General features: G+C 45.5%; 1 protein-coding gene across 1 annotated transcript; it reads right to left on the minus strand.

The window, feature by feature from the left end:
* Positions 1 to 31,767: 31,767 nt before the first annotated feature.
* LOC146194809 (monocarboxylate transporter 14-like) lies at positions 31,768 to 58,970 on the minus strand. Its single transcript, XM_084596644.1, has 4 exons — positions 58,778 to 58,970; positions 54,352 to 54,495; positions 35,779 to 36,789; positions 31,768 to 32,046 (listed from the first exon to the last, which is right to left on the minus strand). Exons 1-4 carry the CDS (start codon positions 58,968 to 58,970, stop codon positions 31,859 to 31,861), a joined length of 1,536 nt encoding a protein of 511 aa, XP_084452770.1. The 3' UTR covers positions 31,768 to 31,858.
* Between the last annotated feature and the right edge of the window lie 13,119 nt (positions 58,971 to 72,089).

The following is a 72,089-nucleotide window of genomic DNA, read 5'->3' on the forward strand; positions in this document are numbered from 1 at the left end:
GGTGGGAGAAGATTTTGCGGTAATTTTACAGTACGAAGACTCAGCCTCACAAACGTTGACTCTACTCGGTCACCACATCGAAGGTTTGAAAGCGCCATCTACTCTTGTGCATGCTCCTAGTCATTCTACCGACACTAGTTGTGAGATTCCGACTGCAGACAGTAAACCTACTGCGAAAGGTGCTGCTGAACGATGACGCCAAGTTGGGGCTCGCCTGCCAAGGCTGGACTTGCTCCGCTTCGACGGCAACGTGTCCCACTGAGCAGCCTTATGGGACATGTAGCACCATACATTGCCCACTAACGCCGACCTGAGCAATATAGCTCGGTTTTATTTTGAACAGTATGCTCAGTGGAATGGCGGCGCAAGCAGTTGAGGGAATTCAAGTGTCAGAAATATTATATGACGACGCCATCAACATATTAAAGACCCGCTGCGGAAATCAACGTGTTATCTTATTATCCAACGGTACTTAACCAACCTCCGGATACTCAAGTCTGTCAAGTCTCCTGCCGACGTGTTTGCGTTACGCAGTCTTCTGGACTACGTCGACATCAACATCAGAGTGATACATGCGCTCGGTGTGCATTTGTTATCTTACTCGTCCATTCTTGTTGAGATCTTTGTAAAAGTAATACTGCGTGCAGTCATGATAGACTACTACAAGTGGCAAAACATTGAACAAAACCGCAGTGCACAGCAGTCGGCAGAAGTGGAGCTTCAATGGTTGCTAGAGCACCTACGCATAGAGGTGGAAGCTCGACAACTGACTGGATTCATTGGACGATCGAGCAGTCAAGAAGTGGGTCACGGCTCGCCGGTCTTGACCGCTCCTAGTGTTAACAACAAAGCATGCGGCTGGCCTCAGAGATCCTCGCCTTCAGCTTCTGTTCTGCACCGCGTCACGTCTAATCAAGGCAGTGAGAGCTTCACCTGCCGTTCAAAGATACACTCAACACAATGCTGCACTTGCGACACGAGTCTGTCCGAGCGGAGAGGCCTCTTAGGCAGATGCTATGGTTGCTTTTGATGCAAGATTCCAGGGCATAGATCAAAATATTGCCGTCGTAACATACGTTGTTTTTAGTGCGGAGGCAGGTATGCGGCTCCAATCTGCAATTATGTCACGGCAAATAGCTACCGCTAGAAACGGCATCAGATTGCATGCCGTGGCTAATGATGCAACGACAAGTAACATGCAGACACAAGTGCTATTGCAGGCTTTAAGAGCGTGGATGATCGCACAGAGCCAGTCGATGTATATTAGAAGTTTATTTGATAACGGCTGCCGACGGACTTTGATTACAGGCGACGTCTCAAGGAAATTAGGGCTTGAACATGTGAAGACATTTGATTTGACCATCAAAGCGTTCGGGACAGCTACGAAGTCACGGGAGCGCAAGTTCAGTTTGGTGCGCCTAAATTTACAAAGCCAATATGACACCATCAAACATGAAATCGAAGCCATTGAAGTTCTGTTTATTTGCGACGTATTGGTTGAATTTCCTAGTACACATGTGTTCGTTAAACAGTTCGTTGGTGCAAAGAAATACCTTCCTTACGCTATGGCTTTCCCAGGCTTGAATGGCGGAAAAACAATTGATTTGCTTATCAGAGCAGGCACCATTTACAAGTTTGTTTGTGTTGAAATCTGTTCCAATGACCCGGAAAATAGCTTCGCAGCCATCTCTACAAGACTTGGTCTCATTACAAGGCCTTTTTGAATGTAATGGAAGCAATGTATCTCAAGTCGGGACAGTCTGCGTGCTTCGAACGAGCTCTGTCGATGAAGGTTCGAATACATTCCACTGTTTCTGGGAGCTGGACAGCTTTGGTATATGTGACCCTTCAACGAGTGCTTGTCAAGACCGCGTAATGTTAGAGAATTTTAACGAGAACATCCAGCTGCGAAACGTGTGGCACGAAGTCACACTTCCCGATAAGACCTTGGATGTTAACCTTGGTGACAATCGTTCGGTGGCGGCCACTCTGCAGTACAGCCTTGTTCAACGCCTTGGCGTTGGTGACGAATTGCTTCAGCAGTACGACGCAACAGTCAGGTAATATGAAGTGGATGGGCATACTGGAAAAGTACCCTGTGAGCAGTACCTCGAAGAGGAGATTTATTACATGCCCCACAAAGCTGCAATTAAGAATCATCTATAACAAAATGTCTGCGCGTCGTCTTTTTATGCGTTGTCGCACCCAGATGGTTTCGTATGAGTGAGCGACCGCTCAAGGAAAGTCAGTTACCTCAGGGACGGTATGGTGATGATGCTAGTAATTTTCCTACTAATTTCGATAGGCCTCACCACTGATGTGCCAGAGGGTTTCCTGCAGTTCGCTTTCCAGCGGCATGACCAAGATGATCTGCGTTTTGTATGGCTTCCGTACGCACCACTGCCCGAGAGTCATTTGCCGGCAGTTCAGGAGCGCAAAATGCCGCGTGTGCCACTCGAGACGACTGCAAATATGTTTTCTTTGAGCGCAGCATTACTTCCCCATTTACAACACGTTGAAGTCTCTTTAAAACGTAAAGCTGCTCTCTTCTCCACTTGCTTCAGGTCGATGACCTCGTCACTAGTTTTTCGGGTTCCAACGAAGCGTTTGAGGTATACGAAGCAGCATACAGTATCCTAAGCGGTGCTTGCATGACGCTAGAAAAGTGTGGTACGAGTGATGCCGCACAACAAGAACACATTGATAAAGATCGGTACATAAACAGGTTCACCTTGTGCACTCACGAAAGTGCTTGGCCTCTTCTTGAACACCGCTTCTTACTGGCTTCATCTAATTGCCGACGCAGTGCTACAACTGCTATTTTGCAAAACAAAAAAACTCGAAACAATACGTTTTGCAGAGCGCAGCACGTCTTTGCGATTCCTTATGATGGGTATCCCCATTATCCTTCAAGATAAAGCAAAGAGTGATGACTGGTGAGCGCGACCAGGGAGCCATTTTTCCGACTATATCGGTTCAGCATTTCCAGAAGTATTCAAGTGACAACACAGATATCAATCTACATCACTATCAGTTGTTCACCGGTAACTCGTCTTACCAGTCCCATTGATGCGCAAGAACTGCGAGAGGCCAAGACTGTCTTCTGGTGCAACCAAGTTCCGAAAGATGCTTTTGCTATGGAGCTCGTCTTCTACAAGGCGTAGGGAAAATATTTTGACGCATCCTAGAAGATGCGAGATCTTCATTTCATCGATGACACCTTTGACCCCAGGATTAGCACCTGGCTTCTGAATGCTCCATTGACGTACATTGAAGTAGCGCCTGTGTTGCTCACTGTGGAAGGTCCTTCAACACTCTTTATGAAGTTGCATATATATCGCAACGTTCTTCATGGCGGTGTGGGCGGCAAACTAATCGAGCTGCGAGGAAGGATCTTGATGACACAAGCTCGTAAGTGTGTCAAATGTGTCCAGGCAAACTATGTAGTGTGTACGCGTTTTCGGCTGAAAGCAGCTGTTGCTCTGACAGCATCTTTTTCGTGCGAAAGACTGCAGAACGCTCGACCTTTCGAAATCAGAGCTTTTGATTTTCCTGAGGGGTCAAAAGACCATCTAGGGACGTAGCAAAGTTTCAAATTTCTATTAGACAGTAACATGTGAAAGACCACCGTGCTATTGATAGCAGAACGTGGTGATTTATTGCCGAGAGAGCTGCTTCGTGGGGAGGGGGAAAGATTGATCAGAATTGTAAAAATATGCCTGTGGAAAATGCTCGCAAAAGCAGATTCGGATACGTCGCAGCTCGGAACATTGCTATCTGAAACTGAAGTTGTTACTAATTCACGAACGATCACATTCATTTACCACAGTCTAAATGAGCAAGGTGCCGGTCATACTTTTTGTTGGGATTTCGTTACTTGTCTATGCTAGAAAGTCCTAATGAACTACAACAAACAGATGTTCTAAATCTGTCACTCTGAACAATGGGCGAAAACTGTTTTGCCGACTGGTATTATCGTGGAATGTGTAATGGATAGGGATGGGATAGTCTGCTCGTACCGAATTCGTTTACAGCAAGAATTGGAAATAATTAGGCCTATTTGACATGCCTATCTATTAGCGGTTGTCACCTCGGGGCCGGGAGTGTTACAAATTTGAGCCTGATGGCTGAGGACGAAAAGAAAGAGGAAGCACGAGGGTGTCGGGCTCGAGGAGCAGTGTGAGTGCCATGTTGGGACCTCAGTAAAGAACGGCTAGCATTGGCTGGTGTGCCTCCCTTCTTTTACACCATCTTCGGGAGCTTGCGTGCACTCTAACTGCGCTACATGAGCTAGAAGGGGCCCGGGTGCCTATGAGGCAGAAATTATTAACGTGAAGGCAGAGCTTCAATAATTTGCGACGGAAAGACACAAGGGGGCCCTGGTAGGACCTAGGACCCGAAGATTTCTTGACGAGCAATCTTCACGTCGGGCTTCGAGTGATGAAAGAGAGAATGCTATTGCGAAAAAAATATTGAGAATTGAGCATGGTGACTGCATGTACTGTGATGCTATATATATATATATATATATAGCATTTAAAGAAACGAAGTCTCACAGTGCAAGGCAAACCTTTTCTTTTTTTATTATTCATACAGTTGACATTTACGGGATTGTTGTCTTCGGTTGATTATTGGAATAAAGAGGATTAAATGCAAAGCGGAAGGAAAAACAACGCGCCGATGGTGGGAGTCGAATCCACGACCTCCGAATGTCGCGTTCAGTGCTCTTCCAACTATGCTACATCGACGGCTGTCCCCCCTCAGCTTGCTTGGGTATATATGTTCACTAACCGGTTTAAACATGTGAGCGTGTGTATATATATATATATATATATATATATATATATATATATATATATATATATTGTAGTGCGGTAATCTTCATCGTTGATAACGTGGACGACATGCTTCGCCGGGGCGTCATACAGCCATCTAACAGTTCATGGGCTTCTCCGGTTGTTTTGGTCGCCAAGAAAGATGGTTCCATCCGATTTTGCGCCGATTACCGTAGGCTAAACAAAATCAAGCGCAAAGATGTCTATCCTCTGCCACGAATCGACGATGCTTTGGACTGTTTACAGGGAGCCGAGTATTTCTCCTCTTTGGAGTTTGCGCTCCGGCTACTGGCAGGTACCGATGGCTGATAATGACCGCTCGAAAACTGCCTTTCTAACACCGGACGGCTTATATGAGTTCAACGTTATACCCTTTGGCCTTTGCAATACCCCAGCTACTTTCGAGTGCCTGATGGACACTGTTCTTCGTGGACTCAAGTGGCAGACCTGTCTTTGTTGTCTAGATGACATCGTAGTTTTCTCTACCGACTTTTCTTCTCACCTTCTCCGCCTAAAGCATGTCCTCACGTGTCTCGCCGACGCTGACTTCAGTTGAATTTGAAGAAGTGCCACTTTGCCGCTCGAAAACTCACAATTTTAGGCCACGTAGTCTCTAAGGACGGCCTTATTCCCGACCCCACCAAACTTCGCGCAGTTGCAGAGCTCCCGAAGCCAACCTCCCTGAAGCAGCTTCGGAGCTTTATCGGCCTCTGCTCCTACTTTCAACGCTTCATCTTGAACTTCGCCTCTATCATTGCTCCTCTGACCCGGCTCCCCTCCGGCAGCTCCGGCCTTTCCGCCTGGACTCCAGCCTGCGATAAAGCCTTCGACACTTTACGCCGCCTTTTGGTTTCGCCTTCCATTCTATGCCACTTGGATCCGACTGCGCCTACGGAGATCAACACTGATGCCAGCGGTATCGGGCTTGGTGCCATTCTTACCCAACGTAAGCCTGGTTACAGCGAGAATGTTGTGGCTTACGCCAGCCGAACATTGACGAAAGCAGAGTCCAATTATTCAGTCACAGAAAGGGAATGTTGGGCCATTATTTGGGCCATCGGAAAATTTCATCCCTATGTGTATGGCTGACCGTTTTATGTTATGACCGATCACCACGCTTTGTGCTGGCTGGCCTCTCTGAAAGACCCATCCGGTCACCTTGCTCGCTGGGCTCTCCGTCTCCAGGAGTATGACATCCATGTCATTTATTGATCAGGTCTGAAGCATACGGACGAGGATGCTCTTTCCTGTTCACCATTGCATAGTGATACCTCGTCTGAGCACGTCTGTGCTTACGATTTGTCGACTCTTGCCACTAACGACATGGCTACCGAGCAGCAGAATGAAGCCTGAAGCAATGCACGTTTGGATTTTCTCTCAAGTCCTACTCCCGGTCAGTCATCCAAAGCCCTCGTCCGGCAAGCCCAGCACTTCTCAATTCGTGACCGTCTTCTCTATCGCCGCAATTATTTGCTTGATTGACGGAAGTGGCTTCTAGTCATCCCGAGTCATCTCCGTGCCGACATTTGTGCTGCATACCATGGTGACCCACAATGTGCTCACGGTGGCGTATTGAAAACCTACACTTGCCTACGGCTGCGATTTTACTGGCGTGGAATGTACCGCTTCGTACGATATTTCGTGCGCGCTTGCGAATCTTGTCAATGCCGAAAAACTCCTCAGAAGTCCCTCGTTTCGTTGCAGCCGTTACCCTGTCCTGCTCGTCCATTTGCCACGTTAGCATAGATCTCTATTTTATTTTTATTTATTTATTTTCAGTACACCCTGCAGCGCCGAAGCATTATAGCAGGGAAGTGGGTGCAACAATAAAATGACGAGCAGATAAACGACAAAAAAAAAATCACACGAGAGAAAGAACAAAAAAGCGGGGGGGGGGGGGTGGACAAAGGAGTAATGAAGTAGAAAAATACAAGAGGAACAACAGTGCATTCGGTCAACAGTAATAGTTTGAAGGAACAGTAAAATCACAAATCATTGATTAGCCGCTAAAATACATTTCGGTGTACACTCACATGAGCTGGCAACTTGTTCCATTCGGAAATAGTACGTGGAAAAAATGAGTACTTTTTGTAGTTCATTTTACACGCCATTTCCCGTATTTTAAAACTGTGGTCTGTCCTGTTAGAAATATAGTGGGCTGTTTTTAGATACTTTTTCTTATCAATGCCTGTTGTGTCGGTGTATATTGAGTGCAGAAGTTTTAGCCTTTGCTTCTGGCGCCTTATCTGTAGCGGTTCGAGATTTATGTTTTTCTTTATCTGTGTTATGCTGGCATGTCTGGAATACTGCCTTGATATAAATCTGGCTGCGCGGTCTTGTATAGCTTCTAATTTATCAACCAGGTACCGCTGATGCGGATCCCATACTGCAGACGCATATTCCAGTTGAGGCCTTACCAGTGACTTGTAGGCAGTACTTTTAAGAATCTGAGGAGCAGTTCCAAGGGTCCGTAGGAGTAGGTTGAGCATTTTTCCAGCTTTTTTGACGGTCATATCTATATAATTTGAAAATGACAGATCAGCAGTTAGTAGGACTCCTAGATATTTCACTTCATTTGCCGTGTTGAGAGTGGTATCACCTAGTTTGTAGGTAGGTTCATTAGGAATCTTAGACTTAGTAAATGTTACCTGGTAACATTTGTTGGTGTTCAGGTCAAGTTGCCAGGTTTGGCACCAGGAGGCTATGCTGTACAGATCCTGCTGCAGGGCATCTACATCTTGTACATTACGGATTGGTCTGTAAACAACCCAGTCATCTGCGAATAATCTTATTTGTGAATATATGTTTGAAGGGATATCATTGATATAGATTAGGAAGAGTAGCGGTCCCAGCACCGAGCCCTGCGACACTCCCGTAGTGACTTCAACAAAGCTAGTATTTTCGCCTCCAATTACCACGCATTGCATTCTGTCGCCCAGGTAGTCTTCGATTACTTTCACAACTTTATCATCCAGGTTAAGAGTTCTCATTTTGTACTTTAGTAGTTCATGTGAGGCGGAATCAAATGCTTTGCGATAGTCGAGAAAAACTGCATCGGTACGGAACCTTTTCTCAGCAGTATCCACTAGCTCATGAAAAAGTTCAACCAGCTGAGTGGTGCAGGACACGCCTTTGCGGAAACCATGCTGGTTGGGAAAGAAAAAGCTGCTTTGTTCTAAGTGTCTTATTGTATTGCTGTATAGTAAGTGCTCGAACACTTTGCAACATACGGAGCACAGTGAGATTGGTCTATAGTTTTTCACAGAGAATTTTGAACCGCTTTTAAAAACTGGTACGACATAAGCTTTTTCCAGTCTTTGGGTATTAGGCTGCATTCGAGCGTTTTGCAAAAATTACTTGTAAGTACTGAGATACACTGAAAGAACAGGCTTTGAGTACTCTAGGAGAGATTCCATCTGAACCAGTTGCTTTGGTTTCATCAATAGAGTTTAGGCACTTCCTGATACTCCCAACTGTGATTGTTATTGAAGGCATTACGTTTTGCACTCTAGAAGTAGTGCCTGGTAAAGTATTCATTTTGCTCTTTTTTTAGAAATACTGACTTAAAGTAGTTAATAAAACAGTCAGCTTTAGCGTTATTCTCAGATATCTGGTTTCCATCGTAAAGAATACTCGGAATACCTGTTCTCTCCTTGCGTGTCTTTCTTAGGTAGCTCCAAAATGCCTTGGAATTACTGTTAATAGATTCAGCGAGTCCGGAGAAGTAAATCTCCTTGGCGGTAGCCATAGCTGCGGTATAGGCTGTATGTAGTTCCTTTATGTGGCGCCCAAGTTCGCTTGAAGGATTCGTTTTGTATTTTTGGTAAGCTCGGGTCCTTTGTTTTATCTTCCGTTTGACCTCGTAAGTCATCCAGGGTTGGTCTACTTTAGGTTTGTCTGAGATTTGTTTGAAAGGAACGTGTTTTTCGATCAGTGATGACAGCACTGTTTTAAAAGAAGTCCACAGAAGTTCTGCGCTCTCAGGGGAATGTTCTGTAAAAGCCTGAAAAGCTGCCTCTAAACCCAGACTGATTTCATTATAATTCGCCCTGGAATAGTCATAAACCTTCCATACTTCACGGGTAGGAGGAATAAGGTGTGGCAGAGTAAGCATTGCGGTTGCAATTATATGATCACTGATTCCAGGTAAAACACAAACGCCATGAACAACATTCGGGTCATTGCAAAATAATAAGTCTAGGGTGTTATTTCCACGCGTAGGATTCACAACGTATTGCTCAAACCCATACTTGGAAATCATATCAATAAATGCTGTACAAGTTCCGTCTGAATGCATGCTGTCACCCCAGTTCAAGTTTGGAAAGTCGAAATCTCCTGCTAACACAATACGTTCATCTGGAAGCGAAGCCAACATGTCATCAAGGGAAGAGATACCTTGCGGTCGTGCGCTTGGTTGCCGGTACACGACGCAAAACGCTCTCGTTCCATTATCAGGAGTGGTGAGCCTGCACCAGACTGATTCGTGATCATTGATTTCCATGTCAATTGCAGTACAATGCAAGAATTCTTTTGCCAAGAAAAACACTCCACCGCCTCTCGAATTCCTGTCTTTTCTAAATACATGGTATACCTCGGTAAATACCTGGAAATACTTCGCTGTCCCTTACTGAGTCGTCTAGCCAGGATTCTGTTGCAAAAACGTTGTTCGGATTAAACATCTGGAGCAGGCCATAGAATTCATCAATTTTGTTCTTAATGCTTTGACAGTTTATTAAGAAAACAGGGCACTTCGAATGTTTAGGTTTCCCGATGCTTAAGAGTGGTCATTTTTCTCTGGCCCTCTGGCCCTCTTCCAACTACTCCCGCTGGAAACCGGTGGATTATCGTAGCAGTAGACCATCTTACTCGCTACACAGAAACATCCCCGTTACCCTCTGCCTCCGCAAGAGACTTTGTTTTGTTCCTTCTCAACAACTTGATGCTTCGCCACGGGACTCGGAAGGAACTGCTTAGAGACCGCGGACGCGTTTTCTTGTCCGACGCTCTTGAGACACTACTGAAAGAATGCCGCATCATTCATCGCACCGCTACTTCTTACCACCCACAGACGAATGGCCTGACCGAGCGTTTCAACCGTACTCTGAGTGACATGCTGGCCATGTACGTTAATGACGCTCACTTCAACCGGGACCAGGTTCTTCCCTTCGTAACCTACGCGTACAACACTGCGATACAAACCCCCACTGGATTCTCTCCCTTTTTCCTTCTTTATGGGCGCAAGCCAACCTGCACAATGGACGCGCGTTTTCCCTACCGCCCTGGTGTTTCTGAATCGACGCCACTCACAGACGCCGCCCAGTACGCAGAAGAATGCCGTCAGCTCGCTCGTTTGCTTACAAAGGAAAACCAGTGTCAACAAAAACACCATCGTGACACTAGCGAGGCGCCTTCATATGCACCCAACTCCCTGGTGTGGCTCTGGGTTCCTGCAACAACCGCCGGGCTTTCAAAGAAGCTTCTTACTCATATCACGGTCCATACCGAGTACTTCAAAAAACATCTGTCAACTATGTAATTGAGCCCGTTACGCCCTCTGCGGACTTACGTCGCCGTGGACGCGAAATAGTTCATGTGGACCGAATCAAGCCCTACTACGATCCGTTTGTTCTTTCGACTCCATGAGTCGCCAGGATGCCTCCTTTTCTACCCGGGGGGAAACTGTAGTGTGGTAATCTTCATCGTTATAGCCACTAACATGCGTCGCGTGCTGGCTCTCTTAAGAAGGAAGAAGTTGGTCGTTGTCTTCGTGATTCGCTACGCCTGACGCCCCGCTGCGAGTTCTTCCCGAGCAGCTGGACCCATCTGCGTCGACTGAATAAACACACCCCTACAATATATATATATATATATATATATATATATATATATATACATATATATATATATATATATATATATATATATATATATATATATATATATATATATATATATATATATATGACCATTTTCATCTGAAGTGTTGATGGGTAAAGACGAAGTGTTGTGGCTAGTCGGTTGCTGCTGTTCGGCTTATCTGAAATAGTAAGCTGAATCTGCAGGTGCATCCCTCTGCCAAGATATATATATATTGACACATGCCATCCATAGACGACGAAGATTTCAACGGGCGATTCGGAGAAGACGACGAAGCGAAACGGTGCTCCGCTTTTGTGCTGCCCTGACTGACTGTTGGTGTTCTTCGGTGCCAGAGTGCCAGAGCGCCTTCTGTGTAACGTTACGTTACAAATCTGGTGGAGGTGCGGGGTACGATCCAGTCCTGCATAATCAACCTGCCAATACGGAGCTTACCCCCGTACATCAACGCCTTGGCCGCCGCCTACGTGGAGAGCCTCCTGAATTCGGACCACTTCCGGCCGCTACCAGGACGACGCACCCTCAGACGGCCATAGAACCTGCTGCAATGACATCTGAGAGCAGGCTTCCCACCAACATCCTGTGTCATCAGCCGCGAACACCCCCCTCTTTTCATGGCGACGTGTTCGAGGACGCCGAGGACTGGCTTGAGAACTACGAGCGAGTTGCGCGTTACAACGGGTGGACTGATGAGCGCAAGCTCCACAACGTGTACTTCGCTCTTGAAGAGTCTGCACGGACATGGTTTGAAAACCATGAGGCTTCCTTTCCATCCTGGGCAGCCTTCTGTCGTGATTTGAAAGCCACCTTTCATAGCGCCGACCGCCGGGAGCGAGCAGAGGTTGCGCTACACTCGCGCAATCAGCGCCAGAACGAGAGTGTGCGTATGTTCTTTGAGGACATGACTCGCCTTTTCAAGCGTGCGGACCCGCAAATGCCTGAAGATAAGAAACTGCGTCACCTGATGCGCGGCGTTAAACAAGAACTTTTCGCGGGACTGGTGCGCAGTCCACCGCGCACTGTGGCGGAGTTTCTCAGCGAGGCAGCTACCATGGAGACAACGCTGCAACACCGAGCCCGTCAGTACAACCGTAACGTGAACGTCATTGGGTCCGACGCACCCCCTGTGCATGTCGGCAGCGACATGGACGCACTAAGAAATCTCATCCGTTCTGTCGTGCGGGAGGAACTGCAAGCGCTCCGGATGCCTTGCAACACAACAGCTTTTCCTTCACTGGCTGAAGTCGTCCGGGACGAGGTGCGTATGGCAGCTCAGCAAGTTGCTGACGTTCCCCAGCAACGCGTTCCCCACCAGACGTTTGACGCGAGGCCCACCTACGCGTCCGTCTTGCGTAGGGCTCCCCCGCCGGACCATAGTATCAACGCCGCAGCTCCAGCAATGGAGCCGCAGGGTCATCGCATGGAGGGACTCGCATGGAGCCGCATGGAGCCTAACTACTCCCCTCCGCCAATCTACCAGCGACCCCGTAAAAGTCAAGTATGGCGGCCCCGGGACCGTCGGCCCCTGTGCTATCATTGCGGGGAAGCCAGTCACCTTTACCGGGCGTGCCCGTACCGCCGCGTCAACATGAGGGGTTTCGCCTCGGAGGAACTCTACCATCGGAATGACGAACGGCCTACTGAGGTTGCAAGTGACCTTGCAGCGCGACAGTATCCCGTCACGTCCGGGTACCAAGAGCGTCGATCGACGTCCCCGACGAGCTACCGTTCGACAAGTCCCCACTCTTCCCGACGCCGCTCCTCTCCCAGCCCTAGCCGGGAAAACTAATACCAGCGGCCTTCGGAGGCAGGGTCGCTGATGTCGGGAAATGTCAAGATCCTCCGTCATCGTCAGGCCGACCCGACGAGATTTCGCTTGTGTCAGGTAGCGACAGCATCCGGCATACTACCTCCGATTTATGTGTAACGATTGATGGAGTGGATGTCACCGCGTTACTCGACACTGGTGCCGATTATTCAGTAATGAGCCGTAATCTCGCCAGAGAACTGAAGAAAGTTTTGACACATTGGTCCGGCCCGAAAATTCGCACGGCGGGAAGTCACTTGATCGAACCTGCAGGCAAGTGCACAGCGCGGGTCGGCATCCGTGGTTTTGTGTATGTCGGAGAATTTATCGTGCTTCCTGAATGTTCGAAAGACTTGATCCTTGGTCTGGACTTCCTGCAGACCAACGGCGCTGTCATTGACCTGAAAGAAGCGCGTGTTTCCTTTTCGACGAAACGAGCCGTGGCGCGCATTGAAAACGAAGATTCGGGTCTGAACGTTTTGCGTATAGTCGGCGATGACGTGAGGGTTCCGGCACGTTCTAGTGTGTTGGTTCTTGTAAAGCATGACTTATTCCACGATTACGAGGGCATCGCGGATGGGCACCTTCCGCTACTACTCGAGAAGGAATTAGCCGTTGCTCGAGGACTCGTACAACTCCAGAACAGCTGTGCTACTGTCCTCCTGACAAATTTTGCTAAGGAGATGCGGCATCTCGGCAAGGACACGGCTGTTGCCGTCCTTCACGATGTTGCTGCCTTGCCTCATTTATGCACCGCCGGAGCGAACCCTAAAGAAGAGGCCGCACCTTGTCATGCTCTGCAAACCGTTAAAATTAACCCCGACTTGAGGCCCGATCAGAGGAATCTTCTCTCGGCTCTTCTGAGCGATTTCGCAGACTGCTTCGCCACAGGCTCTAAGGTCGGTCGTACTCCAGTCGCCAAGCACCGCATCATCACCGATGAGACCACGTTACCGGTATGCCAGCGCCCGTACCGGGTTTCTCCTAAGGAACGTGACGCCATTAAGGCACAAGTGGATGAAATGCTTGCGGACGACGTGATCCAGCCTTCGACGAGCCCATGGGCGTCGCCAGTGGTCCTTGTCAAAAAGAAAGATGGCAGCTTGAGATTCTGTGTCGATTACCGAAAGTTAAATAACGTGACTAAAAAGGACGTCTATCCGCTGCCCAGGATTGATGATGCCCTCGACCGACTACGCGACGCCAGGTACTTTTCCTCATTAGACCTCAAAAGCGGATACTGGCAAATCGAGGTGGATCAGAGAGACCGAGAGAAGACTGCATTTGTGACGCCCGACGGCCTATACGAGTTTAAGGTGCTTCCGTTTGGTCTTTGCTCTGCACCGGCCACGTTCCAACGTATGATGGACACGGTTTTATCAGGTCTGAAGTGGCAGTCGTGCTTGGTGTACTTAGATGATGTCGTTATTTTCTCGCCTACTTTCGAGCAACACTTGGACCGGTTGCGCGTCGTGCTTCAAGCACTCAAAGGCGCGCAACTAACGATCAAGCCTGAGAAATGCCACTTTGCTTTCAAGGAACTACGCTTTCTCGGCCATGTTGTCAGTGCACAGGGCGTTCTTCCTGATCCCGAGAAGACTATCGCAGTGTCAAATTTTCCACGCCCCACCGACAAAAAGGCACTTCGACGATTTCTAGGTCTTTGTTCATACTACCGACGCTTCGTCCAAGATTTTTCTAAGATAGCTGAACCACTGACAGCACTAACCAGAGAAGACATACCCTTCCTGTGGGGAGACGATCAAGAACAAGCCTTCCAGGAGCTTAGAAGCCGCCTACAAAGACCCCCAATACTCGCCCATTTCGATGAAGACGCCGCAACCGACGTACATACTGATGCCAGCAACGTTGGCCTCGGCGCGGTACTCATTCAGTGGCAAGGCGGAGTAGAACGGGTTATCTCCTACGCGAGCCGAACACTCTCACGATCGGAGGCGAACTATTCGACAACGGAGAAGGAGTGCCTTGCGGTAATCTGGGCCATCAGCAAGTTTCGACCATATTTGTATGGACGACCCTTCCGTATTGTCAGTGACCATCATTCCTTGTGCTGGCTGGCAAGCCTTAAAGACCCGTCTGGACGCTTAGCTCGTTGGAGTCTCCGTCTTCAAGAGTATGACGTCACTGTTGTCTATAAGTCGGGACATAAACACCAAGATGCGGATTGCCTGTCACGCGCGCCATTGGACTCCACTGCAGTGGAAAACGCCGATGATTTTCCCTTTATTGGGGCCATTACCCAATCCCATATGGCTGACCTTCAACGCAAGGACCCGGAGCTGGCGCCGCTCATCGATTATCTGGAAGGACGCGGTGGTAGAGTACCGCTTGTTTTTCGTCGTGGCTTGCAGTCATACGCTTTACGAAGTGGAGTTCTCTACAAGCGCAATTTTGAAAGATCAAAAGAGACATTTCTACTCGTAGTGCCTACGCACCTGCGGCCCGACATCTTAAGCGCTTGTCACGACGAACCGTCCGCCGGCCACTTGGGAGTTAGTCGTACGCTTGCAAGAATTCGGGAGAAATACTATTGGCCGAAATTATTACCTTCAGTACGGTCTTACGTTAAAACCTGCCGCGATTGTCAACGCCGAAAGACTCCACCCGTGAAACCAGCTGGATTTCTTCAGCCGATCGCTCCACCGAAAACTCCTTTCCAACAAGTGGGGATGGATCTTCTTGGTCCTTTCCCGAAGTCAAGTAATGGAAAGCGTTGGATTGTTGTCGCGACAGACTACTTGACCCGATATGCTGAGACCGCGTCGCTCACAAATGGAACTGCCACCGAAGTCGCAGAGTTTTTTGTCCACGACATCGTATTGCGTCACGGCGCTCCGGCTGTTATCATTACCGATCGCGGGGCAGCTTTTACGGCCCGCCTGACTAAGGCTGTACTGAACCTTACACACACTAGCCATAGACGGGCCACGGCATACCACCCGCAAACTAATGGCTTGGTGGAACGGCTAAACAGAACTCTGGCCGACATGCTGTCTATGTACGTGGATATAGAGCATAAGACCTGGGATCAAATCCTCCCATATGCCACGTTCGCATATAACACGGCACTTCAGGAGACGACGCGGCTGACACCCTTCGAGCTTGTCTTCGGCCGTCGAGTGACCACTCCACTGGATACAATGCTGCCCGTATACACCGACGACGAAGATGAGCTTGACCTGGACATCGCCAGTTTTACCCAGCGTGCGGAAGAAGCGCGGCAGCTAGCAAGGCAGCGCATATACCTACAACAGAAACTAGACGCTGACCGTTACAACAGGGGACGGCGCTTCGCTGCCTACGAGCCTGGAGACTATGTCTGGATTTGGACGCCCGTTCGTCATCGTGGGCTCTCTGAAAAATTGCTGCGCCGGTACTTCGGCCCATATCGTGTCCTCCGCCGCCTCAGCGACGTTACTTACGAAGTTGAATCCGCGACCCAAGATCCCTCAAGCCGCAGACGACGCAAGTTCACTGATGTTGTACACGTCGTCCGGATGAAACCCTATTACGATCGCCCCGCTGACTATTCTTGAGACTGATGGTGCCCCGTTTTGTGTTGTGGTATCCCACACCAAACTAGCATAATATCTGTCAGCTCATCGCATCAAGCAGCATTTGCAGCATCGAGGCGATGCTGCCAGGAAGGGGGGCAATGACACATGCCATCCATAGACGACGAAGATTTCAACGGGCGATTCGGAGAAGACGACGAAGCGAAACGGTGCTCCGCTTTTGTGCTGCCCTGACTGACTGTTGGTGTTCTTCGGTGCCAGAGTGCCAGAGCGCCTTCTGTGTAACGTTACGTTACAATATATATATATATATATATATATGAAAAAACTGCGTGAGCTGTACACGAAAGTGTGATAGTGAGAATGTATAACAAAATATGAGTTCTTGTGAGATTAGACGTGGAATTAAGAGAGCACGTACAGCCACTGTGGAGGAGTGTATGAGATTCTATGAGTTCATGTGAGATTGAATGTGCACATGAGCGAGCTCACAGAAGCAGGCAGAGCCACTGTGCAAGATTACATGAGAATTTGATAGCCTTTGTTAGGCTGGTCACGCAATTGTACAAGCTTTTAGAAGCATATGGAGACGTGTGTACAGAGGCTGCAAATGCTCTGCGATAGCATGCAAACTACGTGGCCATGTACATGCTCGCGTGCTGAAATGTAGTCGTTGAGACTCTGTAGGTCCTTATAATATGAAAGAGATCAAAGTTAGAGCTTCCATCCAATGGTTACTCATGATTATTAGCGACCGGCACCCTTTTTAATGTTTCGCAGTTTTGATCTTCGCATACAGCATATTTTCAACATTAGTAGAAAACTTCTTGCTTCCTTTCATTATATAGCAATGTTTATATGACAACATGCACGCTACGCTGAGCAACAACTACTCGACATATCGAGTTCCCTGTAAAACAATGTCAAAAGCAAAATACTGCCACTAGACTAGTAGCATAATTAGCTTGTCTTTCAACCTTTCGTTTCTGAAAGTTGCGCGCATGCCATAGATGCACAACAAAGGCTGTGTGATTAACATTGATGCGTTGCCTGCCATGTAGATGACAGTCAAACAGACTATAAATCACTCTTTCATTGTGGTTTACATATTAATGGAGGCGATAGACTATAAATGCACATTATTACCACCATCAGGCATCACAAGTTTGTATGAAGAACTGGCTTGGAGTTTGGTTTGATTTGGTTTGTGAGGTTTAACGTCCGAAGCAACTCAGGCTATGAGAGGCGCCGCAGTGGTGGACGCCGGAAATTTCGACTACCTGGGGTTCTTTAACGTACACTAACATCGCACAGCACACGGGCGCCTTGCTTTCCGCCCCCATCGAAAAGCTGCCGCCGAGGCCGGGATTCGTTCCCGAGTCCTTGAGAACAGCAATCGAGCGCCGTAACCACTGTGCCACCTCGGCGGGGTGGCTTCGAGTTTTATCTGTAGAAGGGAAAGTAAATGTGATAGGAGAAATGTGAAAGGCAACTCTAGTACTGAACTTCCCGAGCTTACATTCACTTCTAAAGACCACAGAAAGACAATCCTCAAATGACAGAAACGCACTAACTGACGGGATGGGGAAAAAGATGATGACAATTCTGCTTCTTTTCTCTCCCTTACTATCTTGGAGCACTGTTCACTTAATTGACTCCTTATAACCAATTGGCGCGACTCTCTTTTTCCGCACAAGAATCAGTATCAGTTGTTCAGTCGTGTCCGACTCTTCGTGACCCTATGGACCATGTCACGCCACGCTTTCCGGTCTCTCACTACCTTCCTAACATCACATAATTTCATCTGCAGTGCCTCGAGGACGCCATCTAACCATCGCGTTCGCTGCCTACCCCTTCTCCGGCGACCCTCAACCTTTCCCAACATCAAATCTTTCTCCAGCGACTTCTCTCTTCTCATCAGATAACCGAAGTAGCTGAGCTTTAACTTTAGAATTTGACCCTCCAATGAGCAGTCAGGGTTTATGTTCGACAATATCGACTGATTTAATCGTCTGGCAGTCCAAGGAACTCTCAAGAGTCTTCGCCAGCACCACAATTCAAACGCGTCAATTCTTCGGCGGTCAGCCTTTTTCGCAGTCCAACACTCGCATCCATACAAAACAACTGGAAAGACCATAGCACGAGTTATACGGATCTTGGTTGGCAGACTAATGTCTCTGCTCTTTACTAGGCGGCCAAGGCTAACCATTGCTTTCTTTCCAAGAAGCAGGCGTCTCCTAATTTCATGGCTGCAGTCTCCTTCCGAGGTAATCTTGGAGCCCAAGAAGAGAAAATCTGTCACAGCTTCCACTTCTTGTCCATTGATGCTCCAGGACTTGATAGGGCAAGACGCCATGACCTTTGTCTTTTTAATGTTCAGTTTAAGCCCAAACTTCTCACTCTCTTCTTGTACGCGCATCAGAAGTCTCTTGAGTTCCACTTCACTTTCTGCCATTAAAGAATAGGCTAAGCAAAACAGCTACTACAACCGTTTGAATTTTCACTTGCACTTCTACGTCTATATACGCCATTTTTAAGTTTCTGGAGACTAACAAACCTTTAATAAACTGCACTACTCTGCACTGAAGCTTTCTGCTACGCAATGACACTTACAAATGTTGTCTGTCTCATTAAAAGAAAAAAGAAAGAATTGGTGATCTTAGACTGATGAAAAGATACACAATTCCTGGTACTTTATGAGTACTAGTACTTTTTAACGACCTCACCTCGGATTTTGTCTGGAAGCCTATGCGCGGAAACCACATTTATGTACTATTCATGAACTCAACGCCATTCCTCAATTCTGAAACAGTGAAAGCGGTGAACTGCGACTTCGTTTTATTTGAGAATAGTACCAAAACAATTTACCCTACTTCCCCGCACTCCGCTATACGAAGGAATTCATAAACTGTTGATGTCAACACCATTCCAAGAAGCAGCCGGAAAAATGCAGGTTTGGAAAAGGATGACACGTCTAGACGAAGCACAGGATAACAGGCAATTCTTCTGACTTTCCATGGGCACCACGTACTTGCGTTGACATGAGTTCCAGACGAAGAGTCGGGACACAATCTGTGCTAGATGCCGGTGCTCTCTCTCGGAGAAGGCAGACCATTTCACTTCTGGGATTTTTATTCAGTGTATGTGCAAAGGAAAAGCAGGTGAACGTGATTCTCTGCTGGCATATGTCGCATTGGCTGCTTTCATCTCTTTTTACTTTAAAAATGTGCTAGTGACAGGAATGCTCATAGAACAAGTAGGAATGGAGACACTGATCTGCGCCATTATGGAAATGCCGAGATGTTGGCATGAGCAATTATCTCTTTGCATCATCACGAAGGTTGCTAAGGCTCAGCTCCATGTACGAGCAAGAGAGTACAAAGCGGGCATATGTCAGACAGGTCTTTAGCTATGAGCCTACAGAAACTGCTGCCCTACTTTTACTGAGAACTCTTGACTAAAAAGGCAAAAGTTTACAAAGAGTAAAGTGAATGATGAGAATGACTTTTTTGTTCATTTAACAAAGCTGGTGGTCACAGTGAAGAACTCATGCCTCGACTGTTCATATGCTTCTATTGCCCAATGTGCAAAGCAAGCAGATTGAAGTTCTCGAAGGAGCATGGTTGCAGTCCTGAGCAGCCGTTAGATGTGTGTCCTTAAGGGTGGCACATTGTTTCGTTGTGCAAAAGCATTCTAAACAATAGGTGGTTTGGAACTTAAAGGGGGAATAACAAAGAAGCTGGCTGTAGAGGCAGAAATACTATGAATGGTGAGAGGTGGACAGGTGCCAAGCAGTTGTGAGCTGCACCTGCACTTAGAAAGGAGCCTCGTGGCATTCATGAGCCGCAGCTTGATCCTACCAAGCTAATATAAGCTTGGATTCTACAAAACATGCGTGCAAATGTAACCCTGCCTCAAGGCTGCCTGCAACCTACTGTGGCGGCTTCAGTGTTTAGGGCATTTGATTAGTGAGCTGGGTGGCGAGAGCTCTGTCCGAGCTGGAGTGGTTGCATTTTGATGGTGGCAAACCGCTAGGCGCTCATGTGCTGTACAGTGTCAGTGCACATTAAAGACGTGTAGATGGTCGAAATTATCCACAGCTACATACAATGGCTGACCCCCATTGTCGAAATTTCTTTGGCATGTTGAACCCTAAGATCAAATCAAGGCTGTCTACGGTTAGCTTTAGTAGATGACCTTCGCAAATGCCACAAGGTCTGCCCCTCATGACTCGTTGTTCGCAACTCGTTGTTTCGTTGTTTTTCAACTCAACTCAGGTTGCTTCAATTTGATGAGCCCTTTTCCTGGAACAGTAGCAGTTGACGAAAAGAAGTTTAAAAGCTTTTCTCACTCCCATGCAGTGAACTCCGAGAAAAGGGGTAATTTAGTCCTAAACATTGTTTTGTTTGTCATGAAAATTCTGTCAGCGTCATGATATGACCTTTGAAAAGTCATCTGCTTAAATGCTCGTGTGACAAGCTGGGTAGCTTTATAGATGGCTTCGATATCGTAACAGAAGTGCTATGATGATGAACTATGCGTAGTGTCTGCAATACTTTCATAGTGAATATAATGAATGCAGATTAGACAGATTTTTGCTCCACTTTTGGTTCACCAGTGCGATCCTGGTGAGTTGTCAGGGCAAGTTATCAATAATTTCACCTTCTTCATGCAATGTTCATATCTGTTGAATCCTCATATTAGCCGAACTATCATTTTTATGGGCCACAAACTTCTGTTTTTTAGAATATAAAATACGTAAATACGCAGTCGGCAACCCTGGAGTGTAGCGTGCTATTCACCTGTACACCATAGATATTTTAATTGTGGCATACTCCTGTGTTCCTTTCAGCTTTAAATTCTACAAGTCTTGATCACGGTAGCACATCACTATACTCGGGGTAACTGTGGCCATGCAGCTGAAGCTAGGCAGGAAGGAGGAGGCAACATACCTCTCTCCCCTTGCCATGTAGAGAGGGTTACTCCAGCCCTAGTGACCTCGTATTAACTCTCCAACTTCCTCCCTTCACTTACACCCTGTACATTCCTAGCCCAAATAGTGAGCAAACCACTCTCCAGGGCAAGGGAACAGAAACTTGTCTCCTTTCCTTTCGTACCCAGACTCGGCTGCGTAGCCCCACAACATTGTCCCAGTGTAGAGGTAGATTCAATGCCACATTTCCTATCAGTGTCAGAGCACTCTCTGCTTGGTCTGTACCACCCTTGCAGCTGTCCAGTTTTTTTTTACCACAGAAATTCATGTCTATGCAAGCAGTGTTGGCATGGAGAGCTACATTTCTGAGCCAACATTCATACTTTATGATAATGCTCTCATTGATTGCATTTAAGTTTCATGAAACCTGGTCATATGTTTTGATTAGTGCCACATGAAGTGATATTTCACTGACTAATATACAATCTGAAGGATGGCAACATGGGTGAGTTGGTAAGGTGTCATCTTGAAAGTAGCTGCACGAAAAAACAAGGACTTGAAAGGAGGCACACAGGTGCTAACTCGCAACTAAAGTTTATTGATGCAAACAAAAAATAAAGAAACACCGCAAACCATTCAATCGCCAATAAGCGGAGAGGGCAACATGAAGCACTAAAATTTCCGAACGGTTTCATTTGTGCATATATAGGTAGAGGTGAACTTGGCTGTGCATTGCAAAGAATGCACTAGTTGCTTTCAGTTTTTTTCAACTGCGCGCATTCTGGCTGTCATCCATTGCAAATCAGCTGGCAAATCATTGAAGCTAGACAGATTTTACAACTAGGCAATGATGTGTTAGTGAGTCATCCATCCTGTTAACATGCAGCGAGTTGGGTGATCTCGATCAGGGAACTGTTCTTAAATTTTAGTGACTCATGTCTTCCTTTCTGCTTATCAGTGATTGAGTGGTTTGCGTTGTTGCTCGACGTCTTTATGCATTTTATGTTTGCTTCAACAAACATAATTCGCAAGTTAGCACACGTATTGTCTCCTTTCACACCCTTGTTTTTTCGTGCTGCTTTTTTCAAGATAAAATACAATCTCTGCTACTTTGGTCAGAAAATAAATTGTAATGAAGTTCCACATATCTTAGAAAAGTAGTATTGTAGTTGCAGGCATGTATTAGGCCCTGCAGTACTAATTAAGATGCTTGCTCGATGTAAGACATATTGAAAGAGAAATCTTGTCTGATCTCGAAATTAGTGGATACTAACGGATTACGGATAGGTTGACGTTAAAATGCACTTGAAGTTAAAATCAGGTTAATACTTTTTATTTGTAACTAGAGGCACTGTGATGCCTGACCTGCTCTATTGGCAGGCTGGGGACGAAAGGAGTTACTTTATTTCAGTATTGGTATTTCTCGGGTCATGTCACCATTGTTTCTTTTCTGGCATTATAAGCAATCGGTCTTCAACTAATAAATCCTGAAATGAAATTTTGTACTCAAAGGATACTAATTTAAGATTATTTAGCAGACAGAGACACATTTTATGCAGTGAATTACACCAGTATGTCGTGCATCATTTCATAAAAAAAAAAAACAGCTGTATTGCGGTCTTACTCTGTGCCTTTATTTCTGGCTCACAAAGCTTCTGCATCCACAATTTTTATCAAAAGTTTACAGCCCAGGGGCTCTACTTCTGAGCCATACTATGTGGCTCGTAATGCACTCCCAGGTTTCCATACTTACTCAAGGCAAGATGTTTTGCTCTACCCTCTCCAATGGCTAGGACTTCCATGATTATTACAGAAGTCCTATTATATGGCTTAAAAGCAAACTATCTGGGCTGTAAATTTTTGATAAAGGCTGTGCGTATTGAACTATATTACCCTTTGATTAATTTGGTGGTTCATGATATTTTGTACCTTACAGCAAGCTCCATGTGGCTTCATAAGCAATGACTTCTTCAATCTCGATATTTTTTGCCAGTCTTGCGCAGTGCTGTGATGGGCAAGAAGCAGCATATTGATGTAAGCGTTGAAGACATCTTACAGCATGTGTAGTATTTGCCTAACCTACTACTGCATTGGTGACCCCTCATGTTAATTTTTACATTTAAGTTTCTTCAGTGTTTTTTTTTTGCTTGCTGCCGCTGCGTACTGGCTATGTCATTTCGCTGCTGAGCGTGAGATTGTGGATTAGAATAGTGCCTATGGTCTGTTGATGGAGGCAAAATGCAAATTTGTCTACATTTTGGGCAGTGCCAGTGCATATCTTAAAGAATGCTTTGTGGAAGAGGGCTCTGGAAAATAACCCAAAGCCCTCCTTCATGATGTCCTCATAGCTCCTGTTCAGCTTTAGGGTAATAAAAGGACGTTGAGGACAAGCTGAAGCTGGCTTTTATTAAAAAGTACTGCATTCTATCCTCTTGAGTGGTACTGAGGGAAAATGCGAGCTTTTTTTAAGATGAAAAAGTTTCAGAAATATTGAAACAGATTTCATTACCAGCAGATTTCATAAGTTCTACGTGATGCATCTATACTTTATTCACCGCAGGCCCCATAGGCTGGGCTGGTAAGCCAATAACTTCAATTTGGTTATCATGGAGTGTGGTTTACATAGGGCTATGATATCACTGAGCACTCTTGGTTTTCAGGAACTATTTCCAGGATCTTTTGAATTCCTGAAATTATTTGCTTCTTAAAATTCTCTAAAAAATTACATGGCTTTTCTCTAAAAAGCGAGCCTACATGGAAACTAAAAGTGCACTTCATAAGGAACAATCGAAGAGAGCATGAGCCTATATAATATAAACCCAAAGTGACCGCCTGGCACGTGACAGGAACAGGGTTACAGCTGGTCCACATTTTCGTAGTTCCCACGTCTCTTGTCCCAATTAATTTTTTTTCAGCATGTCTTTCTTTGTTGTCCTAAATTGCACGTTTACATAAACTGCTGTGAATAAAGTTGTCTCAAATTGGAACTCTTTGAAGAACTTTATGGAGGGTTATTTTTCTTGTCCTCTTGTCTTCTACTAGACCTGTTTAGGGCTGCTTTCTTATAAATAAGCTCCAACAAATTTTACCTAAAGGGCCCCTGCATCTTTGTGATAGCTGAACTGTGCCGCAATACATTTTGTACGAACCCTGAAAAGAGAAGAGAGAGGGGTTTAATTGATAATGCTATGCCGTATGTAATCATAGACCATGAATGTGCCAAGGAATGAGCAGTCATATGTTAGTAACCGCAGATCCCGACTATGAAAAGGAAATAACAAGAAGAATAAGATTGAGATGGAGCGCATTTGGCAAGCACTCGCAGACTATGACTAGCAGCTTATCGGTATCGCTCAAGAGGAAAGTATACAACAGTTGCATCTTACCTGTACTCACCTATGGGGCTGAAACGTGGAGGCTAACCAAGTGAGTTCTACTTAAGTTGAGGACAACCAAGAGGGCTATGGAACGAAAAATGGCAGGGGTAACATTAAGAGATAGGAAGCGTGCAGAGTGGGTCAGAGAAATAACTCCAGCTACCGACATTCTAGTGGAAATTAAGGAAAAGAAATGGGCATGGGCAGGACATGTAGGGCGAAGAGGGGATAACCGATGGTCGCTTAGGGTAACAAACTGGATTCCAAGGGAAGGAAAGCGTAGCAGGGGGCGACAGAAAGTTAGGTGGGCGGATGAGGTTAAGAAGTTCGCGGGGGTCAAGTGGATGCAGCTAGCACAGAACCGGGCTAAGTGGAGAAATATGGGAGAGACCTTCGCCCTGCAGTGGGTATAGTCAGGCTGATGATAATGATGAATAGGTGATGCACTGAGTTTTGCAGAGTGCAAGTAGGTCAATGTGCTCATACTTTCACCATAACGAATTCAAGGGGAGAGATGCACTTAGAAGCACAATTACCTAAAATATATATGATCCCGAATGGGCCAGGTCTCCAGTGCCTTTCGCAGTGCAGCAGACAGCTTGTGAGATTGAGTATAATGACAGGAAATCGACGCTTCACAAGAACACCTTCCCTTCAACTCCACGCAGCCCTCCATGCCTGCTTTTGTTATGTTGGCAGGTATGTGACCTTGAGGGCTCATCGACTGCCACTCAACTTATAAACACTTGACATCGTATCATTTGCTCGCTATATGTGCTTTGTTCTGCGGGTTTATCAATCTTTTTACCAAAGTGGATACAGTGAGCATGCACAGCTCAGGTCAACCCTGGCCAACTCAGAACTTCTGGCACGTTATTTTTTCGTGGACATGGCTTTGGCCACCCTACTGACATACCAACTTCTGATGCCAAGTATGCACAGCCATGGTCTATCACTAACTCCAGGGCTATAATTGATCATCACATACATCTGTGATGCTGCACTTTTCACGTTGTCACTGTATATGTGCAATGTTTCAGAAGCTACTTAGTGCCTAGCTGCGGCACATATTTTGAGGACTAATGGCAAGTTTGCTCTGCGTGGTGGATTCCACAGATAGGAGCACACTTGTCGGGAAGGCATGTTGCGTAAATACCTGTAGCCAACCCTTCTTATTTTTCAGAAGACCTCAGATTTTTGAGCACACTTTCTGATTGCACGATCACTGCCCTAAATCTTCCTATAAGGGCTTCTGCCTGCAAAGAATGGGTTTTGCAGATTCGGCATCGAGGAATCAACAACCGCATCGTAATTTCCAGCATGTCCATTAGAGACCATACTAGCACCATCGGCATTATTGGCTAAGCAGGAATCAATCGAAGCAGACTTTAGCCAAACGAGAGTAGGTGCGGCTGGCTGCAAAAACAGTTGGTGTACTGCGTTCCTTGTAGGCAGCGGTGCACAGCTAATGCAGCCCCAATAGATACAGATGCTTTGTTGGCTTCGCTTTCGAACTCGGCTAAGGGCAGCCATTCGGCGCCCTTGGGGTTAAAGGTATTGCCAAAATGTCAAGCTATCTGACTCTACTGTATTGAGCTCAGCCACGTGCCTCATGTTACCACGCTGCTCTATGCTCAACAATGGCGTGATTGCTCTTCTTTCAGAACCATCGCAGCCAACAACGGTCGCGCACGAAATTACGTGTTAAAGGGCTAGTTATGGTTTTGCATTAAAAACTTAAACAGCGCACCGATGGTGCTGAGAGAAAACTAGTGGTTGGCATGCAGATCAGTTTTGCGTTGGCTATAGAGACGTAGCGAGAACACTTGGTGACGGCCTGCAGGCATCTCGATGCACACCTTTAGACATACATTGTGTGCTTGTTGCTGCATGTGTGTATGCTTAGGATGCTTTCATTGGGACTCATCAGACACTGCCTAAATTAGCAGCCCTCCCCCTCTTCCCCCCATTTTGTGTAGTCATCCAATATTTTGTTTGAGCAAGTACGTATAAAGGAAGCTGGGGACCACTAGAAGTGCGATTGAGCCTTGTGAACAATGCCAACATGTGTGCTACAGGCATCAATGGCTTACTTGCCACATCAAGGTAGTACATACTTCTTCGGACACACGGTGCTGTTTGGAAACCTAAATCAGCGAGTTGAATTTGTTTGTTTGGGTGTATATGTAGCGAAGCAGCACGCAGCGTTGAGCACATGCGAGCGTTGAGCACAAAGGAGGTGCAAAAAAGCATGTTGTGGCACATGCACCCGAGCCGACAAATGTGACTTTCTAGAGGCAAATGCCGCTTCTGTTTCCAAGCAAGCTAGGAGCTATAATTGTAAGTGTACTTGAAAAGTCATGCCTTTCGCAAACTGTAAATATTCCCTCCGCAGCTAAAAGAACAGAATTAAATCCCCCCCCCCCCCCTTCAGATTTGTGCGTCTACACATATAGGTATATTTGAGACAATCAAGAAGCCACTGATGTTTGCAGTACAGGTGTTCCGTGGCACAACTGCACCTCTTGTGCCTTGCTGTCTTTCTTTTCACAATATGCCATTCCCCCAATTGCACCACTATCCACAGTGGTTCACAGAAACCACTGAGCATACTTCATTTGCTGTTAGCCATCAAATGCTTTCTGAAACTTTTCACTCGGCATGCTCTGAAACATTACTGAGGTATCCGGTGATGACTTGAGATGTGCCTACACCACAGTAGCGTAATGTGATGATTAACTACAGAATTGAAATCTGCAACTGCAAAGGTTCGAAGACTCGTGAATTATCTGTTCGACTAAGGCATTAGATTTTGTGAAGGACTGATGATGAACATTCTGTATGCTTGTGTCAGTTGCTCAGATTTCTGTAGATCAATTAATAGTAGACCGCCTACTTATCCCTTTCTCAGAATATTTTGAAAAGACATGAGGTGAATTTTCGATATTTCGAATATTGTCCTGTTTTTTTTGGATTATGCAGATGTCGCATAGAGAAAACCTGTATCCAAGCCCGAATCAAACAGGCCAAAAGCAGCTGAAGAAGGAAACTTGTATTTCCAAGCTGTAGCTCACACAAGATGAGGGATTGTTAAAAATAAAGATGATAGAGATGACAACTAGTAGCACATAGCAACACCGGCAAAGATTGTATGCCGCTCCTTGAAAAGTGTTTTGTTATCGGGAACAGTAAGGATAGGCGCACCCGAGAAATAATCGAAGCGGAAAAGATAGCCAGATTAGGGAATGCATGCGTAAGCACCCCTTCTGTTAATCTTTCAAAAACGAAATCGATTAAATTCGTTTCTGCTCATTCCATGCATGACTTGTGAGATCACGACGATGTACTGTGTATATGTAAAGGCGCCGTTTTTTCCAAATAAAGTTGTTGGAAGTTAGCGCTGGTGTGTGTCCTCTCGTTCTCAGTCCCTCGTCTTGTGTGCGCTACAGCTTGGAAGTATGAACAAACAAGCCCAAATTTAGACATTATTGAAGTATATTTCTAGTTCAACGGGCTCTTTTCAATGTGCACTCCAGGATCCTTCTGTTACAGTCACGCTCATTGCCGTGACCCCATGTCGCGCCAGAACACTGTCGTTCTGCGTTAAAAACAGCATCATACCGGAAGGCGTCAGACTTCTTTTCGGTGGCTTTCTTCCGTCAGCTGGTCGCACCACTAGAGTGTGCAAGATTTTGAAGGCTGAGTGCAAGAGAAAAGCCAGGTTCTACAGACAACTCTTGGCTGCTCGGCTGTTTGACTCCTATGACGCATCGCAGGCTTCTCATTGCCTCTGGGAATTCCTGAGGATTTCTGCCCGTACCACGGAATTCATCTGGGCCACGCAGTTGTACCATCTACGGAACGGCGTCAAGCTGAATAAGCAGTCGAAAAAGTGTCACGTACATGCCCTGGAACCTCTTCACCTACCTCTCGTTGTAAATCGGGTCCTTTCTCTTGGGCACAAGTTCGCAGTTGAACCTAAGCACTCACCACCGGAGCTCCCTTCATTTGTGCAGCATGTCTCGCGATATGCACCGGCCAGTGAATACGAGCGCTGCAACTCGGAGGGCGTTGACGTCCTCTCCTGTTCTAAGACAGCCCCATCCAGGCACCCAATCAAGCATGCCCAGACTTTCCTCGAGCAGCGTGACCTGATTGTTCTTCCCGCCGACAAAAAAGATGGCTTTGCAATTTTAATACCTGAGCTTTTTAAGACGAAAGCTGAGAGCGCTGTCCGTGTTCGCTTGCCATGAAGACATTTTGATATCAAAAGTGAAGAGCCAAGCAAAAAAGAAATTATGTAACAAGCTTAACCTCACTAGCCCATTGAAGCGCATTTCTGAATCCAAAACAAAATTTTTCTAGATGTATTTTTCAGCGCTAAAACCCACAAACCCGACACGCCCTTTCGTTCTATTATTTCGGAGAAAGGCACGTGGTAAAGACATATCTCACTTTTTTTGCAAAGCATCCTCAATCTGCTTAAAGTAGATTATCCGTTTATAGTGAGAAATTCCAGTGAAGTTCTTGATTTTGTGCAATCAGGCAGCAGTGACAACCTATGCGCGTTCTCGGTCGACATCAGAGACCTGTACTATTCACTATCCCATGACATAGTACTAAACTGTGTAGAGGATTGCATTGACCTGTTTTGAAAGGGGGGTTTTCAAAACTCAGCAGGAATTTCAGCCAGTCGTTTTTTAAAACTTTTATCATTTCACCTGAAGTCTACCTATGTCGTGTGGAATGACAAGTCCCCCCTTCAAAAGGAGGTGATATGTATCGGCCCTTGTATCTCCCCAATAATAAGTCACCTCTTTTTAACAAAACTTGACAAGGCCATTAGGATAGCTTAGACAATATGCAGGTAGCTAAAGGTTTAGATACGTTGACGATTTCTTGATTTTTATTGGCAATTACCCGGATTCCTTTCAATCCAGAGCTTTTATACTTACAATGCTGAAACAAAGCTTTAATCCGCTGGTTTTAACATTCGAACTACCTTCTAACAAGCTCAGCTTTCTGGATGTTAGTTTCATTTTTCATCTCGGTCGTACTTGTTGGGCCTACGAACCACGCAATAATAGGCCACTGCACCCATCTATTCAGCCCATTCCAAACTGGTCAAAAGAGTGATTGCAAATCTTTGTCTTCACAATGCTCTTCAGAAATCGTGTTCACATTTGAGGTCCAAACGTTTCCAGCAACACTGCAATCGTTTATCGCTCGCAGGCTATCCTGTCCATCTGCAGGTATCTGTTGCTGCAGTATTGTACCGAGTGCCGCTTGAAGAACAGAAAAAAGTGGCCGTGATCCCTTACATGCATACTGTGTCTCATAATTTGAAACGAATAGCAAGACGGGTAGACGTTTCAGTTGTTTTTTAAGCCCCAGAGAAGTTAGAGAGGCTATGCAAATTGAACAGCCGAAAACAAAACCCGCCAGTTGCATGTAAAAAGAAACATCAAGTGCCTATTGTAGATTGCAAAGCAGGAGTCGTTTATCAGATTGCACTCTCGTGCGGACAACAGTATGTAGGCCAAACGGGTCGCTGCTTGAATGATCGCCTACGTGAGCATAATCGTAACGTTAAAAATAAAGATGATAGAGATGGACAACTAGTAGCACATTGTAACACCTGCAAAGATTGTATGCCGCTCCTTGACAGGTGTTTTGTTATCGGGAAAAGTAAGGATAGGGGCACCCGAGAAATAATCGAAGCGGAAAAGATAGCCAGATTAGGAAATGCATACGTGGGTACCCACTCTGTTATTCTTTCAAAAAAAAATAAATAGATTACCTTTGTTCCTGCTCATTCCGTGCATGACTTGCAAGATCACAACGATGTACTGCGTATATATAGAGGTGGTGGTTCTTCCAAATGAGGTTGTTGGAAGTTAGCGCTGTGTGCGTCCTCTCGTTCTCAGTCCCTCGTCATGTGTGCGCTACAGCTTGGAAGTATGAACCAGCAAGCCCAAAATTCGACATTATTGAAACCTGTATCTGAGCTGAAACCTGTTGGATCGAAAGCAGATGATTTGGGACCATGGTGTATCAGCCAATAAAGCTAGTCCAGGTGACCACATGTATGTATGCCTTTTGGAAGTTTGTATTTTTTATACTTGAGGCTCATCTCATGGAGAGCATCATTTATGCAATACATTTTGTGTCAAAACTGTAGCAGACACTGATTTGATACCTTGCACAAGGACTAAAGCTGGCATATTAGGATTATGCGCAACACAAACGTGAGGTGTGATATAGGAGTCCTGCATACAGAGTATCACCATAGCATGGTAGCATTCCCATGTCGAATGTCTCTCGTCTTAGTCAGACTGCTATCTTGCAACTTCAGAGTGCATTGGGATGATTGTGCCACTCACTATCTACTTCTTCTGACAATGACCAATGTCGATGGCAGCTGGCTATGGCGAAACGTCTAGTGCGGACAACGAACAACAATTAACTATTATGTGGCACGGATGGGTCTTGTCCAGGCTGCTGGCACACATGTGGCTGCTGCTGGCAGCTTTTAGGAGGTGATGTCCGCATTTATTTTTTTATCATGCTTTTCATAACTCTATGTAGTGTATGTAGTGTAGTGTATTAATATTTACAGAAACAGGAGAGTGCTTCACTGTTTACCACTCCATTCCACAACAAGAAGGTACGCTTCCCGCTTGCTAAGTAATACCAGACAACATGTATAGTGTAAGCCCTGCTTTTCCTAGCGAATGAGCCTGAGTAGCTGTACAAGAGCAGACAGAAGTCTTTGTTCACCCTGTATTGCCAAAATATGGCCCCATAGAAAGGCGTTTGGAGGGCATGTGGTTGATTAATGCCTACTAATATGGCAGATGTGCTATCTCCACGGTGATGGACTTAATTTATAAACAATGGCGAGAGTTAATTCGGTAACGTTGTTATAGCACTTTGGACAAGGGTGCCTGTGTACCATGTTGACACCTAGAAGAATTGATAATCACTCCGCGGCGATTTTCACCTTGTTTACGTCATCATCGTTACAAAGCATGAACCCGCAGTCACCTCTCCATATTGCCATATATATAGCAGGTAAGGTTTACTTTTCTGCTGTCTTTTTCAAATTAGCATGCCTTTATAAAAAAGGGCGTTAGCATAAAAACAGCTTGTTTCGGTAGACATAAATAAATCTTTTTATGCAGATTATTTGCAAGTGATTAAGAGAGAAAAGAAGCTCAATTAAAAATAAGAAGTTGCTCAATTAGGGCAGTTACTCTTTTTGCTACCTTGAGGTAACATCCTAAAACCTTACAAACTAAACAAAATGTCTGCTAGAGGTTGCGGATTATGAATGCGGTGCAATGTCGTTTGCCGCACATTATATTCGAAGGAAAACGGTTATTTGTCGACTATATGACGAAGGTTGTTTATAATTATTATTGCTGTAATGTGCACAAAATATGGCGCGCGGACAACTAGGAGTATAGGCAAGGCCATTGCCAGTTCATCTCTTAGAATCTACTCAGGTGCTGGGTCTCGCATTCGATTCTTGTTTCCTGTTTACTCGTCACGGATGTTGCGCTCGACTTTCGAGCATCGAAGCAGGCTTGCAAGGAGAGAGCAAGAGTGGCCACAAAGCTCACTCCTCCGCACAGGCGGTAAAGTCCGTCATACGAGCCAACGCCATCCCGGAAGAATCCTAGACAGAAAAAAGAACAAAACAGTAATGTGCCGTCTAGTAACATTTGGCAGAAATTTTGCTGAGGGTTTCGCTTTATAAATATAAATAGGCTAACATTTGCCATATATACGAAGATAAACCTATCCGCTGCATATTTCATTGGTGAGAGAAGGAAGCGGTTTGAAAAAAGGCATTGGTAAAATTCATTGAAGATACCCGAAATATTGACGTCCTGCCCTCTTGTTTTCCATGTCGCGGAAGCGACAATGCCTTAATTTTTACACGACCTCCTGATCCCTACCTGAAAAGTCCGCGTGAAGCCGGCTTTCGGATTGGAGTAGCTATTTAAAATATTCAAAAGAATTCTGCGCCAGACGACATGACTGCATTAAAATATTTCAAATCTTCGGCGATAGAAACACCGTTCTTAGCATGTAGCAAAATTTTTCTCTTCATACAATTCATTATTCGTTCATATATAACGGGTTCAAAAGTATTCATAAAGTCTTTTCCCAGGTCTGAAGGGCCCATACACATCTGGCATAAAATATGTATTGACATAAAATATTTACTGTCAAATTGTTCCATGTTCAGGTTCACCAGAAGATAAACAGACAAGAGCATTTCAGAAAGCTATAAATGAGGATAGCAGCAGTAATAACCTGCCACAGGTTGCCTTCACTAGTCCCAATAAGCCCTGTTCCATTGTCTTGTGGGTCCGGCTAATGTTTAACCGGCTGACCACTCGTTGGTCGCATTGAATCTGGCACATGATTGAGTTGACAAATATACCATTGTGGCAGTGAACAATGTATTCTCTCTTCACTCTGTACCTTCTGGTGATCCCGCCTTAATCGGCTGAGTTTGGTTTTTATGTGTACAATGTCCTGTGTTATTTAGTGAATATGTTTATTTACTGCTTTTATTATGTTCTTAAACATCAGCCAATGAAAACAACATGATTTTTAGTAGTAACCATACGTAGTGATAAGTTCTAAATAAGCTCAATCGGAGATATCACAAACGCCAACATTCTCAGCACTCGTCCAGCCGTACGCTAGAGATCTCCGCTGCCAAAGTGGCTGCATTTGTGCCAGTGTTGTTTTAAAAACCAACGATCACTCGATCTTGTTTAAAACCCTCAAGTCATTCGGCACATCAGAACCTCCACTAATATTTTTAGAGAGCTCTATTCGGGACAGAGAGCACATAGTCCGTATATTTAACCATTCATCTAACAATGCTCCCACTAACAAAAGGGTTCCACAGGGTTCTATTTTAGGCCCTGTATTGTTTCTACTCTGTTCAAGGATTTACCATCCCTTTTTGGGCATTGTAATTGTATATTATACGCCGATGACTCTACCATGATAACATTTTATGGTGACATTTACCATCTCATATCTAAACTTCAAAATGACTTTCATTCTCTAGAGCATTGGTGCCGCAATAACGACCCGACTGTGAATGTTACTAAAATTTGAGTTCAGATTTTCAACCTCCTTCAGAAGCCATTGCCCGTCTCGCCACTACTATACTTCAATGCCACTGCCATCGCGTCGCAAGACCGAATTTCGTTTCTAGGTGTTATTATTGACCCTCACCTAACATTTCATTATCATATAGCGAAAACCTGCAAGAAAATTCTGTATGGCTTACGCGCTTTAATCAAAGCCCGATCCTATTTTCCAATCCACATGTTACTATCAAAATAACGGCTTGAGAGGCTAGTTGGTGCATCATCGTATTCAGATATGTGGCGCAAACAAAGACAAACACAGGAGAAGATACACTACACACGCGCGCGTGTTGTTGTGGATCTTCTCCTGTGTTTCTCTTTGTTTGCGCCACATATCTGAATACGATGTTACTATCACTTTACTACGCATTCGTTCGCAGCCACTACGGCATTTCATCCTGGGGCAACACCTAGCATGTACACCTTTGGTCAATAATAAAACTACAAAATCAGGCCATACGCAACATAAACTCTTCCTTCGAATGCCACCCTCTAATATTTTGTTCTATAATTTAAATATTCTACCCTTCTCGGGTCTTTATCTTTTCGATATTGGTATTCTATTATTTAAGATTGTTCACCATCCGCTCCTGTTTACCATTTTTTCCTCCAGACACGATAAAAAGAAACAGCGTTACGCTGTTCGCTCTACGTAATAGTTTTCTACTACCTAAAGACAGTACTAATTACTAAAAACAATGCCTTGAATTTTCGTTAATATCATTCACAATGAGCAAACTAATACTTTCTTTGTTCAAGTTCAAATTAAAAAAAAATTCTTAGCTTGTGATTTCTATGTTATTTAACTTTTGTCACAGAATTTGTAAGTGTATTTTTGTACCTTTTTATATTTTCTATTTTTGTATCTAAATCTGGCTGCTATGCACTTTTTACTATGTATTTCGTTATTTATTTTTCATTGTTGCTTCATATACACAATTTTCCTTTCAATAATATTATTTTTTAAGTTCCCTGTCGAAATCTATTGCCATGGGAGGTGCCCCCTGCTGTATTGTACCATAGGACCTCTCGCCGTATATTCTTGTATGTTGTTTTTTTATTTGAAAATAAACTTTCAACTTAAACTTAAACTTCAACTGCCTAACGTGTTGTTACGAGGCGGCAAGCCGATGAAAGCAGGAGAACAGATTACAGAGAGCTGGTCGATGATAGTGAGATGACGTTTAATTAATTTGTGCCGGGCTTAGCGCGAGCGCTTTTGTCCGCGCCACTGCCCGCTTCTCTTGATTGTCCATAACACGACCCGGGGCCGCCGAGAGATTGTTCCAATCGTGGACGAGGAATTTTAGCGATGTTGATGATTCCATGACATGATGATGGGCGTGTCTGAATGCTTGAAGAAGAAGAAGAGGAAGAAGGAAGAATAGAACGGCTTGCCGGCACTATGATTCCCGGTGAACGTTGGGCCAGGACACTTAGGGCCACACGTTACCACGACTCAATGGCGGCGGCCAAGGCACGCACAACATAGCATAGGCAGGGGAGGATGTCTTGAAGTGTAGCGGTGTCTTGGGTGGTGGGACCCTTGGTCGGCAGACCTGGTTACTGGGGTCACATATGGTCGCTTGGGTCTCTTCTTGTGTCTTATGGTCATGTGGCGTCTCGGGTCAGTCGGGTCGGGGCGTGGGGACGTGTCGGAGGAACGGCAAGGTCTTGCTGGGTCTGTCAGGATAGGGAACAGCCATGCGATGCATCTAGACCTTCAGCTGACGACGCAAGAAGTCGCAGGGCACGGAAGCTCCGGACCAGGATGAGGGGGTGATGATGAAGTACCCCGCACCTCCAACCAAATGTTAGGAGGCGGCAAGCCGATGAAAACAGTAGAACCGAGGATAGAGAGATGGTCGATGACAGTGAAATGACGTTTAATGAATTGTTGCCGGGCCTAACGCGAGCGCCCCTGTCCGCGCCACTGCCCGCTCGTTTCCCTTGATCGTCCGTAATCGTATCTTCCTGTCCTAGCCTGCATACATTCACTGACTAATAATGATGTATCTTCAATAAAAGAGATGTACGTCTTTTATTTTTCTAATGCAGCAAGACTTAATGTGGTGTTAACATTTTAGTTATGAGTAACCGTAATAGAGCCAATAGACTTTAATAGAAAAATAGGCGAACACCGATCCATAGATAGCAAATAGGCATTTTGCAGATGATTCCTTCGTATGACGAGAGCGCATAATAATCGAGAAAAATTGAAGAGCACTTACCTATAATGGAAGGCTCGCAAAAGGTAATGGGCAGGGAGGCCAGACCCATGAGTCCCCAGGAAACGGCGACACTTTGGACACCCAAGTAGTCGGCAACGAGGACCGGCTTGAGAGTGCTCAAGTAGCCTTGCTGAACGCCACTTACGAAAGTTAGTGCTGCAGTAGCAGGGTAGCTGTAGACGTGAGGAAAAACAACGAAACAAATCGACAGTGAAATGAAGCTTAGTGCGGCAATAACGCAACGATGGCGTGAGCACTTGTCCGACACGATTGGAACGAGAACGTAACCGCAAACGCCGCCAAGACTCAAGCACGTCAGCAGGTACGAGGAGTCTATTGGCGCCAGATGTTTGTCTATGCCGTAGTCGACAAGGGTTTCGCCGAGGAGAGGAAGGATGAAATCTGCTGCCACCATTGCAATCAAGATGACGTAGAAGCATGGCTTGGTGAGAACGAACCATAGCTGAGCAATGATTCCATTCACGTCATCACCATGTGAAAAGAAGCTCGACTGCTCAACACACTGAGCTGGTGATGCCGGCGGACGCAGTTCAGCCCGGTATGGATCCTCGTCCTGGCTAATCGTAAACGTGCTTGCTACTTTATCGTCAGGATGTCTTGATACGCCATGCTTTACGTGTTGAGCACATTCCTGAGGCTCCCACGATTTGCCCCGTGCGTCTTCCGCCGTACTTGCGCTGGCGATCGACATATTTGCTTTGTTCTTCGCTGAGCCACTTTTCAAGCAGTGGAAAAACTGAGGCCATGAGTGCGGACGAGGATTTCGAAGCAACAGTGTAAGGGGAATAAGGTTTAACGTTAAGGCCCCGGTCACTAGCAAGCAGCCCTGTAGGCCGTATGTGGAAGAAAGATGCGACAAAAGCGATGGGCCGATGACTCCGCAAAGCGAGACGCCAAGAAATCTGATGCCAGTAGCAGTGTTAGAATAGGTCTTAAAATACGAGACCGTGTAGACTGATGCGCTGATCATCAAAAGTCCAAATGACATTCCTGAAAAGAAGTAATAATGTAAATTGGCAAATTATGCCCGTCCGCTAAACTGACATTGAGAATGCCTTGAGCAAACATATAAAGAAGCCAACAGTTTATGAGTCCAAAGTAAGCGTATGGGGATATTATTATTATTTGGCATTTCGCAGTTCATTTTGACCAGAACTATTCATGTGATGATTTTAGTGAAAAAGAATGTATATTTAAAGTGTAAGAAAAACCAAAGCGCTGTTAGTGGGAGTTGAAACCACGACCTCAGAATGTCGCGTCCAGTGCTCTACTGTCTGAGATACGACGGCTGTCCAGCCTTCCGCTTTCGTTACTATTTATGTGACTGTCACCAAAACCGCAGAGTTCATCAGCGCCACCCTCATCCATAACGGCGGATTTAGAAAATCCTGTTATACCGTCAGCGTCACGTAGCACGTGATCATTAGGGAGGGCGGGCGCTGGGAGAGAACTCTCTTACGCCATTTTTTTGGCCTCAAGACTGCAAGAGCCGAGACACTCGCAAGCAATAAAGGAGAACATTGAAGGGGAAGTGAAGGGTTAAACTGAAACGCAAGCGCAGAAAAGTAGCCGAGTTGAAAACATATCTGGGGCAGGTGGGTGTACTTAAGTGCGCTTAAGCGCTATAATTCGAAAACACTTGTGAATGCGTTTTGTTCTGTGGTAACCTGCTGCTGCTCCGGGTGGCACTTACATTTGTGCATCGTTCTTCGCACTAACCATGTTTCAACTATGTCACGCGTTTTTAACCAGCAACTGCATTTTTACTAACCGATGCTTTCACTAGACGTGGCTTCACTCCGCTACAAACATCGAATTCGTCTTTGCAGAGTGTCAGCGCCACCGTCTCCTACGCCGTTGGCGAGAGTTCAATTCCCACATAAATCTCAATTCTTGTATTCAATTTGTAATTAATTCGGTGAACACTTTATGGTCGCACTTTCTGTACATAGGATTCATGAGACAAGAAAATCTTTCTCTCTAATTGGTATTCTAAGGAACAATGACAACTGGTACAGCTTTCTTATATTGCGTTGTTTGCGCAACTTGTCATATATGTTGCACGCAACGAAAGAACAAGGAAGGCGTTTCTGTGCAAATCCCGCGAAATCATGATAGCATCTTTGGTATGTTAAAGCATGATAAGCTGACCATTATGACGACAAATGATATGTTATAGTTCTCTGGATAAAAGATAGCGCAAAAACAATTTTGCTTTGTAATCGTGAGAAAATGTCTAGGCAGAAATGGCGCTGGAATTCATTTCAATGAAATGTTTAGGTGTCGTAAACTTAAGTCCACTCGAAGAGCAAACGCCTATTTTATATTGTTCCTTTTGCAGTTTCGCGCATTTTGTCGCCTGTTCTTGTTCCGATATTCCCTAGGGCAACCATTTACTTTGTTTGCTCACTCAGTACTATTAATGCGACCGCGTTCAAAAATACCGCGTATTCTGTATCTCAAACTGCGGTAATTATGAGGGAGGTTCGGAACGGCGCTGTAACCTGAAGTTTAGAGATGCTGTCTATGCGGGGAAAGCTCAAGTGACATTTTTATATGTATGAAAGCGACAGAACATGGGTTGAGGGAGAGCTTCCTTTTGCAAGCCAAGCCAACGTTTCGATAACCGGACAACGCGTTCATCACTGCCGGTAGTTTAAATACGCTTTTGCTTCCGAAAAAGAAAAGCAAGGGAGGGGAAGCGGGCGTCGTGAAGGACAGAGAAGTGGGGCATGGAGTGAGAGAATGCTTCTTCGGCATGATTTTCCTGCAAAGCGCTGATCCCGTGGCCCGAAAAAGAAAATAAAAAGCGGCAGCAGCAGGAGAAGCTACAATGCAAGGTGGATGAAGAGTCAGAGCCTAGAGCAGGTCGGAGGATGACACGCCTTTCTTGACAGGAAACAAGCATTCAAAAAGGTTCTGGTAAAAAATTCAGCTGCAGGGGAATAGTTATCAAATGCTTGCCGGGAGAAGGACAAAGAAACAGAATACTAACAAATCAACTGAATCACACTTGCCAAGCATCACCTTCCGTGATGTATATGACTGAACGGGGAACCAAAGAAAGAAGTGATAAGAAGGGATTATGTTTGGAAACGCACGTGCAGCGTATGCCTTTGTGGAGGAAGGATAGAGTGTACAGGCGCTGTTAATAAATTGATCAGTTCACTCTATATCAGATTGTTTTCTAGGCTACTTATGGTGCAGATGCAATATATTTAGGGTGCTCTAGTTTTACTTCAAGGTATATATTACCAGTAATTTCAATGTTTCAAATTCCTTAATTACGTAAGCCTCCTTATATTTATGTCCCTTTATACTTAAAGCCTCAGAAGGGTATTTGACTGGGTCTGCCCGATGACCATTTCGCCATATGTTCTTTGACTGCCCTGTCTCTCCTACGTACTGTATATGCCAGAAGGAGTATTCTAGAAGGTAGATAACTTTTAATGATGTGCAATGTGTCATGTGGAAAGTGAACTCACTTGCAGTAAATTTAACCGTTGTGTTTTTTTGTAAATGACAACATATCTTCCATATAGGTCAAGAGCAAGTATGTAGCTGCGCTGTACGCTTGTGGTCGGGTTTATAATGCTCTAGAATATCTATGAGGTTTGTGTTGAATTTGTATATTACCCTTCGTGCCACCGGTACTATTTTCTTCAGGCTTTCGTTAGATGTTGGTATGGTGAGGTATTTCTGTGGAATATTGGTTATGTTTGAAAGCTTTATGGAGAATTTCATTACAAGGGAAGGCTGGTGTTCAGCGTTTTTTTTTGGTCGTTCGTACGCACAACGTTGCAGTTTAAAGTTCTTCCTTTCTTGAAGGCCAGTTAAATGAATTACAGTGATAGATTCTTTAAAACATGGTTTTTTATAATGACTGTAGTTCATTCAACTAACCATTACCATCACTACATATTCTTCTACGTGGTGTCGCCTGTCCTACAAATATTCCTTGCTTACCATCTTTTCAATGATGACTGGTGAAATCTAGGTACTGCGGCTGATTCATTAGTTTTCTGTATAAGGACCTCTTAACGTTTTCCATTTTTTACCGATAACATGGTGTCTAAAAATCGACTTTCAATTGCGAACACAGAGAAGTAATTTTATTCTGCTGTGATGAATGTTAAGATGGAAGACGCACGAATAAAATCATATGGTCCATGCTGCCGAATCATGAATGAAGTGGTTGTCAATATAACGATTGTATAATATTGTTTTTCTTTTTCCGAAACGAATTCAATATTCTGGATTCGACAACAGAATACATTCGCGTACGTCGGCGCGAATGAATTATATTCAGGACAAGTGATACGGCATAGAAAAAATATGTAGCGTAGATAACGACCGTAATTCAAAGCGCGGCCGAACTGAATGCCGTGGCGGGCACTTTTGTTAGGACGTGCGCATGGGGGCAGTTGCTACCTGCGGCCGCTCCTTGAAGGACCCTCACCCTGCGCCGCAACCATCCGCGATTCGGAATGTATTCGCGCGTGTGCTGAAGCCTCGAGTTTGAGAGGAGTTTGGGCTTATTACGATTTCCCGGCAATAGAGTGCAGACGTGCAGAAAATTTTCAATCTTGCCTCAGTATCAGGAAGTCACTGCTGCACTGACAAGCTGTGAAAAGACAGCGCAATCACTCCGCGACGCATTTCTGGCGACCGTTGTGAATTTTTAGTCTCATTAACGAACTTGAAGGCAACATCCATCGTATTCCGTCGCCGATTAAAATGCTTTTTTGCTTGTGCGCAGGAGATGGGATGTGTGCGGGCGGCCGCGCTCCTATATTGGGACCGGATTCCCTAGCAGTAACCACCACGGTAGGGTGTACCTACGCATCCCTGCAAAAGGTGCCTCAAGTTCCGAACTAAAGGTTGCGACCTCAATAACGAAGATCAAAATATTTGGCATATGTTTCATTGCAGTCAAAATATTTATCCCAATAATGTACATAAATGAAACTTGGCGCTGTATGAGATGTAAACTATGAAACATTTTTGACACATTACAACTTAAATGCTAAACAAAGGTACTAAGTTATCGATACGCGCGTTTGACGTGAAAAAAAAACGACAACCTGCGAATGATGAAACAAGCTTTTTTTACAGTTTTTGCCGCACCAAAAAATATGTACCTGTCTCAGAACTTTCTTCTCTCCTGTTAGGAAACCTAGTCGCCATCGTCGGCTGAAGCTGCCGGCCGGCTCTCTGCATACTGGCCTTCCTCCAAAGTCTTTTCAGCTTATTTACCTATTGGGGCACCATAAAATTTTGACAACTTCATGTTTCTTGGGATTTGGTCGAACACCTTCTTTATCAGCTACAGATCTCCCATTTCAGTCAGCGCAGTATATTGTCACGTACAAGGTGATTGAGGATATCAAGAATATCAAGAATAGCTCCGATACAACAGCGGTGAGCAGCACAGACGCAAAACCCACAAGCGACACTTCGTCGTCCTTCGCTCAGTCATGCGCCACCTGGCAACGCTAGGTGGCATTACTCCCCCTTCCGAAAAAAAAAATGAAAAAAAAAAAAAAAGTGAAGACGGGCGGTGAGAAAGGTGTGAAAGTAAGAGAGTCGTCACAGGAGGTGGCCGTGCGTTATCGTTGGTAGTACGGCTTCAGCCGCACAATGTGCACAATGTCCGAGCTGGGCTTTCGGCGTTTTGAAAGTGCGGCGCCGTCTGGAATAACTTCATAACTGAGCTCACTCACACGACGCAACACTTTGTACGGCCCGAAGTAGCGGGAAAGGAGTTTCTCTGACAAGCCTGGACGGCGAACTGGTGTCCACACCCAGACTTGGTCCCCAGGTTTGTAGTGAACCTGGCGGTGCCGGAGGTTGTAGCGGTGCGCGTCAGAGGTCTGCTGCCGCCCGATGTGCACACGGGCAAGCTGGCGGGCTTCCTCAGCGCGGATGGCATACTGCTGGGCATCTGGCGGAAGCTGGTCATCATCTGGGCACGGAAGCATGGAATCGAGCATGCTCTGAACTTCACGCCCGTACACAAGTCGAAATGGTGTGAAGCGCGTTGTTTCCTGTTGGGCTGTATTATACGCAAATGTGACGTACGGCAGCACCTCGTCCCAGGTCTTGTGCTGCACATCGACGTACATTGACAACATGTCCGCAATCGTCTTATTTAACCTTTCGGTGAGACCATTGCTCTGCGGATGGTACGCTGTGGTCTTGCGATGCGTCGTGTAACTCAACTCAAATATGTGGTCGATGAGCTGCGAAGTGAAAGCTGTGCCTCTGTCGGTAATGACATACGAAGGGGCGCCATGCCGCAAGACTATGTTATGCATGAAAAACTCGGCTACTTCAGAAGCTGTGGCATGAGGGATTGCCTTTGTCTCAGCGTATCGGGTCAGGTAGTCAGTAGCGACTACTATCCATTTGTTTCCCGCCTGCGACAAAGGGAAAGGGCCAAGGAGGTCCATGCCGATTTGGTCGAACGGAATACGTGGTGCTCTAACGGGCTTGAGAAATCCGGCAGGCTTCAGAGGCGGTGTTTTACGGCGCTGGCATTCGCGACAGCTTCTTACATAGCGTTTCACAGTTGCGGAGAGTCCTGGCCAGTAATACATGTTGCGGACGCGAGCAAGCGTCCGTGAGTAACCCAAATGACCAGACGTCGGTTCGTCGTGACAAGCAAGTAGAATATCCGCACGGAGCTCGCATGGTACTACCAGAAGGTAAGCTCTTTCTTGGCCTTGGGAGTTTCTTTTATACAAGACGCCTTGCTGCATACAGAATGAACCAATGTGCCGAGATAGGCGTCGAGGGAGCGGCGTATCACGCCCTTCCAGATAATCGATGAATGGAAGGATGTCTGGATCAGCTCTTTGTCGATCCCTGAGCTCAGATGCGCTGAGAGCTCCTAGAAAGCCGCTGTCGCCATCGGCTGCAGCATCGTCAGTGTCAACGGGGGCTCGTGACAGCGCGTCAGCGTCTTCGTGTTTGCGGCCTGACTTATAAACAATAGTTATGTCAAATTCCTGAAGTCGTAAACTCCAGCGTGCAAGTCGTCCCGATGGGTCTCGCAGATTTGCCAGCCAGCACAAACAATGATGGTCAGTGACGACTTTAAATGGTCGGCCGTAAAGATAGGGGCGAAACTTCATAGTGGCCCACACGACCGCCAGGCATTCCTTTTCCGAGGTAGAGTAGTTCGTTTCGGCGCGAGAGAGTGTGCGGCTAGCATAGGCTATTACTCGCTCAATCCCGTCTTGATGCTGAACAAGGACTGCACCAAGACCGATACTACTGGCGTCAGTGTGCACCTCTGTGTCAGCCGCTTCATCGAAGTGCGCCAGAACAGGGGATGTTTGAAGGCGCTCGCGAAGCAAAGAGAAGGCCGTCTGCTGCTCAGAGTTCCACACAAAGGCGGTGTCCTTCCTTGTGAGGCGCGTTAGAGGTTCCGCAATTTGAGAGAAGTCCGCAATGAACCGCCGATAATATGCGCACAGGCCGAGAAAGCGCTGAACAGCCCTCTTGTTAGCTGGAACGGGAAACCGTGCGACGGCAGCAGTCTTTTCGGGATCCGGGCGCACCCCATCGGCGCTCACAACATGCCCAAGGAACTTGAGTTCTGTATACCCGAAGTGGCATTTCTCGGGCTTCAGCGTGAGATCAGCAGAACGGAGCGCTTCCAGTACAGCTCGAAGGCGTTCGAGGTGTTGGTCAAATGTTTCGGAAAAAACAACTACGTCGTCCAAGTACACAAGACAGATCTGCCACTTGAGTCCAGTGAGGACGGTGTCCATCATCCTTTGGAATGTAGCTGGGGCAGAGCACAATCCAAATGGGAGTACTTTGAATTCATATAGGCCATCTGGAGTGACAAATGCGGTTTTTTCTCGGTCTCTTTCGTCTACTTCGATTTGCCAATAGCCGCTTTTCAAATCAATAGATGAAAAATACTTCGCACGTCGCAATCTGTCCAGTGAGTCATCGATGCGCGGCAACGGGTATACATCTTTCTTTGTCACATTATTCAATTTCCGATAGTCGACGCAAAATCGAAGAGTGCCGTCTTTCTTCTTGACCAGGACTACTGGTGAAGACCACGGACTTTGTGAAGGCTGTACAACAACACCATCATCCAGCATCTCCTGAACCTGCATCTGGATCACTTCTCGTTCTTTGGCAGACACACGATAAGGCTGCTGTCGTATAGGGCGAGCGTCTTCATAAGTAATGATGCGATGTTGTGTGATGGGCGTTTGACGAACCTTCGAGGAAGAAGCAAAACAGTGCTTGAAGTCCAGCAACAGTAGCTCTAAGGCCCGCCGTTTCTCCTTCGACAAGTGGCAGTTAATGTCGATGTTGTCAAAAGATGGCTCATTAGTTCCGACTGCCGTGGATGTAAAACAGACCGGATCGTGCGTAACAGGGTCAGCGAAAGCGATAGCAGTTCCCGGAAACAAGTGCCGGTGCTCATTAGAAAAATTTGTGACAAGGAGTGCAGCCCGGCCATTGTGAAGCGACAGTAAACTTCGAGCAGCGCAGATGCCTTGAGCAAGCAGGAGTGAATGGTTCGCTTCCGCTACAGCATCGCCGGCACGGAAATCGTCACAGGTAACTTCCACAAGAACACTGCTTCGCGGCGGCAGCGAGACGCTCTCGGCGGAAACGCGAAGTGCGGCATTGCAAGGACTGCTACTATCTCGTTCGGCAGATTGTCCCATCGAAAATGTGACGCGTCTATTTCGCAGGTCGATAACTGCTCCGTATTCTCGCAGAAAGTCAATGCCGAGGATAAGGTCACGGGAACAGTCACTCAAAACGACGCAACTAACGACGAACGTATATCTGTCAATCTGAATACGAGCCGTGCACATTCCCTTTGGGGTAACTATATGACCGCCGGCGGTTCGAAGGTACACACCTGGCCAAGCAGTGAGCACCTTCCTCAAAACAGTCGCCATGCGACCACTCAAAATCGAATAATCCGCACCGGTGTCCACTAATGCATTCACTGGAGTACGACCGTCTAAAACAACAGGAATGTCCAGAGAAACGCTTTTGGCTTCCCTAGGGGACGGTACCAGCAACTCGCGGTCGGATCGAAGCGGCGACGACGGGAGGTCTTCAACGCAGCGACTACCAGCGGCCTCGCCCCCGAAGGTCGCTGTTTTCAGTTTTCCCGACCAGGGCTAGACGAGCGGCCTTGTCCCTCTCGCGAGGAACCTTGGGTGGACGTCAATGAGCGCCTTGGTGAAGGGGAGCGGGACTGACGCTGCGAACGAGATGAACGCTGTTCCGCCAGATACTCTTCAATAACTCGGGGTCGTTGACCAAACCGGGGAGGAGGCGCGTCGATGCGGAAGCCGTGAAGACCGAGGCGTCGATAAGGACAATCCCGGTAAAGATGGCCTGGTTCACCGCAGTGGAAGCAGAGTGGACGGCGGTCAGGCGTGCGCCAAATGTCGGCTTTGCGTCGGGGCAGGGGACGTTCGTCGAAGTACTGCACTGGTTGCACTGAGGGCAGCGAAACTGTAGGCGGCGCGGGAATGGGTGGTGGTGAAGGGGAAGCCTGACTCTGCAGAACTTCAGCATATGTGGGACGGTTTTCGGTCCCCGACAGCAATGGTGGGCTCGTAACTATAGGCGAAAGAGGGCTCTTGAGCGCCTGTCGTACCTCCTCTTGCACTATAGCAGAAATGGAAGCTGGCGATTGCTGCATGGGGTTCCAGAACTTTCTCAGTTCTTCGCGCACGACACTGCGAATCAGTTCACGCAAAGCATCAGGATGCCGCTCGGAAGATGCAAATGACTCCGCAGTTGTGCCAGTATGGAGGGGTCGGTTATAAGCCGCGGCACGTTGTTGGAGCACCCTTTCCATTGTGGTGGCCTCCGCAAGGAATCCATTTACAGTCGACGGTGGGTTGCGCACAAGGCCTGCGAACAGTTGCTCTTTCAAACCCTGCATCAAGTGCCTGACCTTTTTGTCCTCGGACATGGCGGGATCCGCTCGCCTGAAAAGGCGCATCATGTCCTCGACGTACGCTTGGACACTCTCATTGGGCATCTGGATGCGGGAGTGAATGGCACGTTCTGCATGCTCGCGACGATCCGCGCTAGTGTAGGCCTCGAGCAGTTGACGACGGAATTCCCGCCACGACGTTAACATTTGCTCTCGGTTCTCGAACCAGATCCGGGCGCCATCCTCAAGGCTGAAGTAGACGTTCCTTAGTTTGGCAGCATCGTCCCACTGGTTGAATGCAGCGACACGCTCAAACTGAAGGAACCAGTCCTCCACATCCTCAAAGAGGTCCCCGTGAAAAGACTTCGGTACCCGAGGGGCCTGCAAGGTGTAGTTACAGGCCGGTGCGACGCCCGTTACCTGCTGAGCAGGAGCACTAGATGTCATGGCGGCGGGTGATGGCTGAAACTCCGGAGGCAGTCCCTGGAGCCGTCGACTGCAGCGATGCACGGGGGTGTCCAATGGCACAGGGCTGGCGCGACGTCTTTCAGATGGAGACTCTTGCATAGGTGATCTTACCCAGCAGCTCCACCAGAATGTCACGTACAAGGTGATTGAGGATATCAAGAATATCAAGAATAGCTCCGATACAACAGCGGTGAGCAGCACAGACGCAAAACCCACAAGCGACACTTCGTCGTCCTTCGCTCAGTCATGCGCCACCTGGCAACGCTAGGTGGCAATATAATCCATGAATCTTTCAAATGTCGCAGGTGCATGGCATAAACCGAAGGGCATAACGTTAAATTCGAACAGTCCATCGTCGTCGCGGGCAGGGGGAACCTCTATTGGTCTCTCTGAAGCGGCTGGCTCGCGCGTGCAAAAAGGCATTGCAACTGGAGCAACCGTGCGTCCGTTTACTAGGAGACGGTGTGGCTGTGCGTCGGTTCGCGCACACAAACACTAAGGATGGGCAAACGTTTGTCCGTATTAATAAGATACTGTGTTCTACTCTTCATCATACCAATTGCAACGAAATAAAAGGTTCTAAAAGGATTGAAAGACCATAACTAGGAAACTAAACAGTATGTATGTTGGTCACAAGAACAAAGAAATAAAAAGCGTTAAGCAATAGGTGAAAACTACTGAAGGTAAAAATTGGATAAATTCTATGGAAAATAAACAGAGTGTGGAGCTATACCAAAAGTGCAGCAGAAAGTTTGCAACGTCGAAGGCACAGCTGGTGGAAACCGTTTTGGTTATGGCATATCGGGGGAATTGTAATCGGTCGCTACTGCAAGCTATTCATTTCCTGAATCGGCGTGGGAAATGGCCCAATAAAACTGCAGGACAGGCATTCGGCTTTCAAATGTTCAGCACATGACGCGCAAGAAAGACAACAGCGACAAACATACAACGCTCGCTCCAGCGCACGCGTATGTGCTGACACAAGTTCTACGAGTGATTGACGGACGTACTGTTAATTGTTCACAGCGTAGCCCTCTGTGCAAGGTTTGCTATTACAAGTGGTGGAGGTGCGGGGACTTTTTATTATAAGGGGTGGAGGTGATAGAAGAGTTTGCTACGGAACGTATCACTCAAGCAGGAGTAAATCTAGCTCACGGAACATTAGAGCTTGAAATGCGTCCGTAAAGGGCTCTGAACGATATTAGCTGACTTGTCACAGGAGTCAGTGATCGCTTTAGCGTTAATAATGAGGAGTATTTGCACCCATTTCTCAGCCACTAATGAGACATGGTTGCAATCCACTTTCTAAGCATCTGAACAGAGCTGAGCATTTAAGCTGCGGCTCGATCGTTTTGTGAAACACGTCAGGAATATCTGTTGAGGGCAGCAGTTCCACAGCCTTTTCAAAGAAATTCACAAGTGTGTCCAAACGAGCCAAAAGCTCCGACTTAGGATAACGAAGTCCCCTTCAGCGTCGACTCTTCAGAAGTTCGAAAACTGGATCACGCCAGTTACTGGTCGTGACGAGCAGAGTGCAGACAACCAATGACTGCGATTGATTTTGTTATATACTCTCCTAGATCTCCTACAGCTCGAAAAAAAAATGAAAAATCGCGGACTGCAGCCTTGAGTACAGCTAAAATTAAATGGGCTACGGGCGCTATGACGGTATAGCCCAAAGGCCAGACCTGGACAGGTCCGTAACACCCATAGACGGCGAGCGGTGGCGCGATGCACTGAGAAAAAATTCCCTTGCTCGCCGTGCGAATGCGGAGTCCGTAACAATGTGCGAACGCCTGCCCCTAGACTGTCCGTTTTCACAAAAACTATCCCTGTAACTCTCATATTTATGACCCTCGAGATAGCAACCAGTTTAAACTGCAACGATTATCTCACGAAACTACCAAAAGCGACACCGCATGCCAGCCTTATCTTGTAATGAAATACTCCAGGGCACATCCAAACATAAAAAAATATTCTGCTGAAATACCGCTCCATGCCAAAGTCTAAAGAATTACTGAAGACGTTACTAGCGGAGGCCCTAAGAGTAACAAACATACGTAACACAATTCAACCTCTGAAATAATCTACTACGTTGTAAACTCGAGAACAAGCATCCAACACAACCACATATTTGCTCTTGACATAGATGGAAGACGTGCAATCAAGTACAAAAGGCAGCACTGTTAAAAGTACTGCAAGCGGTTTCATTTTCGCATAAATTTAGGTTTCAATTGCACATCGTAAAACATTATCGACTTCTAGAATGCTTATTTTGTCATAAACACGATCGAAGAGAGAGGGCAGTCAGTGAACATTAGGCTAAATGGACATCGGGCAGACACAGGCGCAAACAACCCGAATGCAGTTTCCAGGCATTTCAAACACCCTTACTTCAAACAAATTGATGTACTTATTCTAACATCCGGCTTTGAACCTTCAATGAACAGAGCCTATAGGGAGGCATATCTTATCTATATATGTAGAAGACTGAAACAAGCATGAATAAATATCTTGCAAAGAACACTAGAATCCTTGAGTTGCATTCCCTCTGCATCATAAATATTCTGTAGAATAATGACATATCGATTTATTTGTACAGTTTGCTGACAGCACGGATACACCCTATCTCGCCTCCACAATACCGCAATCTGCTTGTGTTTTCCCATACATGCTTCCTTCTTACTGCCGCCTAGAATGCTTTTCTTGAGATTTTGGGCATGGCAGATGTGCTTCACTTATTTATTTATTTATCTTCAGGGCCCGGGAGCATTACAGAGGGGAGTGGGATACATAACAGTATATGAATGTACGTGCAGCAAAGTTACAGAAGAAAATACATTACAAGAACATGCACAAAAAGAACAAGGAAAACAAAACTTCACAATGCAGTGGGGATAAGTAAAAACTATTTCAGGAAGTAAAGGGCAAACAACATAGTAACAAGCAATACACACTCAAAGAAAAACAATGGCTTTCCGAAATGCGTCGTTATCTGTTATACGTGTGATATCATGGGGAAGGTGATTCCAACTGACACAAGTTCTAGGTATGAATGAGTCATGGAAACATTTTGTGTGACTAGATGGAACCCTAACTTTATGGCGGTGATCAATGCGCGCTGATATGTAAGATGGTCTTGTTAGTAATCTTTCTTTCAGGTAGCTGTTGTGGTAAATTTTATGAAAAAGGGATAATGATGCTACTGATCGGCGGCGAGATAGAAGTGGAAGGGACAAACTTGATTTCATAGCAGTTACACTACTTGCTCTGTGATAGTTTGAGAGTATGAAGCGACAGGCGCGGTTCTGCACAGCTTCCAAATCGGAAACGAGTGAATCAATGCCAGGGCTCCAGACAGATGCAGAATATTCTAACTTGGAGCGTACCAGAGTTTTATAAAGCAATAATTTTAAAGAACTGGAAGAACGAGAGAAATTTCTCCGAAGGTATCCTAGCATGCGGTTTGCGTTATTTACGATATAGTCAACGTGGGGTTTCCAAGATAGGTTAGAAGACTTGATCGGATATTATTCAGTTTTTCTCCTTCTTTCTTTTTTTTGCAGAAAGCTTTTGGTTACTATTTCCCTCCAAATGTATTCATTACCAGCACCCTTTGAAATGCCCGTCACCTTACATGAAAAAAGTGTCCGCACCGATAATGCTTTACGCACTGACTCATCGTCCATCCCGCATTACAGCTTTTCCATCTGCTGCCGCTTTTCATTTTCTTTTTCAGGCCACAGGCCACCGATTTCAGGCTCGGAAATTCGTACAGGAGAAAACCTTCTTTCTCCCCCTTCTTTCTCCATCCATCTCCGCCGCTTTTGCAGTTGGAAGAAAGGAAGGGGTCTTGTCTCTTGACAGCCGTAGGTGCCGTGTCCGGTAGTCCCATGTAACTCATCGAATCATCATCCTGCTCCATAATCCTTGCTAAATTATTGGATCAGTCTCTTGAAACAGGTTGTATTCCCAATGATTGGAAAGTTGGGAAGGTGATTCCTCTGCATAAGTCTTGAAATAAACATTGTCCTTACAACTTTCGTCCTATATCACTCACTAGTATCCCTTGTAAGATCATGGAACATGTTATATACTTGCAACTGTTTCTTTTTTAGAGTCGAATTCCTTTTTCAGCATAACCCAGCATGGATTTCGTAAGTCATTTTCATGCGAAACTCAGCTAATATGCTTCAGACATGACCTTCATTGAATCATTGATCGTGGGCTTCAGGCAAATTGCATATTTCTTGACTTTTCTAAAGCGTTTGACAAGGTCTCTCATGCGCTTCTCTTCCTTAAATTAAATAACCTGAACATTGACCCTAATGTGCTTGCATGGCTGAAGAGTTTTTTTTTCAAACCGTTCACAATACTTACAGCAAATAACGTTGATTCACATTCTATACCTGTCCGTTATGGCGCACCTCAGGGATCTGTTCTCGGGCCCCTCCTTTTTCACATCTATATAAATGACTTAGCGGCTAACATTTCTTCTTCAATTAACCTTTTTGCTGATGACTGCGGTATTTACCGTGTAATTAATGATGATAATGATGCCTCTTGCCTTCAGTCTGATATTAACAAGGTTCTTGATTGGTGTAAGGAATGGAAAATGGAAATTAATATTAATAAGTGTAAGCATGTGCACATTTCTCGTAGTTCCAGCTTAACCACTACTTATCAGATGAACAATGTTTCTCTTGAGACTGTGTACTCTTACAAGTATCTTGGTGTTTACGTTTCTTCTAACCTATCTTGGAAACCCCACGTTGACTATATCATAAATAACGCAAACCGCATGCTAGGGTACCTTCAGAGAAATTTCTCTCGTGCATCCAGGTTTTTAAATTTATTGCTTTATAAAACTCTGGTACGCTCCAAATTAGAATATTCTGCCTCTGTTTGGAGCCCTGGCATTGATTCACTCGTTTCCGATTTGGAAGGTGTGCAGAACCGCGCCTGTCGCTTCATACTGTCAGACTATCACAGAGCAAGTAGTGTAACTGCTATGAAATCAAGTTTGTCCCTTCCACTTCTATCTCACCGCAGATCAGTAGCATCATTATCCCTTTTTCATAAAATTTACCACAGCAGCTACCTGAAATAAAGATTACTAACAAGACCATCTTACATATCAGTGCGCATTGATCACCGCCATAAAGTTGGGGTTCCATCTAGTCACAGAGAATGTTTCAATGACTCATTCATAACTAGAACTTGTGTCAGTTGGAATCACCTTCCCCATGATATCGCATGTATAACAGATAACGACGCATTTCGCATAGCCATTGTTTTTCTTTGAATGTATCTATGCTTGTTACGATGTTGTTTGCCCTTTACTTCCTGACATAGGGTTTACTTATCCCCACTGCATTGTGAAGTTTTGTTTTCCTTTTTCTTTTTGAGCATGTTTTTTGTATACTTGTACTCTATTTCTTTTTGTAACTTTGCTGTACTTTCATATACTTTTATGTATCCCACGCCCCCCTGTAATGCCCCCGGGCCCGTAGGGTAAATAAATAAATAAATAAATAAATAAATAAATAAATAAATAAATAAATAAATAAATAAATAAATAAATAAATAAATAAATAAATAAATAAATAAATAAATAAATAAATAAATAAATAAATAAATAAACACTGCAAAACCTCCGGCAACGACCCCCCCCCCTCCCCTTATGGCCAATAGGGAGCTGAGGGAGCTTTTCTGTTTAGGTGTGGTCCTACCCAAACTGGGGGCAGCCACGCGATGCCTCCTCAAGAGTCTGCTGTATCGAACGCAAAGCCTGCTTGGTACGCCATTGTGGAATTGAACCAACAAGGCATTGGTCTTTCATGGCCACACAACAGGTGTCACCAAGGGCGACCGTTCCCTGCGATGGAATTATGTTGAAACAGAAAGTGTTTCACTAGGGACCATTAAAAATCACAGATTTCCGGCACCAAATCTCCAAGCACTTCTGCTTGCCTAGGTTGCGACGTTCCCGTCATTGCAAGTGTGACCAGACCTCTTTCCGCATCTTCGCAGTAAGTTCATGGTGACCCGGAACCCAGCTGCAGCGTGCGGCCGCCTAGCGCGTCACCATTAATTGTTATGTGCACTCCACGACGTGGAGGACGAACTGGTTAATGACTTCGTATGGCAACAAATTCAGGTTTTGAAAAGTCTGCTCGGTATACCCGGAAGATAGAAGAGATCAGCCCCACGACAAAGAAGCGCTTCAGGACAATGATACTGCGAGAACATGTGCACTGTGGCAAGCTGTCCCTTAAGAATGCCGAGACCTTAATGGGGAGGTTTACCATGGTATGGCGATACATGAAGGATGCTCTGCTTGCTTCCAAAAAGTCCAGCATGATATACTGCCAGCGGGACCTAAAATTAACAAGATCGTACTGGTGGAGGTGAGAAGAAAGCCTTGGAGTGAGAAACCTAACCAATTCCTTGAAGGAGCCGAAACAACATTGATGTCGCCTCCACCCTACAGGGACGCTCGAGGCAGGTGACTGTATAGGTGTAAAAGGGCGATCGACAGCCTTACCGTGACACATGCTCTGGGAGAAGTGATGGAATCGAGTGCTCAAAAAATACGAAGTCGAGATTCGAGTCACAGGCATGTCCGAGCTCAGGTTGTAAGACCGAGGCTACAATGCCCAGGTAGACGATGCCGAGGCCTTTCCTATTCCTAGGCAGCTTCTCCACAGGTTTTCCGTAACTCCACTCTATAAGAAACAGGATCCGCTACAGGCAGAGCTTCGTCCGTCCCGAGGTGTTTAGCTGGCGACATAAGTCGGCTCCGAGTGCTGGGGGGACCGTTTTATAGTGGCCAGAGCCACTAGCGGTCACAAAATGTCCTCTGATTCTCTGGCTCTAGATTCGGTTTTCTCTTTAGCTAAGGACCAAAATTTACCTGGCAGACCTTCTTAATTGAAATAGAAACGAAGGAGACGTAGTTCAGCCTTCACGGAAAGACCGTGAGAAGGCTGGGGGCTGGATGTACACGACGAAATTAGAGTGGCACTCCGCAACCTATTAACTTTAGCTCCACTTGCATTAGAGTACAACTCCATGACGTCCAGAATGGAGACAGAAGCTTTATTCGGAACGAAAAGGGTCAGGGCGTCTTCATAGGCAAAGGTGAGAGCTGGTGAAGAACCTGATGGTAAGGAAAATCGAGTTATGCAGTTGTCCCAGAGAGTCGCTCTAAAAGAGATTCGAACGCGAGAACGTAGACAGCAGGAGTTAAGGCGGGATCCTTTCCGTACGTCACGGCCCATTTCGAAAACCTCTGATGTAGGAAATCGTACTTAATTCCCCGCAAGAAATGATGGCGCTCCCCGGACGAAGACAAGTCCCCTTGTCGAAACGTTGGCTCTGCTTGCGATTTAAGTTTCCTCCTCAACGGTTTTTCAGCGCCCTTTCATACTGTGTGTAGCCATCTTTTTTTCTCCCAATCTTTACATGTAGTGTGTCAACGTCTTATAGTGGCCGCTCAAGCCCCTAGCCCTTAACACTGTTGTGCACTAGTCGGTATCTGCCTTAGCATGGATATGTGGTTTGTTACTAACGGCAGAAGATGTGGCGCATAGCCAGAATTTTACAACCTCTTTTCGTGGCAAGACCCGGGTTCCCACAGAATGTTTCAACATGATCGTCACTCTACCCTTAGAGTGTGGAGCACTTTTTCTTTCTCTTCTCCTATTGTATGCATACGGTGATTTCATTTTTTATGCATTGAATTGTGCACAGGTGTTAGTGCACATGTGTATACTTTTTTAATTCATCTCCCTTTCTTTCTTTTGATGCTGTGCTTCATTTTCTAAGAAGTATACTGCCACATGGATTGCCGCTATTCCAGGTGACACCCTAGGAAGCCATTTGTGTCTTTAGTTTGCTCGTACGAATTTGTAAATACCTCTATAATAAACCTTAATAATATTGAAATGTAGGGATTTAACAAGCAGAGTGAGCCAAAGCTTTGCACATGAACAGATCATGGCAGTCCCTTCTCGCTGGGAAGGCAACTAAGATGAGATTTGACCTTGTAAAAGGGTCAATGTACAATCATAAATAAAATTTTGCTAATAATATTGACCAGAAGAAGAGGCCAAATCTGCAGAATATGTTTTCGTACTTACCATATAGGACACCCATAGTCACAGCCATCCACGTCATATCCGGTACAAAGCAGGAAGCGATAATGGCGATTGGACAGAGGACTGCTCCTGCCATGGCTACACCATACACCGATATTCGTTGAAACGCAGCACCGATGGCAAACCCTGCAAATAAAATAACATTGCCTCATAATAATGTGGCTATGCTAAGTGCGTTGTTTTAAACTCTTTTTTGGGGGGGTTTCTTGATGTACCCTCGTTTGCCTTCGTTCGACTTTGCTTATGATTGTTTTGCTTTTACTTGCGTCATTACATGCTTATATCTTGCATTATCATTCACTTCGCCGAGCACGAGGAGCGAATTTCTTAATTTGTGTCCTGAATACACAGCACATGCTCACTACCACTTTGTCGTAAGTTGGCGAATTGTGTGAAACCTTTAGAAGCCCGCCTGAATCGTGCTGTACGAACGCGCCTGCTTGGTTTAGGCAAAGTGTGTCTGAATAGGAACTTAAAGGTCGTGGATTCGATTCTCTTCTCTTGCTCACTCCTGCCTTCCTTTCGACCCGTTCATACCAGGTGAACTCGTAATCTCACACAATCTCATACAAACATTTGATGCGACAAATATGATTTAGCAGCATTATAATTACTTCGCGGTTCCGTTATTATCCTCTTAGAACCTCTTTGAGTTTGATTCCGCGGAGGCGCTTCCGTTCTGGCTGTGGGTGAGCTGCTTGTGCGTGCCGGCTTCGGGAGAGTGGACGTGAGTGGGAGGGGAGTAACTGTGGGATTCAACGATGGGTCTAGTCCTTCGATGTGGAAGACAGGCACTGCTTTAAGTCGGGAAGATTAGTTTTTAGAGCCAGGTTTTACCTACCACTGCTTGCCCCGATCCATTACGACAGGGTCGGGGGCGTAAGGGAAGGCCTCCACCATAACGCTATCATTAGGAGTGTTTCCCTGGTTTGAGGATCCACTGTTAACGGAGCAAACAAAAGCTGGCCTGAATACAACGCACTAAGCCTTCTGATTAAACGCGACAAACAATATTATAGAGAATTATGGAGTCCCTGTTTTCTAACGGACACATTACATTTGAGACTGCGGGGAAGGCTGTATGTTTTCACAGCCAGGGGTCAACGTTTTACAACAGCCACATGGTAGTGTCAACTAACTTTGCAGTGGTATAGAGTCAGTCCTGTTGGCATATCAGAGGCCGGGAAAGCCCCGGATAGTTTGTGAAAATATATTCTGAGGTACACAATAACTGCTTATGGTTTTCGCCATGTCTGCAAAAGATGCAACGAGGCCGCAATGAAATCTGTCTTTTAGAGGATCAAATATTAGAAACAAAATCGATCAGCAAATAAACGAAGAAACGTTGTTAAATTACGTCAGGCTTAATCGAGGATGGGAAGTATTTCGGCTAATAAACTAGTTGTATAAACATGTTTTAGACTACGTCGTCTTATTTTCGGACCCTTTTACAAAAACTAGTATTGCTAAACTAGAAATGGTACAGAGAACAGCTGCGCTTTTCATTTATAAAAATATATAGTAGAATTTCCGTTACAGGCTTTTTAAAGAGGGCGAATTTTCTCCTTTGGTGGAGGAAAATCATTACTCATGACTGAAATTCGTAGATCAAATAATTAACGGCCGTTACAACATTGACATAATTAAAACCATATCGTTCTCTACCGGATACACTACTCGCCAAAGGCGAAACCTTACTATATCCCCGCTTTCCTCACATAACAACATTTTCAAGTATTAATTCTTCCCCGCACAATAGTTGACTGAAATCAGCTGAAGAAAAGCGCCGTTTCAGAACCAACATTGCCTACGTTTTTCATAAGTTTAGAATAACAGTATTTTTTTTTGTGTATTTGCTACTTTACTTCTCTACTCTAAGCTTTTGTGCGACAACTTTGCTTTTGGGGGGTTGAAGGCTCAATACATATTTATATGTTGTGGAATCGAGCCTAGCTGTGCCTTGTGTATTATGCTGCTATGTATTGTAAAACCAGTGCTTAATGCCTTATTTTCTGCACCTGAGATCGTTTTGTTTTACCCGCGCCTGTACCACCCTGCTAAACTCAGCATATCCGATTGCAGTATAAATCAATAAATAAATCAGTGTTTAAATAAATAAATAAATAAAAAATACCTAAATAATTAAGCTTTCTTGTAAAAAAACGGAACCTCGAGCCGGATGGAGGTTCCTCACTGTTATCTGGGTAAGAGATCAGCGGTACGCGCCACTGATTTCATGCTTCAACTCTACATGCATTACCTCCCTTCTTGCTAACTGTCGCCTTTCTCTGCACACAAAAGAGAATTCAGTTATTCCAGGCATAGCGTGAAATCCCTGAGAAGCACAGTACCCCTCCGTTTTAATGTCAATGCTTTATGATCAAAATATTTGTATAAATTGGAAACTCTGCGAAAAGTAAATGCGTTGATTGCATCTATCAACAGGACTTTAATTGAGGAATAGCGCATTGGGATACATATATAGGATTTCGCAATGACTGCGGAGTGATATATTTTGTCATGGCGAACAGCAATGCTTTAGTTATTTCCGACTGTATTTTTAGTTCTTAATTTCTTCCGCTGTTTCAATTCAGGTTGAATTCACACGACGGACGAAATCGCGAAAAGCTCTGGCGATTCGGCGTGACGTGAACCCATGTTAGTGATTTGTGCTGTAGCGCTTGTCTACGAGCGGCGATTCACAGAATTGCCACGAAGAATTTTTAACAGTTTCGTTTATTTATTTTGTTTCCTACCTGTTTTGCAGGATGGTTTCCAGCCATACTCCCGATTTCCAGCATACAGGCCGTAACATATATTGCACTAAAACGCTGGAGAAAAGCGAGAAACAGATTTAGGCTACTGATCTGTCCGGCCGTGAAGCAAGAAAAAACGGTTGTCACATTGATCTTATCCCCATCATCTTAATCGGATGCTTGTATGCAGCACAGCGATATGTCATTTACCCACAATCACATAAAAATGATACCACGATCTTGTTAGCACCTGCGACAGACGTTTCTATCTTGCATTCGAGCTGGTCTGCAATTTAAATCAATGTTTTTGTCTTCCTGTTGCCTTTCGTTCGCCATGTGTGGGTTGCACAGAAATTGCTGTGGCAGCCCCTTGCAACTATGCGACACCGAATGCGTGAGCTTTGCGGCTGCACAGGGCAGTCGCTAGAATGCATTTGTCGCTTTCGCTTTCCTCAAGTGTTTTAGCCCACTTGCAGGTACGCTTTATAAGTTTCGGCATTTTACACGCACTGTGTGCATAGTGTAGCACTCCGAATGGTCTCCTTCAAAGGATTGAAAGCAGCATCTTTATGCAGCTCTCACAGTCGACACCCGATCCCTTCCACTGCAGAGAACTGACTGCATAGCATATCATATTGAGTGGGGCAGCCAGCACAGCGTTTCTGGGCAAAACGGCGCAGCTGTATAGATACAGGCACGCCACATGCCTAGAAGTGCCCACTCAGCGCTCATAAAGTGCGGTACCTTGGACAACAGAGCGCCAGCGCGAGGCTCTTCCTTCGCAGAGTGCTCTTGGAACGAGAGTATGTCCGCTCTGTCTTCTGCTAATTTTGCCTGGCATGTGACTGCTTACCGCGGAAGGTGAAAACGCGGATCAAAGGTCACGTGACAGATCGCTTCACGATTTTGTCGTTATGTGAATACAACCTAAAGCAGTTTTTCTATTACACTATGTAACTGTTAGTATAACCATTTCTCTGTAATACGGAATGCCTTTCTAAAAAAGTTACCAGGTTATCTTAATATATCTTGATGCATTCAGGAGGAGGATCATCGCAGGAGACACTGACATCAAATTCGCAGGCTTTGGAAACTGACTCGGGCTTGCGATAATAGACTTCCCATTCGCTCCTGTCCTTTTGCGCTGTTAGGGTGGCTTCGTTATCTTACCGAAATAAGGAACCACTCTGGCCCTCTTTCAACAAATTAATTCGTGACATAAATGGCATCAATAAATGTGCTCATTCTGCTTTCTTGCAGACGACGAAGCACTGCTGCGCGGCTTCTGCCTTCGTCTCTTCTCACCTAGCTCTGTACGTCAGAAGAGATTAGCCGTTCCGGTTAAAATGCACACGGTCAGTCAATTATGCCCGAAACGCAAAAGTGCTGGTGTCCTCAAAACATAAAGGTGGTTTTTGAAGAGGTCAACTCTACAAGCTGTATCAATGCCCCGAAATATTGCAGCCTCACCAGTCGCAGTCACTACAATGCCCATTAAACCATTCGGGACATGACCGCATGTGCCGTGGCATGTTTTGCTTGTAACAAGCAGGATGGCTGAGCAATTAATTTTTGTTTTGTCAACAAAATTAAAAAACAATATCGATCATATTGACGTATTGCAAGTGAAATTGCGTAGAAGTGTGTGTTACCCATTATGTTACTAGTAGCAGAGTCTATAGCCTTCGGCCAGGAAGCGGTTTCCCGGCTGACCTCGAAATAATCAACAAAAAAAACGAACAACAGTCCACTGTTGGTCTTGGGCATACAAAACAGGAAGCTGGCGCCTGCAGTCAGGAACGGCAAGGCCCAGCAGACGTCAATGAGGCCAGGTGAAGGACGCATATCGCCTCAATATCGTAAGATATTCTTCGTCTTCAGCACTTCCTCTGCGCAGAAAAAAAATATAAAAAAAGAAGACGAATATGTCATGGCGGGATGGAACTGCGTAAGCAGTGAAAATCTATTTACTCTCCATACAAGCGCACGCACAACACAGATGCTATTTTTTCTCCGTTTACTCTTTCCAAATTGTCTCCATCTTATCTTTTTGCAAGGTGATCTGGGGAATATGGAAAAGTTGTCTTCATACCTGTAATACCAGGCATACAGCGTACGCTTCACAAGACCACCTGAACACTTCAGGCTTTTGACAACGAGTGTAAAAAAAAGCTTTCGTAAATGGGAGAGGAAGTTTCGGTGTTGGGAAAGGAAAGTGGATTGGAGAAGGCACCTGTGCTGCAAATCGGCACATTTCTAGCGATTGGAACGCTACATTTTTCAAGAGCGAGTTAAGAACAGCTAATGATCTGGAAAGCAGGAAATATTTGGCATATATCATCACTGTGGTTTCAGGCTTATGTTTTTGTTGATGCCCTACCAGCACTTTAGAGGTGAACAGTTGGCGCGCTCACAGAATGGCTCGGCTACGCTTCTCGCTAATTGCTCAACGCAAAGCGTTTAACTGCGCTCGAGCTCGCTATCAGTCCCGCAACGCTTTTTAAGTTGAGACAATATTTTCTAGAATGGTGGAGAAATCAAGTGTAGAAAAGCTCATCCGCTTTATGTAGTGGGAACTTTTACTGCGCAGTAGGATTGGAATAAAACAGTCGCTACATGTAATCGTGGTGGCAGTGATGAAAACCTTTAGTAAAAAAAAATAAGAGTGCAGGCCAAAAAGTGCAAGAGTGCAAAAGTGGAGTACCTTTTCCGGCAACACGCTAGAGGAAGCTGCCACCCTTACCGTTTAGCCAGAGCCCCTTGCGAATAAATCAAGCATCTAAGCAGCGCCGCCTCCTATGCCTCTTGAGTGGCGGAAAGTGTTGGGGAAGGGGTAGGATTTTTCTGACATCCCCCACCCCCACGGACTGGGAAGATTATCGAATCTACAGCAAAGCTCCCAAGAAACTTGAAGAGCTTTATATTTTCAGGTAGAGGCCAGCTTTCAAGTACATGCTACGGAAGTTAATAGACAATGGGCGCAACAAACTTTTGTGATTAATGACGAATTACTCTTCAACGATAAAAATATATCTGGCCTATTTTACATCGCGTTGTATAACAAACTGTGTTACCAGCTCAAATCGATATTATCAACAAGAACCAATTCAGGAGCCTCCTTCCGGAGCTGAAATTTCAGAATTTGATGACGAGATTGGGAGCCTAGGTTAACGGTGGCAGGCGGCTAATGTTCTAAAATGGTAAACAGGGGACAATTTTGCTTCGGTATTTAATGGTATGACGCGATCGCGTTAATGTGGCTCCCAATACTGCTTCCCATTTGCTTACATGCACCTTTCTACTAGCTAAATCAATAATAAATCCATATGTGACTGCATTATCTCGGGGATGCTTCTTAGCATACAGTACTAAGCTACTCGATTGTATTGAAAACAACCTGACGTGCAAGCAAATGCTGCAGTATCTATACCATACAAACGTGACTGAGTAGCATAGCGGCAGCGTGTACATCTCGCTATCCAATGATCCTGGTGGTTATGATCCCCATTCAAACCTCCCGTCTGATAGGAGCTCCCTCATTGGTTAATTCAGCCAGTCCCCGCAAATTATTTAAAACTGTACTTTTTATTACATTATTTAGTAATGCATTTTGCCTGTTTTCAAAGAAATATAACGCAACATTTTAGAGACTCGCAGAAAGTGGTCGCTGACTCTAACCTTATTCGAGTCTGAGCCCGTCCTGTAGTTTTTCAAGATTGTGGTTTATTATTTTCGACCAAACAACGAACCATTCGTATATAGTGACCCCGGGGCATCACACAACATAGTACCTAGAAATGAACGCCCTATAAAAAAAAATTACTTCCATAGCGCCTCTTCTAAATTAAGACCACCAGCGGCGTTTGGCGTAGGAAATCCTTTAATAAGCCTGCAACTACAAACACATTAAACCATTAAAATAAATCGACTTAACAATTTCACTCGCAACAAATGTCTTCTAATGAAGCTTTTGGCGACCTTCTGTGGCTATTTACATCAAGTATGAGGATTATTTTTCAATGACATACGGCTTCTGATTCTAAGTCATACAATCAAACCCATAGCGCCACTCAACGTTTGTTGAAGATAAAATGGAAAACACCCCTTGGCTGTGCTTTGTTGGAGAGCGGCAAACATCCCCAAGCCGTCTTATTTGATTCCGGAAATTTCACTATGCATCCCGCGACTCTAACGTGCCCCTCCGAGACTGTAAACTCCACTAAAGATTGCCATCGGCTGTTTCTATAAATATAATCCTTTATAACATGTTTTTCTCTGACTGCCTGTGATCATCCTAATAAGAAAGATTAGCTTCCTGAAAAGTAGAGCGCTAGTCGTTTCTTGCATTTTCTCGTGCGTGCTCAAAATTATTATGAAAAATGCTACTATAAGGATAGGACACAATACCTCTTAAATCACAAAAGTGGTCGAACGATTTTGTTGCACGTTTTTTTTTTTTTACTCTCGCCATCACAATTTCAGTACTTCGCTATTACCGAAGTTATCAAAAATTTACTTTGGAAAGCAATCGGCTGCCTTGCGAAGAAACAAAAAAAAAGACAATACCAAGGTAGGTAAGATTGCTACCTGGACGACTGTGAAGTAGCGAACTATTATAACCAGAAGCCCTTAGGTTGAAGCCTAAGCTTACCTACCCGTTATTGTTGATGCCGGCCGACAAACAGGCCCAGTGAAATAAAAACGAAATTGCAGGCTTGCTGTAAAGATAGCTAGTTCCCGTGGATATTAGAATGCGTTGGTGTTTTGAAGGGAACAAATGAGTATCAAAGGAATCCTGGTAGCGTAAGGACGCTTGTGAACTGTGGAGTTTTCAGGCTACTCAGAATCAGTTTCCTAAGTTCCTTAACTTCGTGTATTCTTTGCGGCGAAGAAGCATAAGGAACATCTCCCCTTTCGTTCTATCGTGCCAGATTTGTGTGGGCAAAAAGACGTTGCAGGCGTGGGCGTGACCGAATATTGAAAGCCGGTTGGGAACACGATATGAGCATGACACTCGTTTCCTGAGAAGTGCAGCAACGGAAGTGTCGGGTGCGTTACTGAAAAATAAAGCACAATTTTACATTTTGTTCGAGCACGAAGCGCAGTACGAAAACTTAAATGCAATATTAATAAAATGGCTTCGTGGATTACAATTACTTACTGTAAAGAGCTTAATACATCAATGGCGTCCATCGCGCCACTTTTGCGACGTTAAATAAGAGAACTTGAAAAATCTGGGTAGCATAAATCCGTAAAAAATATTTAAAATTATCTTAAAAGGCGATTGTTGCTGGAGCTGTCTCTGAACGCAACCTAAAGGTAATATTCACTGAAGACATGAATTGATTACGGTGAAGGTAATTGAATAGTGTAACCGTTGTCATACCATCACATCCTGGCTGCGTTCGCGGCTGGTTTTGCTCCTGTTGACAACAACAAAAAATGGTGTTATGCAAACTAAAGGGAAACACACCCCAAGAAATATGGTTGTAATTTATTTTACTGTTGTGAATTTAAAAATAAAAGACTAGTACGTACCTACAGAATTCGAACACATCTTACAAACAGGTACGTTATGCTAATCCAATGCGCCACAGAAGCGACGGGTATTGCAGTCTTGAAATGAGCTCTTATTCGTTTTGATTCAATACACTAAACATGGCGCGACGGACGCGACTGGCATGACCAGAGGATTATTGCAAGCAACTTTATTCCAGCGAACTATATTACTCTGTATGCAATTTAGTTTATGCACTGCAATGTATACTCAAAAAACATATAGCTTTATTGACTTCCTTTTTGTTGTGCGTTTTTTTAGTGGCGCCACTCAGCACTTCCGTTGCTGCAGTTTTCAGGGAATGGCAACCATGCCACCGGAACCCGCTCTATTCAATAATGGCCAGTTCAAAGAAATAAACACTGTTGAATGCACATATTACCTCCTCACATTATCTCATAGCTGTAGTGTTCATTCTCACAAACTAATTTATTAACATGACGGCTGTCACGAAATCGGCGCACATTTTTATTAGGCCGGCGCAGCGCAAAGCACGCTAGGCGCCGCATCTAAAGATGGTGACTCAAACGGGCGGAATGTGCTCGTCCTATCTGGATTTTCCGACGGCACCTAGCCAATGACGATGCGCCGCTCGACGGGAGGAAAAGGGAACGCTTCAACAAGCGAATCTAAGTGTGTGCGCGCTAGCCTTGGCGCACTGGAACAGACAGACGCGGCGCGCCCTATTTATGGAGGCTGCGTCACTTCAGTTATTCAGTCAGTGTTTAGCTAGTATTGTTGCGTATTCAGCTGGACTCCCGGGGATCACCCGCTGCTGGCAGGTCCACATACTTGCGACGAAGCGGCGCCCATTTTACATGGCGGCTAGATTGTGAATCTCGAGGCATGTCTGCAACAGTGCCCGGTGAAAAATTTGGTGTTTGTTAATTTGACCCTCTCGTGTATTGTTCAGCCTTGTAAAGCTTCTGTGTTATTGAATACCTCTTTAATTGCATGCTTAGCACCACCTTTCTGTGAACTTCTCGTCTATGCATTTCATTGTTTGTGCGAATTTCTCTGTATCCTCTCTTGCTGTGTATAAAGTTTGTTTTGTTTGTTAATTCTGACTCCGACCCTTACTCTTGCTTGAACCGGCTAAAACTGGGCACCAAACGGCCACCCTTTTATTTGTCACTACAAGGTAGTTTAATTCCGGCTGAGCTTGCCACGCAGGTCGAGGGAATCTCCTTTGCGACCGGGACAGCTACCCCTTTCAATCTAAAGGTGTCTGGGTGTGTGCGCATCATTAAGGGCGCATTGTAAATAATCCTGTAATTATCAACGGGTAAAATGGCCAGAGACGGTGCCAAGGTGTTCTATTGTGGAGACAGCTTTGTCACTGCTAGTGTAATCGTGCTGAAAATGCGGTATCATTTGCATATGCAAGAAAATAACTTCATTTCAAAAAAGAGACAAGCTATGAATATTGTACACGGCATGGAGAACGACAATGGTAGTGTTGAGCGCGCGCAGAACTACAAATACCAAAGATTTGATAAACAACCAAGACTATAGCGAAAGCTGCAGCAAAAGTCTCAGGTAAACCCTCTGCACTCCTTTACTAATAGCGTTCGCAGCAATAAAGTTACTTTGCGCATAGTAGCAAGCAATTTCCACGCTAATCTTAGGCCAAACAGAGCTCAATTTACGGCCCAATAACTTACCAACGTTGGCAAAATGCGGACAATTGTGGCCGCGAGCGTCACAGATCTCAGTATACGCAGTGCAATGCGGTGCGTGGAACTGGGCTTCAGTGCAATTGAGTATTGCTGGTTCAATTTATATCAGTTCGTTTGACAAGTGTAGGCGACTGTGTCAGTGAGAAGGTTGTTCAGGATGGTGGCGAGCCCTGAGGAGCTCGGCTCTCAAGGGGTACGAGAACGATGACCTGATTCCCGTCTTGGACACGCTTTGTGCAGGAGATATGCAAGTGGTTCTGTGACTCCGCTGCAAGGAAGAAGCATATCGAACAGATATTGGTTCTCACCGGGCGCCGTTTCCCAGAGAGACCTGCCCCCAGCACATTGAGGTGCTCCTGAAGCTTTGCAATGTCACTTCGGCTTGCACGTCCTACTAGGAGGTCGCCGAAGACAAAAACACTTACCTGACCTGCAAAGATAATTCAAACTTAATCGACCATAGGTTGACGCACAATAGAGAGCCTTAAGATGCGGAAAATAATCTTGATGTTTGAATGCTTGACTACTGTTCCTACAGTGGCAGCTATTGGTTGCGATTCCTACAGTGATATAGCCGCAACTATTGGTCATATTGTATGCGGCGAGCTAAACCTCCGACAGACCTAACTGGCATTACAGTGAGCAGCTATCTGCTTATCAGCTATCTCACTCTAAGCTCCTGTATATGCACCGCCGGGTTCCCCAGTAGTCCTGAGATTATGAACCCCACAATCGCACTACGAGGTATGTGTGCGAGCTCACGAGCCACCGCCAGTCACTTTCCAGGAGGACGTGACACGTGATGCCTTCCATTTGCTTTCTGATAGTGCTGATGTCTTCCCAAGGCTGTCTTGTCCTTCCGCCTTTGGTCTGCTACAGGCTTGTAATCCTCGCCACATCTCCAGGTTTAGCCCTGGTCGCCACTCGCCTCGCTACGATACCCCCACCTATACTACAGTGCAAGGCTAGGCTACAAGCATCATCAGCATTACCACCGGCCACCTTTCCCCTATTCCGCCGCACCGAACCATTCGCAGACCAAATGAGGACTCTTTCTCCGGTGCCGAATGGCAGCCTGACTACCCAAGCATTCCGCAGACGCTGGTCTTCATTTCCACGCTGGCGCTCATCACCTCAACCCAAAAACTAGCGCGCTGCTGCTGTGCACCAATGTACTCCCGCCTTTTTTAATTAAAAAAAGTTAACGTGGCTTTGGATGGTAAGCCATGTTTGCTTGCGGATATTGGTGCAGCTGTTTCCGTAATGATTTTAAAATTTGAACGACTTCTAGGGCACTAGGTTATATTTCAATATGCCCCTACTCCAACATTCTGTGGCGCAAAGGTGGACTCGTTACGGCTTTTGGGAGAGTATTGTAGAAGTAGTTGGGAGGAGCAGTTTTCCAACCGGAATTTAATGTCATTGTTCATTCCACCCATGACATACTTTAAATGCTGGGCTATCTGAAAACGTGTGGAGCTACCGCTGACTGTCGAATTTGGGGGGTTATTTCGAGCGGACACTTTTTCCTGGTCTCTTAGAATGTCTGTGCGATGTGGAAACTCTTCAGCGCCACTGAGGACTGTCGTTCCATTGTCGACTGCAGTGTGCGTGCAAGTATACACCTATCGCTTATCAAACCTGATACCTTAAAGTTTTAGTTTATTTGGCTGTGTTAGCATGAATGTACTTGTGCCCCATTTGATATCTGTATTGGACGGTCGTGCGTGGTTGTGGACAATCAACTCGCCGGCTGAGCCCGCTATTCTGTCAGATGGATTGAAGAAATACAATCCGATGACATTGATTGGAGTCGCTTCAACCGAACTTCAGCCGCTTAGTCAGCAGAATCGACAATAGCTTATATGAACACTAATCTCAGAATGCCAAATGAAAAACCGTGGTGAACCTCCTGTTACAATACTCATCTGTTCGTAACTTCGCCCAGCCATATGCACCGCTTCTAATTTTTTGATTCTCGCATTCGTCACATGATCGACACTGGTTACTCCCGCCCACTCCGCCAAAAGCCCTGACCAACAGGTTCGAGAATTACTCCACACTGGGGCAATTAAGAGTATTGGAGTCTTTGGGCGGCTCCTGTAATTCTGGTGCGCATGAAATACGCTAAATGATGGTTATGCGTAGGCTACTGATGTCTGAACGACATCGCCAAGGAAGAAGTATACCCGCTATATCGCATAGATGACGCCATAACTGCCTTTCTGCTGCCTCTTCCTGCGATCTGAGATCAGGTCACTGGCTCCATGATGCACTGTGCACCATGATTATAAGAAAAAATTATCCTTGTCACACCGGATGAAATTTTTAAATTACTTGTTATGCAATCGGACTTTCACAAAAGTTTAGTGAACACAAGAAACGCCTAGCTGTTTCCTGGATTACTTGCGGCTGATCGGTGTAATCCTTCATTCTGAAATATAGTAATAATTTACTCACAAAAAAGTGAGAAGAACAGTATCAGTCACACTTGTTTCTGAGGACATACAATCCGCTCCATTAGGGAAGAGAGGAGGGTGGGAGTTAAATGGTAAATGGAGAAAGAGGGCCCTTAGTGGAAAGCTATGGAGTAATTTTAACCACCTAGTGATCATTACTCTGAGATGACATCGCACAGCACACGGCCACCTCCGTTTCGCCTGCATCTAAAGGCGGCTGCCGACGGTCCGGGTCGAACCCTTGAACTCTGGAACTATAGTCGGACATCGTAACCACGTCAGAGGATACCATATAGGTGCTCCAGCTTGATTGCTGCACTCTATGCAACCCTCCAATCCACTTCAAGTAAGTCGGAATTGACCTGATGGATCCGTGTCCAGTCTTACTGCAGCATCCGCCGGTTACGTTACTTGGGTCTACAAAACGGCCGCTATCCCTTTAGCTAAAGCTTATAAAGTGGCCCTGTTTCTGCTCCGTTCTGTCATCTTGGGCCATGGACCACCGTGGGTAAAAATGAATGGAAGCGGCCGTCTGTTCACTCTGGATGCCATCAAACAACCCCTGGGTCTGTGAGCAACGCATTTTCGTCACTTCACATCCTATCACACAAAAACAAATGACCCAAATGAGCGCATAAACAGACCGTTCATTAACATGATTACAATGTATATGGCTGCGAAACAGAAGTGGGACACCATCTTGCATTTTTCTATGTACGCTTTGAATACTTCTACCGATGGGACAAAGAAAACGGCTCATTCGTTTTTACGCCGCTCCATCACACTACGTCCTAGGCATAACTTTGTCGTTTTCAGTAACTGGTGATCCTGGCATCGCAGACACCCTCTGGCTCACCAAATAATCTTGGAGCATCGACCGTCTAGTTACTCCTGACAATAGTATTTTGATTCAAGATAAACCAGGGGCTTCAAATTCCAAGTCATATAGATTTCACAAGCTTTTGTTAAGTTCAACTCTGGTCCTCACATTTACAAATTAAAGTAAAAGAGCCGAATCAATAACTACATCCAATACTTCCTTCTTTAACTCTCCTAAGTAGCCAAACCAAAGCACACTTCAAAGAAAACATAATTGAACATGTGAGCGCACATTACTGTCAAAGTCTCGACAGCTGTTGATACCATCTTTTTGAACCTGAAATTTATTAGCTTCCGTCGACTGCAACGTTCAGGTCACATCGAGGCAACACCAACAGCTAACACTCGGGAACCCATTTATCTTCCACCAGACCGTTATATCTATACATCCGGGCATGGAAACCTGAAAACCTTGCCAAGGTACGAGATGTAACGAGACGAGGTCTTCGTATCTCCAAGACTTCCACTCCTGTCCTAAGAATGGCGCTACGGTGCCACACACTGGCGCGTAGAACACCACTATTCGAAGCTCGTTCGGGTTTTTGGAATTGTATCCGTCATTGTGTGTCCGAATCAGCTCATGGCAATTCATGTTTGAGCAGGTGGTTGTATGCATTCTCGGGGAGCATTCGGATGTACTGTTTCTAGATCCTTGTCAGGCCAACGTCTATTTGTGGCAACAAACGCATCTGCATTGTTTTCCATTTCAATGCTGTCACTGTCACAGCTACCTAAGCCGAACAATAGAGCGGGATGAAAAGAGATCTAGGAAGCCTCTTACAGAACTCAAATTGCTTTGCGGGTTAATACGCCAAATTAGAAGACTGTTCGCTCCTACAAGAATCAGGCTATGCCTGTAACCATTTCATGCTTACAAATACTCTCGGTTATGGGAGCGGCAGTAATGTTTCCTTTGCTTAGCAGCATCTGCTCGACGCGGTGGTTCTCTAGTTAGGGCGCTTAGTTTACAAGTACACTCGGTTACGGGAAAGGCAGTAATTTTTCTTTCACTTAGCACCACCCGCTCGACGCGGTGGCTTTCTTGTTGGGGCGCTCAGTTAGGGATTTTAGAGACGTGTGCTCTGTCACGAACATGAACGAGGCATTTCAATGAGAGCGGACAGCAAGACGCTCGTGTACTGTGTAAGGCCAGTTGAAAGTAAGGAACTGCGGATAGTCGCAACTACCACACCATTGAAGTACGGCATTCCTTATAGTTGACGCCGCCGTAAAACGTGAATCCTGTTTGTTACCCTAAGCGACCATCGGTTATCCTCTCTTCGCACTACATGTCCTGCCCATGCCCATTTCTTCTTAATTTCCACTAGAATGTCTGTAACTTGAGTTATTTCTCTGACCCACTCCGCACGCTTCCTATCTGTTAATGTTACCCCCACCATTTTTCGTTCCATAGCCCTCTGGGTTGTCCTCAACTTAAGTAGAACTCTCTTGGAAGGGAAGGAAAGCGTAGCAGAAGGCGGCAAAAAGTTAGGTGGGCGGATGAGGTTAAGGGGTTTGCAGGGGTCAAGTGGATGCAGCTAGCACAGAACCGGTTTAAGTGGAGAAATATGGGAGAGGCCTTCGCCCTGCATGGGTATATTCAGGCTGATGATGATGAAAACGTGCAACCCTTCAAACCAAAACTCGCGCAATGAGCTTATTTCTATTTCAGACACCTTCGGACAGCGAAGGTACTTTGGACACGAGTATGTTTTTTCATTAGTGTGGCCGCGCTATAGTGCTAACTATTACACTGACAGGATAGTTACTGCACCCTTTATCGCAAGAAGTTCCTTCCTCGCGGTTAGAAAGTTGGCGTTCTCCTGTACGCCTCTGCATAGCGCTAATAGCCAAACCAGGGGTGTGCCTAGGGGGATAGTGGGGGAGTATAGAAGAGAAGAGGATGTCTTGCGAGACTCGCGATTTTCTTTCTAGTCGCCCAGGGCTTGACAAAGAAGGCAGAACTACTGAAGTCGTAGTTTTTTCATTTTGTTTTCATTTTCACCTTTGGCCCGATACCTCCAGTGTGTATGGCTTGGAGTCATAGAACGGCCGCAGGATTTGCTTTCCAACGCCGCTATCAAACATTTTTGTAGATGACATTTTCCTATAATTCTGACCCAATTCAGGCGCGTACCTCACTGCCACAAAGCACTGGTATAGAAGACAGTTAAAATCATTGCTCAACAGCAAGTGAACCATTATACAACTATGAGTGGTGAACCGGGGTTTTTATCGGTGCAAGCCTAAGATTATTTTCAATAGGAGAAGAGACCTTAATGTTACATGTCGCGAATCAGTCCTCGTTTGGCACGCTTGGGCAAACAGCGGTTTAACTATCTGCGGCGTTTACGCCCCGCCCGGGTGGCACAGTGGTTACAGCGCTCGACTACTGTTCCCAAGGGTGCGGGATCGAATCCCGGCTTCGGCGGTCACTTTTCGATGGAGGCGGAAAGCGAGGCGCCGATGTGCTGTGCGATGTCAGTGCACGTTAAAGAACCCCAGGTGGTCGAAATTTCCGGAGTCCTCCACTACGGCGTCTCTCATAGCCTGAGTCGCTTTGGGACTTTAAACCCCACAAACCAACCAACCATCTGCGGCGTTTACAATAGCTCACAAATTTGATGTCTTTAGTTTTCATCTATGGTATGCCGGCAATGGCTTCGGCGCTACCAAGAACAATCGAGGTTTCTAAAGGGGAAGCATTGCAGCCCTACTTTCCCTTGTCGCCATATGATGGTTGGTTGTCACCCCGCTGAGCAGGTCACTGCCTCTGGCAGTTTTCAGATGTACTTCTGTTATGGTAGTTTTCGATTCAAGATGAAGCCAGCTGCCGCAAACATGTGCCCATCTAAGAGATTAGGGGTCCCTATGATGTCTCTTCGAAGCAGTAGCGATGGTATGAGGACGGCGTGTCTCCAGAACAATGGGAAAACTCTCCAAAACGGAAGAAAGGAGAGTAGATGAAGAAACACTCAGCTGATCAAGGTGGAGTTTTCTCTTAGGAGACAAGTTTCTGCAATGATAAATTTCTCAACGATTTTGTGGACTTTAAGGCAGCTCACGGGATAGAATGTCGCGAGAATAATTAAAAAACTATCAGTGCCTGCATCAGACGAAGAAAATTCACCAGAGATATTTAACATTGAGCAATACAAACTCCAAGTTTAACTTGCTTTTAAACGTGATTCTTCCGTCGATGCTGCATATTGATATTTCCCCCAACTGCATGACAGCTGTTAAAATGAAACCTTGTTGTTCTGCGAAATATGCCTGAATTGGCAGGAGGTGTTTTTAAGCAACTAGGAGGTTAATTAGGCACTCAGTGCTACTAAAAATAAGCAGCTTAATTTAGTGAATTTACTTACGTTAGTAAAGGTACTCGTCTTATGTGCCCCTTTAATTTTTCATAGGTCGTGTTTTAAACACAACTCACGTCATTGGATCGTAAGTGTCTGTCGTGGGGTTGAAAACTCTCGCTAGTTTCGGCTTGATTTACATCAGCACACGTGGCGAATAAATAAAACTGCATTTTTGAAAGGAATTACCCGTTATGCAGGCATTAGGTGTGATATGATGCTGCTGTGGCCGATTCGTCTGGGGTCCGCGCACTGGAAAGTACACCTTTTTAGCCGGTGGTGGTTCGATTAGCTCACAACGGCGGCGTTTCTTTACAACGCTTCAATAAAAATTTTCCCGGCCGCTTTGAAAGAAATGCTAGATAGCATATTAGAAAGGAGACCGTGGCGTCTATGGACGCTTCATATCCCTGTCTTCGGCACTACGTTTTGACGATATTTGCAATACGCGAGTGAAGGCTTGTATCATTACTCACTGTTCGATGAGGGTCACTTGTTGTGCGCTGTTGGCTCTAGATAAGCTACAAAAAGTTCGACGCATCTACACAACATGTAATTCCATTGGGTTAGGACGGCTGCAGCCTTATTTGCGTTTATTACGGCAACAAAATGGTTACAGCTTTCAAGTTTGTCTGGAGTTTGCCAGGTGCATAGTTTTTCTGCATAACATTCGAAGGTATCAATATAGCTTCAAAATTTACATTTATAGGAGGAGGTTACTTACATTCAGGAAGTTGAAGAGATAAACAGGTCAGACTTGCTCGATGTGCTTGGAAAGTAATTTGTTTTTAGCACATGGCCATGATAGCGTCACAGAAGTAACTTTTGTCAGCTGAAAATAGAAGAGGTATTCGGAACATCGCTTGGGCACAGCTGTGTAATGCTTGCGGACGTTCCGTGTGAAGAATTTCTAAATTTATTTTTTAGGCAATCGTCATTCGTCCTTGCATTGCATGAGAGTCAATGTCAGGACTTGAGGCCTTTGATGTCACGGCACAAATTCCTTTTCCTTGCATACCAAGCAACTTTTT

Source organism: Amblyomma maculatum, chromosome 3 (assembly GCF_055883805.1).
Source record: "Amblyomma maculatum isolate TAMU_Amacu chromosome 3, ASM5588380v1, whole genome shotgun sequence".
Classification (NCBI taxonomy): domain Eukaryota; kingdom Metazoa; phylum Arthropoda; class Arachnida; order Ixodida; family Ixodidae; genus Amblyomma; species Amblyomma maculatum.

Bases quoted from the DNA above. Each gene is read 5' to 3' on its own strand.
- LOC146194809 (XM_084596644.1), bottom strand. From the start codon at position 58,970: ATGCGTCCTTCACCTGGCCTCATTGACGTCTGCTGGGCCTTGCCGTTC. The intron at 54,496-58,777 runs GTAACACACACT...TTTTATTTGCAG, and splicing joins TGCTACTAGTAACATAATGG to GGTTTGCCATCGGTGCTGCG. The intron at 36,790-54,351 runs GTAAGTACGAAA...ACTTCTTTTCAG, and splicing joins GACTATGGGTGTCCTATATG to GAATGTCATTTGGACTTTTG.